The sequence below is a fragment of the Syngnathus typhle genome, linkage group LG10 (genome assembly GCF_033458585.1).
Source record: "Syngnathus typhle isolate RoL2023-S1 ecotype Sweden linkage group LG10, RoL_Styp_1.0, whole genome shotgun sequence".
NCBI classification, from domain to species: Eukaryota; Metazoa; Chordata; class Actinopteri; order Syngnathiformes; family Syngnathidae; genus Syngnathus; species Syngnathus typhle.
The window spans coordinates 6,336,209-6,408,297 of NC_083747.1; the positions used below are offsets into that span (position 1 = coordinate 6,336,209).

At 38.7% G+C, this 72,089-nt stretch overlaps 1 protein-coding gene and 2 long non-coding RNA genes across 4 annotated transcripts; all 3 read right to left on the bottom strand.

The window, feature by feature from the left end:
- Positions 1-9,392: 9,392 nt before the first annotated feature.
- On the bottom strand, positions 9,393-48,583 carry LOC133161145 (uncharacterized). The gene is made up of 7 exons (XR_009716017.1): positions 48,396-48,583; positions 46,948-47,036; positions 43,671-43,727; positions 38,983-39,140; positions 10,430-10,498; positions 10,283-10,350; positions 9,393-9,523 (listed from the first exon to the last, which is right to left on the bottom strand). It is a non-coding gene; the product is annotated as an uncharacterized LOC133161145 (long non-coding RNA).
- Positions 20,354-26,109, bottom strand: irx4a (iroquois homeobox 4a). 2 transcript variants are annotated; one of them, XM_061289838.1, is made up of 5 exons: positions 25,501-26,109; positions 24,625-24,876; positions 23,804-23,910; positions 22,404-22,717; positions 20,354-21,625 (listed from the first exon to the last, which is right to left on the bottom strand). In XM_061289838.1, exons 1-5 carry the CDS (start codon positions 25,543-25,545, stop codon positions 20,919-20,921), a joined length of 1,425 nt encoding a protein of 474 aa, XP_061145822.1. In that variant the 5' UTR covers positions 25,546-26,109; the 3' UTR covers positions 20,354-20,918. The 2 variants fall into 2 exon arrangements, with proteins under 2 accessions (XP_061145822.1, XP_061145823.1); XM_061289839.1 differs by having other exon boundaries at positions 22,404-22,714; positions 25,501-26,107.
- A 16,352-nt stretch (positions 48,584-64,935) lies between the features above and the next one.
- LOC133160494 (uncharacterized) lies at positions 64,936-71,521 on the bottom strand. The gene is made up of 3 exons (XR_009715913.1): positions 71,014-71,521; positions 70,200-70,297; positions 64,936-65,091 (listed from the first exon to the last, which is right to left on the bottom strand). It is a non-coding gene; the product is annotated as an uncharacterized LOC133160494 (long non-coding RNA).
- Between the last annotated feature and the right edge of the window lie 568 nt (positions 71,522-72,089).

Below are 72,089 nucleotides of genomic sequence, written 5' to 3' on the forward strand. Positions count from 1 at the left end.
CACTCTCTCACGCACAAACAGACAAAGGGACCATTATAAAATGCCAATTCATATTTCATATGTGCCTGTTTGAATCTGTTTGGGCCACAAAGTTACAAATGGTGGTGACGTGGTTAAAGTATTTATGCTTTGCTACCCAACAGTCTATCCATTAGTAATACGGCAGCGTGAAAGGGAACATATTCTTTGTCTTCGTATATTCCATTTGTTGTCAGGATGGATTCACTCTTTCTGTTAGATACCATATGGGGATAACAACAGCTATCGTGAGTGTGTGTGGGTGTGCATGTGTGTGTGTTTGTGTGCATATTTTGGTAGACTGTGCGCTCAGTGTAAAAATGGGCATAACATCATTTCCGTGCCAGTGCAAGTCTGGAGTGTTTGGGGCCATGTTGATAAATGTTAGCAAATCTGGGCGTGCCAGTGCATGAAACAACCTTGCCCCCAATGTATTTGCCAATTTGGTGACAAAAAGTAGTTGGCGTTTGGCGTTAAAGCAGGCACGTGTCATTTTCATGCAGGGGCAATGGTTTAGTTCAGCATGTTTGTGAATTTGGGAGATGCATTTCTGCCTCGCCCACTAGCGCATCTGCAAATTTGGTGAAAATCAGTAGATCATATAATTGACTGGGGTAAAAAAAAAAAGCAGGTCTACTTCCAGGCACAGTGAAGGGCATCTTGGTATACTTTGAGAAATGTAAAATGTATAACAGATACCAATCAAACATACAATTAGAGTTATACATTGCACATTGTTTTCCTATAACTTCTTTGTTTCCACACATGCTATTGTCACTATAATCTACTAAGATCATATGTTTATGTATTTCAAGCATTACAAAGAGTTCAAGAAAATTGAGTCCACTTCATTCCAGTCAATTTTGTCATTAAATAAAATTGGCTTGCAGGCTACACAAATTTATAGCAAGTATTTTTAGTAACAACAAATCTATTTGTTAAGCCACTTGAGCAAACATTTAACATAACCACAATGGTAGCAGTCAGGCTAACATCATGTAAACAAGGAGAACCTGATGCCGCATTAGAGTAAATGACAGTTAAAACTAAGACTTGCAGTGCTTGGAGCAATATGCCAAGTCGCAGGCAACGAAACAAAAGTGGTGATGTTTACAGTCGTGTGACAATGAACCATGCCAGGGAGAAAGGTAAGAATTAATAGTTACAAAATGAAATCCTACTTGGAACGCATGTTTACCTCTGGTTAAATGCATATTAGATGAATGGGTTAGAACTTCAAAACACAAGTAAATAATTTTTTTAAGCAACTCCAAGGTGCACAAGGGCATATTGTAATCACAACATGGTGGAACATAAGTCAGAAGTCTTTCAGAATTTATATAACATGGAAGTAACATTATTTGGCATGTAAGTGAAGGAGAGGAGTTGCATGGAATATAAATAACTAATAAGAGCACAACACAAGTTTTTTACGACTGCAGACACCAATCAAGATTAATTATTTCTATTGTTAATTTTTTATTGTCTCAACACACAACGGAGAAAATGCATTAGTCACTTAGCATCTTTTTAATTTTTCATGGCAAGCTGCTTGGGAGGGGAAAAAAAACCCCACTGTAGTGACCAAAGAAATGACAACAAAAGATGCAGTGGCAAACAACTGCAAATAAGCATCACACAGACACAGATCGCTGCCTCTTAATCTTCTAATTAATCTTCTTTTTTTTTTTTAAAAAAAAGACTGATGGTATTCTCAAAAAAGTCATGAATGCTAATCCCATAATAAAGGCATTGTGACATTTTTTAAAATCAGCCAGTTACACTCAATAGGTATAGCATTTCTAAATACTTAGGAGTATTATCATTTTTAATAACCTCAGAAGCCATTCATTCAAAGCTTTTTTTGATCCTCTGTGACCTTTTAAAATTCTGCACATAATATTACCATGCTAACTGTGTGCGACACGGCCCATGCATATTAAAAGCATACATTTTAGTGTCATGATGATTTGTCTGAAAATATGCTCAATTAGCTATTAATCCTTTACCTCTGTGCAATTATCATTCTTTATGGAGGAGGGGCTGCCGGATTCTGGTTAACAGTTTGGTTTCAAAGGTTGCAGAGGTTTTGAATGTGATCAATAATACAGGCTTTAATGAGGCGCAACGGGCCCCCGACTGAGATGATTTCATCCAAAATGCATTCATTTCTTGTTTTATTAATCTGCTACCACAAGCTGAGATGTTCAAAGCTGCAGGAAGGCCAATAACCTGTGGTGCTGATAAGTGAATGGGAAAGAGGTAGGGATTCTGGGTGTGTCTTTCAACACTTCTCCAGGAATCATGGAAAACTGTCCATAACTGGAACGTTATTAGAGTTGGCACAATCTGAATTTAAATCCATGCATGATTTTTTATTTGTTTACACTTTATAGCGATTCATTTATATTTACAATTCTGTGACCATTAACAATTGTTATTAAAAATTGAATGTAAGGATCTGTATAAGACGTAGTTCCTTATGAAGTGCTTAAAATTACATGGCACGCACGCACGCACACACACACACACGCACACACACACGCACGCACGCATGCACGCACGCACGCGCGCACACACAGTTGTGATGTCTATTCTCATTCATTTATAGTACCTTCTGTGGCCAAAAGATGATACAAAGGTCACGGAGTGTCATGTTTTTTAAGAAGACCTTTTTTTAAGGTGCTTGTCAGTTGACTGAAAAGAAAACCCTGAATCAAATCTGTGTGGATGTTGAAACCAGGGAGGGTGAGGGTTAAAAGGTTGGGTTATTGAACCAAGGGAATAAAGCATAACGTACTATAGGAATGATAAGATAAAGGTGAGGAAAGCAAAAGATTGTTGAATTACAGATATACTACTTTAGATAATACAGATATACTACTTTAGATAATCTAAATTGTCATAAGTAGGCTCAAAAATACATTTGCTTCTATACATGCGCGTGTAGTTGGGAAAGACATAATATTATATCGTGATTAACTGTTCAGTCAATTTTCTACAAAGAATTTTCTGAGAATATTTTGAAAATGTTACTCAAAATACTTAAGCGATGCATTTTATCCACCCATTCATACGTTTGGCCTTCTGTGCCCTTTGGTGAGATCCTATTTCTTCCTTAACGACGCCCTTCTCCATGCTCCCAGACCTACCCTGACTCCATTTGCATTCATTTTCATGATTGCCCCATGCCTGTCTCACTCTCCCCGCCTTGCCCTCCTATTACCTGCCTGTCCATTCAGCTCTACATCAGTCGACAGACAGAATTCACAATATTCGCCTCCTTTTGAAAACCACAGGCATGGTTGAGGGGAGCTGTAGTAGAAATCATTCAAGTGTGCTCGTTCACTTTTTTTAGGGGCTTGTCGTTTCACAACTACCTTTTTCAACAGTGCTGTCGGATAAGAGAATTAATAGGCATCACCTCAGTGCTCTTCCGAAACCACGTGTTTGTGCAGCCTTTGGAAATAGTAATTGAAATTCATTTTTTTCTGAAAGGAAGTATGTATTTTAAAACAGATTTTCTGGTGAAGAGCATATCAGTCACTGTTATAGAAATCGAGACAATGAGAAGTTTTAAACGGCGACGCAGAGACAGTTAGAGATCTACGCCATCGTTTTGTAGCATCAATAGAAATTCAACACACGTTATCCTCCAAACATTTTGACCACAAACAGCCAAATCACTGTCACAATTGCATTTTTGTTTCATGAGCATTTCCAGTAAATATCGGAATAACACACAACCACTGAAGGAGTCTTAAAACACCAATGCAATGTTGTACAGAGCAACTGTTCTGGGAAAAAAAGATCCATCTTAATGCATGACCATGTAGAGCGGAACAGAACCTCCCCCTACCCCAAAAAAACATTTTCTTTTCTTTTTGAAATGAGTGATGATTTTTTGAAGACTCAACGACAGACCGTTAATAAGAATAAGACAAATCAGATAGTTGGCATCAGGTCAAAAACCTTGTACCTCAAAAATTGACACTTTACCGGAGCTCCCCAAAATGGAAAAATTAGCATTGCATCGTTAAAGAGAGCAAGCCATTTTCCATACTTGGTCAATAATTTGTAAAAAATTGCACCCACACTTGTGGAGTGAACAGTACATTTTTGACAATACGTACGTATATGTGACTTATGAGGGTTTGGCCCGGCCCCAGTTATATTTTTTGCCAACAGTTTAATATATATATATATATATATATATATATATATATATATATATATATATATATATATATATATATATATATATATATATATATATATATATATATATATATATATATACACACACACACAATGTTGTGAGGTAAAATCATTGTCATTACAATATTCATGAGGTTCATTCCATTCCTCCCCACCCCCTTTTCGCCTTTCCTCCTTCTCTCTTGAATGCCAGAGGTGACAGTGGGAGACTTTCTTTTCTCTTCTCCACTGAAAAGGTTAATGCGCATGCCTCATATCAACCAGCACGATTATATCCTTGGCCCATATATTAAATGCAATGGTTGATACTCAAAAAGTGACGTGTCCAAAACAATTTAATTCCAATTGATCATTTTAGAGAGAACAGCATCGCAATATAACAACAAATCTCACTTATATACATTTTCAGGTTTCAGTATGTCCATGAGATAATTAGGCCACGACAGTTGTAATCCCAGGGAGGAACCAATATTTGGTTATTTTGACTGCATGACTTTTTCTAGTAGATTCTTACTGTTCCTGTACAGCAGCATTGTGATAAATTCGTTCAAGGGATAGGTGAGTACCGATACCAGGTATCGTATGGGTGCCGATATTTTATGATACCTGTACTCACAAAGGCGGCCAATACCAGTATTGGTTTGGTCTTGCATCTGTCTTACAATTAGGAACTATGAATTAAAAGAACAGAATTTTGCCATTAATTTCATGCATTTTTAAGGAAGGTATTTTGGGTATTAAGACTTTCTTTGAAATTATTATAAAATTGTCATGGGGGTCATGTATCAAAAGTAGGTTACTCGTATCAGTACTTTGTATCGGTATTGGTGACTACTTAAGTATGGAACATCCCCAATTATTTCACTGCCTATCAATGTTGGAAATATGATGAGCAGTCGTGTGTCCACAGTGTACAAGCATCCCTCACACGTCTCTCACATTCTTCCACAGTACATGTGTCTCACTCTTGCGCTCTCACAGTTTCTCCTTATCGCTGTGGCTTTCTAACAAATAAAAGGACAACAAGCAAGAACATCTGCTGGACAGACACAAACATGCCCGCGCACGCCTTCACCCTGGCGCCTCTGCTGCAGCATCTCCACACCACAAACAAGCGTGCGGTTGTTATCGCTTCTTGCCATGCTCGCAGAGTAAAGTTTAAGCTGATTCAGTGACAACTCAAACTGAGCCACCCCAGCATTTTCTTACAGCAAGGCCTCCTAATCTGCCAGCCTGGTGTGGCAATGGAAAGTGGTCTGCATCCTAATGCAACAGAGGAGAGAGACTCGAAACAGCACAATTAAAAAGATACGGTTGTGTTTACACACTGGCCTGTGTAAGTGCTGAATAAGAGACATAAACAGCTTTGCCGCAGCCAGTGTAAGTGGCCTGCTACGCCTGCTGAATATCAGAAGTGTTACTGTAGCTTTGTAGCGCTGCCCACAATAAACCTTGTGTTGTTTGAAAAGCCGGCATTAGACAGCAACAACTGGCATCGGAGAAGTGAAACGATTTGATTTTGTCTAATCTGGTTGAGGGGGGAAATAATCCCTCCATGCACTGTGATCGCTTGGATGTGCTTGCTTCTGTGTTTATGCAAGTTTGTGTATGTGTGTTTATGTGGGATTGCTTGCCAGATATTTGTTTGCATCCGAGACAGAGGTTTGGACGCTTAATTCTACGCTTTTGGTCCTTTGTGTAAAATTGTCGATATGACCATTTCCATTAAAGTTGCCATAGTTGTTGCACATTGTACTGACAATGACAGGAGAGTGATCTGGCGCTCCAAATCCATTCTACCCTCACAATTTTGCTCACGTCCTTGTGGACCCATCTGAGCCCCATTGTAAATGGCACTGGTTATATGATGACTTCAGATGTAAATCCTCATATTCTCTCTGATATCTCTCTGGCATCCTGTTGTCTCGATCTCTGATCACTTATCTTCTGGGAAGTGTTGCACTGAGCCAGAAACAACAGCCATATTAGCTTTTTGTATGTATTCCCCCAAAGAGCAACAATGGACTGTGTCAGGCCGATTGGTTCCCCCAGCGAGTCTCAGGGAAGGATTTGAAAATTGAAAAACAAAACAAAAACAAACAAAAAAACTTTGGTTCACACAAGGCTGTTCAATTGCTTGCTACCATTATAGTTCCTCTTTGATCGTGCGCTCGAAGTAAACTAATCTCACAAGCTTTCATTCATTATAATCCTGGATCATGAAATCCATTTGGACGGTTGTTCATCCCAAAACTCTTGGTGAATTTTTCATGCCAAAAATGTGATATTCATTCATGTGTTGTTTTGTCTGATGAAAGCTCTCATATGTTGCATTTGCGTGACGGGTAATCAGGTGTTTCTATAGACAAAGGTCCACTGTCACTTTGTCTGCAGGGCAATGATTTGCACTCACACACCCAGTCACCTCACCCAGGGAGAGGTGAGAAACAATACCATAGTGCCTCATTATAATCAATGGTGACACACTCCACGGATGGGTAAAATACTTTGAAAACAATGTTGGGTGTTGGATTTGATTTTGTGGATCAAAGGGTGGCATGTAGTTTATCGCTATATTGCACATACGTGTATGACAACATATGATAATGAATAACTGAATCACTATGATTCATTTAGGCTTGCAGACACCTAACAGAATCACAATGAGAGTCTGAGTTAAGCCAAATTCCATAACTTTGTGTAACTTCTTATTTACTTCTTGGAAGTGGAAGATGGAACGAGGGTGGTTGTAGAATAGTGAAAGAGGTATTTGTTTGAGTTGATATTACATCAAACAAGGTATCCAGATCAATGGTGACATTGTATTACATAAACAAAAGCATATGTTCCCGTCATGTATTTATTGCTTATACTATGACCCCGCATCAAGACACTCTGCAGATGAGAAGTGTGGGACTTATTTACTTGTCCAGCCTCTCTGTGTGTATACTCTTGTCAACAAGATGTTAACACTCAAAGGGGAAAATAACTGCAAATATAAACATGGCAAGGAACATTTTAAGGTGGAACGAACATTCTCTGACAGCTTGACAATCACCTGAGGGTGGAACGGATTCCAAAATCCCTGTCCAACCGGCCACACATTTTTCTTTCTTGGCTTGACTTCTACACACCTAAACACACATACATGTACCACAGTTTGAGGAGGCCACGTGGGGAGCGAGACAGTCTTTGGTCAAGATGCTGCACGCTCAAGCAGAACTATCTGGATGTTTCCCCTCAGCAAACTGCCGGTATCGGTGGTGACAGATAGACAGACTGACTCACTCTCCAACACACTCATAAAAATGACTGACAGATGTGGATCAAGACTGTCACAATTTCATCGTAAATGTTGCGCTATCCAATTAATCAAATGGATTTTACACCGATATTGTGCAAATACCCGCAAATAAAATGGTGTGTAATAAGACAATCTTTTTTTTTCCAGTTGATATAGGATTAGAATATAATTTATATGTATATGTATTTACGTTGCCCCTACTATGTTATATTGTATTTTGTGTTGTATAAATTGGCATGCATGTTTTTAATTTCTAATTTTGTAATTATGTACAAAGAAATACACATAAACAAACCTTTCACATACAACCTGCATTTCTATCACATATATAGAGCTTTATTTTAACTTTAATATCTATGATGGTTTGCCCAGCCCATGAGCTTTTTTAGTTCTCTTTTCACACCATAGAGGTCACTGTTGCTTTACAGACTGCTTTAAATAGCCAGTTTCAGTGTTATCCTATCTTGAGCTATTGTCACTGTAAGAAAATGTTGTTTGCGTTGCTATTAAATGCATCACACAACAGTACTCTCTTCATTTACTATTATCATATCAGCAGGTTTTCCACCTTCAAACAATCTCAACATAATTTATCATTGTGGCATTGCGGCACAAAAGCATACCGTTAATACATTGGTCATACATACTAAAACTTTAGTTTGAGCTCTTGAACCCTTGTGGTTCATTTCGTTTTCCTCAGGCAGCTTTGAGATTCTGGCAGTTGAAAGTCTAACAGTGAATGGAGCTCTGAGGTTACAACAAAGTGTAACCTCAAACTAACCACAAACACTTTATTTTAAAAATGTACTGTATTAAATGAAGTATTGCACTTCAAAACGCATTTACAGACTGTAACAGTGATACACGCACTTTGTTAATTTGACAATTTCTTTTAATTTAGCATGCAGAGCAACGTCAAAAAAAAAAAAAACCAAAAAAGACCCAAGAATCAAAAATTTAACTAAAGGTGATGAAAAGAAATTATGATTAATTGCTTTGGAAAAGAACATTGGTTAACTGAAACCACACCTTATGCCTTTGCAAGAATTGTTATGCCCTGAAGGAATCGTAAGACTTAAAATTGTGCCAGCAAGATGTCTAGCTCCAGGCCAATACTTTTCACATTTATTTATGGCTCCTTGATGAAAGTTCTAAAACTACTCAACTAGGCTACAATATAATCCAATGCATTTATGAGCTTGTAAGTGTACTCATTTGGATGCTCTTGTGAGCAAAATATCTGAAATGCTAAGTCAGATTCATGCAAGAAACTGAAGTGTTTGCATTCAGTTGGACAAAAATATTCAAAATGTGTTTGCATTTATGTTGCTCCTACAAGGCAGCACGCAAGTGTCCAAGTGTCCACATGACATGCTAAATAAGTTCAACACACCTCAGCACACACTGACAACCCATTCACACATTTAACACTTGAACTGCATGTGCCAAATATTCAGGCTCTGTTGGCTTGTTCTGGGGTCTAGACCAGACCCCCACCACCACCACAAACGTACACACTCTCCCCTGAAGGCTCGTTTCCATCAACTGGCAAACACAGAGCCAGCGTGGTCTCTACCCATTCCATTTTTTTAAATACATATAAATCCATGTCAGTGTAAATGGTTAATTATGTGTTTCGCTGAGTGTCAAACTTCCTGCCTGCACGGTTGCTCATACATATACGCACACAAACACAGACATGGTAGATGACAATGGCAGCAGAATGGCACACAATCTTTTGTCCTTAAGTTACTGAATCAAAAATAAGGATTCATGGGATATGAAAGATCAAATGGGCGTAGGACAAAATACAGTCAGTACATTGCATAGGTTGCTTCCAACTTACCTTGTTAAAAGTCCTTAAAGGTAAGTTGGCATGTCATACTGTGTGATCCCTTTCACAAAGTGGAGGTTTTTGGAGTGATTTTGGTGCGTAATTATCATAGCAACATCTTGTGCTCGGTGACAAGCAATCAGGCGAGCCTGCACACAATGGAAGAATGAAACAAAGAGTCATAGCCTTCATCATCATTATTTCTTTGACTTTGATAAGGTAGAAAAATATTATCTTGAGTTCGTCTGTCTGTTTTTAATTTGATGTATCAGACCTTATATGATATCAAAACCCAGACACATCTGCGGACCTGTCAAACAAGCAGACCTAATTAATGTCAAAGGAAAGTGAAGGTAAATGCTAACCTTTACTAATATGGAGCTTAATTCAAAGTTTTTGTTAAAACTCATAGAGCATGGCAATTTCAGGAGGTTTTTTTTTTTTAATACTGTCGTATTGCTCTCTGATTTTGTGGTAGAAAAGAAATCAATAATTAACAGTTTTTAACTTTGAATGGATTTGAAAGAGACACTGAACCACAGTCTAATGCTTGTTTAAAGGTGGGAGCAGTTGGAAGACCATCTCTCTGCTGAAGTAATTATTATATTCAATAATATAGTTAGCGTTATTGGTAAAGGAAAATTATGAATTTCATTTCACAATTCAAAACTAGTTCTTCGACATGATGAAAACTTCCCCATTAATGATTCACTCAGTTTTGTTTTACGGATGTGAATAACGGAAAAGACATTTGACTGGAAAGACATTGGACAAAACTATTGAGACTAAACTCATGACTAATTTTTACTGATCTTATTTCATTCACGCATGCATATTCAAATACAGAGTGAGTTCCAGTTCCATGTCCTCTATGGAAGAGTTTTCCTTTTGAATTTCAAGTGACTTACCTAGCTCCAGTCCTCTGCTATATTGTGGCCAAAGGTAGAATCCTAGTCTGTTATTCTGCCTTTTGATGCTGTAAATAGACAACAAGAAATCTAATTTTATTCATGAAGGTATCGCTTGAATATAAATTTTGACATTGATATGCCTACGTTGTCCTCAGCCTTGACTTTTGTTGATGTTGTGATCATCCACTGTAGTTGTCTTCACCTATATGTTGTCTTTGGAGAAACGTGAGATTTTTTTAAGATAAATAAATGAAATAATCTTCAATGTCAGGCAGCAAAACCACAAACGCAGCAAATCACAAACAAGCACTGACCGAAATAGCCAAAAGGAAGGCCTAACAAACTACACCCAGAGTGGAGGAACGTGGTGTCATCCACGGCTCCTGATTTCAAGCAGTCAATGAATACAAATGGTTTTCATTGCAAAATTCAAAGTTCTGTTTATATCGCTGCAATATTAGCGACATGCTGTAGTACCAGGGTTTGAAAAAGGATTCTGCTTGTCCTATCACTGACTGAAGTCTCATTGAACAGCTGCCATACCGCAGAAAGGGTAGAATGATTGAACTCAGAGATGCCAGCCAAATCTGTTTTGTACATATGCATGGCACTCTTGTTTAGACGACATGTAAATATAGAAGAGGAAGCAGTTCAAACATAGATTGCACACATTGTGCAATAGTTTCACTTGATGAACAAAGGGAGGAGAACTGCTGTTATGCGAATACCAAGGTATTTGCATTCCAGATTTATTTATTTTTTTAACCTTGAAAAAACAAATTTAATGTGTGGCGACCAGTCCAGGGTGTAGCCAGCCTCTCGCCCAAAGTCAGCTGAGGGGCTCTAGCTCAGTGAGGATAAACATGATAGAAAATGGATTGATGAAAGTCTGGATTTATTTTGAAATAAATACAATACAAGACATTGATGCAGCGATTTTTCACCAAAGCAGGGGAAATTCCTGGCCATGGTGAACACAATAGATTACACACTCTGAAGGAGACGTGCCAGGGGACAAACACTTTCTACTTTTTCCTTATCCGAATCATATTTATTTTATTAGGTCTATTCTCCATAGGCTTCACGGTGGCAGGATAGCCATGCGTTCAGACACTCCCTCGCATACACACACATGCACAAACGTGACAGGACCCCAGATCTCCACTGGTGCATGTAGTGATTCTATTTTTTGTCCCTTGTGGAGTTTTCTTTCCCCCCTTTCATCCACTGAGGATAGCTAACACCAGCAGCCAGACATAATTAGTACTGGAGAAAACACAAAGAGTGCAGGCTCCTAATGACTAGTAACATCTTGGTGGTTTGGTGTAGACTTTTTGTGTGTGTCATTTGAAAGGCGGTAAAGATCAATAGCATTCAATGAAAACTAATTGTGAAGCACAAAAGTGGGCAGCTGTGAGGCATCTTTTAGGCTATGTGACGGGAAACCATGAGGAAGATTTTTTTCAGTCATTTAGGAAAGCCCTCTGAGAGTAAAATTGTGTGAAACTGTGCGTGAAAAATGGCAGAATAAAATACCCATAATTCTTCCATTATTTAGTAACTTTCAAGCAACATGGAGAGACGGGAGGCAGATGGCAAATGAGAGTAGGAGAAGACTGTCATCCCATTGAATGTCTACAGTTTTTAATGTTCCACATTGCTTCTTACTAAAGAAGCTGCAATAGACGGTGAAAGAGAAAGACCGCTGGAGATAAATACTTAAGCTTTAATGAAGGTAAATTAGATCCCACCTAAATTTTTGGAATTTATGAGAAATATTAAATTCAAAATTGGTTCCAAGACACATCTTTGCCTTTTAAGTTTAAGGGAATTTTCTTTTCGTTCGATGAAATCAATTTTTCACTTTTGGGCCATAATTCCAAAGGTATGTTTACGGGGACACAACACCATTTTAAAATTCCGCACCAAAACAAACAAATAAAATAAAGGCAACAACAACTACAACAACAACAAAAACCCGACATAGTGACCTATAAATCCTGCTAAGCCCATTTCCATTTACAGAAGTGATTATTCCTTTACAGACTGAATAAACAGGATATCAATGGAGAAAAACAGTCTGACCACCTGACACTGACTACAAACATCTGCCAATTGGGGCATAGTTCCAATTAATTCGATTGGATGCATACAACTATGAAGCAACATATTGAACGTTTTCTTATCAAAACGACTCCTTAAAAATATCATCTCTTTGTTTCGCATTTGCTGACTGCACATTTCTTTCCATTTTACTGCATTTTCTACTATATTTATAACCCTCGTTATCCTAAACACACATGAACACACGGGGGCAATCACACAGAGATTAGAGTGCCCAACGACCACCAACCACAGCCAATGCACACATCCACACATCCAGCCACACAAATTTCAGTTGGCCGTGGTCATTGGCAGTGACCTTGCTATAATCTCTATCTAATTATATACACAGCCAGGTTTACTGTTTAGAGGCAGAGACCTGAGAAAATATAACCTGCTAATCTTATTTGGTCACAGTGGTAATAACCTGTTGAGTAGGCAGAGAGGAGCCCGGGGCTTTCGCTTCAACTTAAGCAAATATACCCTCAATAAGAGTCAATTGCACTCTAACTTTATACCGTATTTTCCTTGCATCCATGTTTATTCTTTCAGCTGCACATGGGTGGGGCTGCCCATCAGGGTGGGTGGAGGATGTGAATTATTGGTGTGTTGTCATTTTATTAGTAGCTATGTATTAATATTAATAATAATTAGACATAATTAATATTAATATGCAACATATACTAGTCAATTAATTTTTTATTTGGTTGAAAAGATATTAAACACTTGGGTATATTAGTGTGTGCAGTTGCGTGTGTGTGGTTGTGTGCGTCACGTAAATCTGTGATTTAAAACAAACCTAAAAGGCTGATTTGGGAGAATCAAGAGAAACATGAAGAACTGAGGCAGTCTCGCAGAAATACAGGTGCAAAACTCCTTAGAACACACACACATAAACAAACAGCATTGCAAGTCTGACCACACTCATCCTCACACATGCAAGACCATCTGTAACACTGTGTAGGTTCATCTCCACGCTCCACTTTTTTGCTCATTAATAGGAACAACAAAGTTCTGATTTACTTCTGTTTGCACAACCACATGTTAAAAATAGCATCTAAGAACTGACATATTTACAATTACCGTAACCTCTCCCAGAGTTATTACCTATTTTGTCCTATTTAATGAACAAAAAGTTATTACAGAATTTCCATTTGGCCTTGGCTCTGTCTTATTGTGTGTCTGTGATGTGCATGGACACACGGATGCTCAGACCTTGTTTCCACATGAATACAAGTGATAGAATGTATTCCCTCATCAAAGGAGGTGTGATAGAGTGTGTCTCACAGACACAAGCTTACACTGCCACACACATTATGTAAATAATGCATACGTCTTAAAGGGTTCAAGCCACCAGAGTTGGCCCACTCCAATTATGAAGGGTAGCACTTAGCATGGTTCTCTCTTCATCTCGTTTACCTATGAGTTTCACCAAGGCGGACGTGGTAACCAGTTTATCAACGTGATGCTTTTTCCTTATCTGAATAGAGGACCTTTTCAAAGCGGTCTTCTTAACCTTACTACTATCTGTTTCTGTCTCTGTATCCCCACATCCCTGATGCCCATCACCCTACAACCCAAGCTTTTTATTTCCACTCACAGTAAGTGGAGGCCATGGTCTGGTCTACACTCGCCCCAAACACATCTAATGACAACCATGCCAAGCATTCACCATCCATCACATTATCTTTCAGAAACGAGGTATTAGTGTTCCCTGTCCCGTCAGCCAATTACCTGCTACCTTCTGCTTGAGTCACCTGCATTGCAAATGTGACCTTTACTTAGAAGGCTGATTGCATATTTCCCAGAGCGTATGAGAGAATGCAGAGTTTTGAAGTATGTGCGTGTTTTCCAGGGAGCGTGTGATCTCCAAAAGTGTGACATACAAGAGAATGAAAATATGCATGCGTGATGCATGCATGCAGGCACTCAAACTGCACAGTTGTCTAGCAATGGTTATGTGTGGGACTTTATGTGATACTTACAGGATATGAAGAACAATTAATCGTGTACATGTTTGGTTTTATGCCAGCGCCATTGTGTCTCTAGGTGACAAGTCTTTGTGTTTGTGACTGCGCCAGTGAACAAGCCCTGTGACCCCTCATATACATCCACCGGACCCCCTTCCTTGGCCTCTCAGCACCCCCCCCCCCCCCTTCCCCAGACCCCTACCCAACCCATTCACCCTCCTCAGGTGATGGGCTGTCGTGAATGTTAATATTCTGTGATGGCTGTGGAGCAAATAAGTGTTTCTGACACTGTACAGGATAGTGCCTTAATGAGGAGGCTGGTCAGTCAGCCGCAGCCACTGTACAAGTCACACACTCTGCTCATGCACAGATGAACCTTAACACGTTAAACCACCTCAGTTGAGAGCACTGCAGAAATTCTATAACGTAACTGGGGTTTTACTGAAATACATTGTCCTCAACTTGAGTCTTATAAACATGCATGGCAAATATATTTATATAGCTCTAATTCTCAACCAAATTTCTGACTTTCTATTTAAGTTGGCAACAATAAATTACTTCCGAATGGATTCCAATGTGTTACGCATTGCACAAACGTCACAGTCCAACAAATGAAAAATTCAACGTTAGTAATTTTTTTAATGAAGCGTGGTTATATACCACTTTATCTACACCATACGGTGCCCAAAGTGCTTCACAAAGCCTGACATTCACTGAAAACGTCGCTATTGAACCGGAGAAGGACATATATTGCTAAAGACAGCATCTTTAATACATCGGCATGATGGGCATCATTGACCGTACTGTTAAACACTTTATTTAATGCTCATTAGCTCGCTATCACGCTTATCCACTCACAGGTGTATCACTTGAAAGAACCTTGCCGTCCGCCACAAACCGTATGTTTACTCCCGAAATAATTAGTAAGTTCCCACTTACGCAACTCTGCATTCAAATGACAACACAGTAATATTCAAAGTTCTGATCACAGTCTGACAATTAATTACGACTGAGTAGCACCATTGATAAACAATACACAGCATTTCCCAGATAACAGCTGCTGGCATTTGTCCCTCTTGGACACAATAGGCCTTTTTTATTTTCACTTCACTCAAGCTGATTCTTAAGATCTCATATTCCTCATACATTACCTTGCAACACAATAAATTGACCGATCATTCTAGAATACTCAATTTCATTTTTAGATTCAGTGGCTCACCTTTGGTAAAGAAATACTGAAGTTCAGACCATTTTTTTGTTGACATATCTGCCCATTATGGAGTCCAAATTATTCTGACAGCCTTTGGACACAGTAAACTGAATCACTACCAGTCCACTGCATGTACAAGTCTGTGAACAAAGAACCTGCCTTTCCCTCCTCCCTGTGGATTGTCAAGAAAATGTACAGCTTGTAACTGAGTCGGTCGGCCATTCATTTCCGAAAACAGGTGAAAATCAAATCGCTTGGCTGACTCATCACAATCTGAACAATTTGATGGGGATTTAATTCATTGTTTTCACCTTAGCACATAGAGCGAGAATAACCCGAAGAGGAGTAAAGTTGGGAGTAAGTGAAGCCAAGAAGCAGACATTAGGCTTGATTGAGACGCATTGCAGTTGGTGAATCCCCTAACTGTGAGCACAACCTCACACTTGGCCGGGCTGTCTCTCAAAAGTAGTCTATAGCGGACCTGTTGGAGTTACTGAATCGTCACACTACATGTTGTAGCCCAGGAACGATGTGCCCAGAAAGGTGTTACTTTTCCTCTCTCTGTGGGACTTGTTAGAGGAACTATTTTGGAACGTCATTCTTGCTGCCACAGAGTAACTTGAGCTGCAAAGCAACTGCACAGTTGCTATAATTTTATTTTCAATTGAGGTTTGCCAAGGAACACGGTATATGTTAAGCTTAAGAAATAAAGTAAAAGTCTTTGTTAAATTACAAAATGCATTAATAAACCCCTGGAAACAAATATATGTCGGAATAAAAAAACAACTTCTATGTCATGTAGCTTATTGTGAGTGAGTGAACATTTTCCACATTGTAACTGGATACTGAATACTTGACATTTACACAGACACATTCTTGTCAACTGCCATTTTTTGGGCGACATTAAGTGGTTTCAACTGTCAAATGCCATTTACCCATGGATTTTCTATTGTGCTTGTCCTCTGTGTTGTCCATCCTAGTTAGCTCTGGGCAAGGGACAGGGCACACCCCTGGACTGGTCACCAGGGCACATGTAAAGAAACGACCATTCACACTCACACCTATGGCCAATATAGAGTTATAGAGTATTTAACGTCAAACTGCAGAAATCCAAACTGTTTCTGAAACTACTTTCTACTCAAAATAAATGCATTATGATAATTGTACTATAAAGTTTAAAGACATCAGCAAGCTAACAAAACTGTTTGGAAAATGTAGCTGTGAAATAGGCTACATTTTTGTTCTACTTTGCAAAACACAATGGTTTACTTTACCAAATGGCTCCTTTGGTAAAAACGTCAAGGCACTTGCATGGCTAAAGAAAACAGCAACATTGATTTCATCCTTAAAATAACCATACTTGAATAAGAATAACCAACGAGACTAGGTTGTAGAATCTTTGTTATCTGGTGGTGAGTTTAACTGAGTTGTCAGACGGAGATGAAGTGTGTTGTGATGACCTATGATCACACCCTCTTGACAATCCCTTGACCTTTAGAGGGCAAGTGTTAAAACAGTCACAGACTATAGCCACTGAGAAGTACAACAATAAAAAAAGACTACGTAAGTATCAGAGGCAGTCATTATTGTCATCAAGTGATTTTGTATTTATAATGGAAGATTTTGTCCACTTTTAATTCAGAGTGTTCATGTATCCATATTACTTAATCAGCACCTTTATCACAGCTCCAAATTACATTTTGGCTCAGGACAGTTATAATTCACACATGTGCATGATTCCGTAATTTGATTCTGTAATTTGTATTTGTTTCTACAAACAATATATTTTATACCTACTGTGTGTGTTTTATTACTATTACACATTTTATTTGGCATTTCCGCTGTCATTTAAAACCTGTGATAAGCTACACACTGTGTTGGATTAAATGGAAATACAAATATCTTGTCTTCAAGGTATATGATTTTGTCTTGCTGTTCAGATGGAATTTTACCACCCTACTGTGGCCTTTACATAAAAATAAAATAAACATAATAATAAGCATATTTTCCTATTTTTATTTAGTAGGTAAGAGTATAAATGCATTCAAGTACACTCAAAATAAAATGCCTCACTGAAATTCATTGTTGGTTGAGTCATCTAGTCAGTCTTTATAGAAGCAAGTTAAGGTGGTGAAAAGCAAAGCCCCTCAGGCTAAAGCCTCTTGACCTGTGGAATGACTGCAGGGAGGTGATGGCAGCTTGGGTCTGATAGAGGCCAATGGCCCAGGCCTCAAGGCACATCCTGCACACATGCTTTTGGCAACAGTAACCTCAACAAAGCAACAAATACTACACACCAAAGATCACACACTCAACAGACGCGTTTCTATAAGCAGTAGAAGAATGAATAAGCGTTTCAATTCTTTAAGCAGTGGAGGTGGGTGGGGCTGCTGTGCACCTTACCAGATTGGTGGTTGCTGACTGATGACAGAAAAGACAGCTCAATTTGAGCATGCATACCAAAACCGAAAATAAATTAGAATGGCAGTTCAGAGTGAGGTAAAATAATATTTTGATCACCATACAACATATGTTAAGTTGAACATGAGAAATGCAGGTTACTGTTATTTTCTTTTAATTTATTTATTTATTTGAATCACTGACAAAAAAGTAATGGGATAAAACCTTACAAAATGTTAGTAAACAAAACATATTTGTTTATTTGGGGTGCGTGGTAAGTAATCTTTGCATTGTATTGTGTCAGTAATACTACATATATTCATTTGCAAATATTGGCCAGAATCACAATTTAACATTTAGATTTTATTAATTTGAAACTGAAAAGGAAACATTTGTAATGCTGAACACATTGGGAAAAAAATGCAAACACAGATTCTCTTCAAGGTGCCACTGATCTGATTATGTGTTGCATGTCTGTGTTCTCCATTCACAGTCATGCTTCATGTGTTCATCTAATCACATAACTGTTATTCTCCCTTTATTAATGTTGGTCTGCCTAGATTAAGTATTCAATCAAGCCTTGTGATCCTTATACAATCTTTGTGTGTGTGTGAGAGACAGAGAGAGTTTGTACATTGATGTGTAATGGTGTGTAAATATATTTATGGCTCAGGGTCACAGTGGCATTAACCTGACCCAGACTGTGCCTCTCAGGGGATCGTCAGGGCTGCTGATTGTTCTGTGTTGCACTCACCTATTGCGGGCCCATATAAACAGTGTGTTTCAACGTATGTGATTTTTTGACAGGGCGCTTGTTTTTAAAGGAGTTTGTGGGCAACTTGGAGGATATTAAGGTTATCATCACTAATGACAGTATTATCTATAGGAACAATCAAGTTGTGCGAGATTAGTACACATTTTACTCTGCAAGTGAGCTCAAGCTTGTTATTAGGCCTTTGGCTCAGCTCGCTCAGTCAGACATATGCCAAAGGCCGACATATTATTCGAGTTTTAAACCTCTAATTGGTAGCGTTTAAAAGGCATTTAAGAGTGCCCTTTCTTTGCCACTTTTCTCATTCCCCATTTAATGTATTGTGTCAAAGTCTATTACCTCACTTGGACGTTTTTGTCCCTTAAAGAGCGCGTGCATGAGAGGGGGTGAGAAACAGGGAGAGCGGGAGTGGGGGGTTTGGGGGGAAAAACACCATCAGCTGAGGTTTGCCAGGTCGATAAAGCTTTTAGATTTGGAGATGTTTTCAGGGGAGCCCATTTCCTGCGGCTAAGAGTTGTTAATGGAGCTTAAGGAATTATCTTATGACTCTCTCTGTTTCAGTTTATTTGGGCCTCGGAACACCCCCCCCCCCCCTTCTTTCAATATGCTACTGTCAAAGCTACTTAATGAAAAGTAACGCCCCGCTGATTACAGTTTTATATGGTCTCTATGTAAAAGGGGCCTGTTAATTTACCATCACGCTCCCTCTGTGTGTTCATATTTGACACGGCTGAATGATTTAGCGCTACACTCGCTCTCCTTTTTTCTATCCACCTCTCTCTTATTCAGTCAATTAAAAAGGGCCACATTGCAGGTCTAATAAAATGTACCTTCATGCTAAATTAATCAAACATTGTGGCAGGGTTGTCTTATCAGGCAACCATTGCTTCCTATAATAATTAATTAAGTACCAATTAACCCTGCATATCTGACACATCCGAGGTTATTTTCTTGTCATAAATCAACTTTCTTCTGAAATGCTGTGTTCTATCTTTTATAAAAGTGAATAAATTCATTACCGCTGCGGTAATAAAATAAATCCCACTTTGCTTCCTTGCAGGATAAAAGGGGGCTCAATCGTTGATGCTCCCCCCACCTCCATTAAAATTCATCTGGGAAGGCACGCCTCCCTCCCCTCCTTGCTCTTCTAGGACAGAGTCCCATGAGAGCTCCACTTTTGCCATTACTGTCAAGTACCCTTGACTTTTTTCCCTCTATTTGCCCTTTTATCTACAACAACTAATTCGAGTTCCTTTGCCCTTTTCACTTTTAGACAACGTGAGTGCCTCCCTTTCACTTTCTTCCCGCACATTCAGACCTTTGTTTCCTGGATGTTGTCTGATGGAAATTGAGGAGCCAGTGTCAAAAGTGAAAACTTCAAATTATCTCATTGGAGCTTCGTTTCTGAACCCATTAATGGACGCATGGCGAATAACTTAGCAGTTTGACAGCTGCATCATGGACAAGGTTGAGAATAGGGAATCTTGGAGAGAGAGCTGAGAGGGGAAATCAATGAGGTGCCATGAAATATGTCCACCTACATCCCAATTACAGCCTGTTTAGATGGAATTAATGAGGCAGAGCTCAGATATTTTCCTGTCTTGAGGTCTTGCTTCTAAAATGAGATGTTTTGAGTTAGTCTGTTGTTCTTATTTCTGCTTTGCTATTAAAATGATAAACCTACAATTTATTAATAATGATTAAAAAAATCTATTTAGTCCCTCTTCCTGAGACAGCAACTCTTAAGGAACATCACAATCTCCCCTCGGAAGCTTTTTTTTATTTATTTTTTATTGTCAGTGCACAATGTTGGGACTCATCCAACCTTTGAAGAGCTGTGCATTGGTTAGACTTTTTAAAAACGTGTCCAACTTTTGAACAGCTGTGCATTCGTGAGACTTTTTTTATTTAATAGTGCCAATCCTCCAAATTATTTTAATTATATATGCATGCGTATAGGAACGAAAGTAAAATAAATAATAAATACTGTAAACCTCAAGATGTAAACATATTATACAATTCAACAACTTGTGCGCGTGCGTTGGAAAAAACAAAATCTGGATCAATTGGAATAGTTCATTGTGTTAAAGAATGTACCAGCGAAAAGGCAACATATAGGTTCTATCCCAGTTATTTTTGTCCTTTTTTTTTTAAAATAAATTATTTGTTTTGGTGTTATTATGAACAAAAGAGTTTGTTAATAGTCTTGAAACTCATGGCACTGTCTTTGGACGAGTCCTGTTCATGGTGTAGGACCCCTGGACTCTTCTCTGCTTCTAAGAGGGATCCTTTGGTGGTGCTGCTGCTCCAGGATACAGTGGTGTTGGTCAGGGCTTGACTCAAAGTGCTGTGCCTGAACAAGGGATCATGGAAGACCCCATCCACCCAGTTTCTCAGTGTGGTGACGGGCGAGTCCTGCCTGCGGTCCAGGCCTGAGGTGGGTGAGGTAGCGACTGATGGTGGGCTAAGGGAAGAGGAGGGGGGTACTTGACACCTCAGCATACAAGAAGGGTAATCAGTCTGGACCAATGAGGTCGCCGTCTGGGCCAAAGACCAAATTCGAGGTTTGCCGTCTAATATGTGGTGCTGGGGCTGTTGGTTGTAACAAGCCTTTGGCTGCACTCTACTCTCTGCCTGGAACTCCTCTTGATTTGTTTTTAGGCAACTTTTACTCAAGTCTTCTTCCCCCCCGAGTGCAGCCGGGCCAGACATTTTTAGAGACACATCTTTGATGAGGTGCTCAGTGGGACAGTCGCCTGTCGTTGTCATGTGAGGGTTCATGTGGTATCTGTGCTTCAACTCACACTCCGAACTCTCTGACTCCAGAGTGTCAAAATCTTCCAGGTCGCTCAGCTGAAGATCTTTATTGGATTGACCTCGACTATCTGGGAAAAAGAGAAAGCAGGCGGTCAGTGCATGAAGGATGGCAACACCGGATCTGATTACAGCATCAGCCACTCTGCAGTCCATTCAGAATGTTAGAAGTTCAGTGATAGTACTGACATCATAGCTGATAAAAGGCATTTTCCTCTCCATGCAAATGAAAAGAAGTTTGTTTTATTCAGCATATAAAACTGCCATTAATTGTGCTGATCAGTGTTAAAAAATATTCATCAATTATCACAATTGTAAATGTAGTTTCCTTTATAAAGCAAATAGAAAATATTAAAACCTTTCTGTGTACTTATTTCAATTTTAGGATGACGTGAAAATTGCTTAACAAAGCTAAGTCAGTTTTGCATTTAATCAAATTTGTATCCCCTGATCCATTTGAATCAACTGAATATATTAAAAAAAGAAATACAGTAACATCAAGCTGAATATATCAAACTTGAACTTGATATTGCGTGGTCTGTAAAAATATGTTTTAATAATATTTATAATATATTAAATTCCACTTGTTAAAAATATAAGTAAATGACTTTTTCAAAGACTATTGTTAATTTTTATTCGTGTTTGTGGTATTCCAATCATACTTATATTTAAATTTGCTATAAAACGTTACATAATGATACTACATTACAGATGTGCAGTTCTTTTTTTCTTCATACGCTCCAAATAATAAAATCTGAAAATCTTTAACACATCAATGACACTCGACGAAAGACCCCTGTTATATTTCGCCGAAACATTTTGAAAAAGTGACGCTGTGGTGACACTGACCATTTTCATGACTTTCACTTTTTATCTGCTCCTCCTGAGAACAGTCGTCATCCTCGTCATATCGTTTCTCCTCTGAGCCCTTGTTTCTGGGCGGCCATGTCATCTTGTTCTCTTTCTTCAGCCTCCTCCTGGCGTTGGCAAACCAGGTGGACACCTGTGTCAGGGTCATCTTGGTGATGATGGCCAGCATGATCTTTTCACCTTTGGTGGGATAAGGGTTCTTCCTGTGTTCCTGCAGCCATGCTTTCAGAGTGCTAGTTGTCTCACGAGTGGCGTTCTTGCGCCTAGGACCTCCATCCATGGAACCATATCTGCTTGGGAGAACAACACACCCGCAATGAGCTCATATGCGATATATTTGACTACCCAAACTTTTTCCCCTGGTGGACTTAAGGTTAAAAGCAATCATCTACAGCTTGCTCTTGAAATATGACTCCGAACATAGTCTGCTTTTTTAATTTGCCAGACAAAACAAAAATTGCCCATCAAACACGCATCTTCATCACTTCTTGAAAGTAAACATTCAATTCACGTTCACAAAAGACCGATGTATTGTTGAGATAATTTCAAAATCTAGTTTTGTCAGCCTCCCTAGTCCCACAAACATATCCGTACATTTAAAATGCACAATGTTGATCGTCAGTCAGTAGAGAGCTCTTAACGTCCTCTCGAGGGAGCCTTTTATGAGGCCTTATTGCTTTGAATAGTTTAGTAAGGGTCAAGCACTGCTAAGGGAATCGCAAGGAGAACTATGCACCTTTCCTCGATGCATTTGGTTCTCCAGGAAATAAAATAGACTGTAAAATTGCTTTATGGGCTGTGATGATGAGCCCTCAGGTAAAAGACAGGCAGATAAAGTGGAAGTGTTGTAGGGCCCCTTGTTCATCTGTGTGCCAGATTGTCTGCCTTTCCTCACACACTGCAAGCCTTTTATTGCAAGTTAGTTTACATTGACTGTAGTGTGATTTTAAACCAGACACGCCCTTTCGGCGATTGCTTTTTTTTACATGTAATGCATAAGAAAATATTAAACAAGGGAAACATTTGTGTTAACTGCCACACTGATTATAAGATATAAGAAAAGACAGGAAGTGTTTACTTCCAGGTGTTACTTTTCATCACCTCACAATCTTCAGTTCTGTTCAATATGACCCATTATTCTCATCTCGAGCCTAAAACAGGGCATAACTCTCCGTTGTAAACAAACAAAAATCGTTAAGTTTCGAAAGTGTAATCTCTAAACTTTTTGCGTAGTTTTTCCAGCAAAATGAAATACTGCTGCATACCTACAAAATAATTCATAATAAAAATATAAAAATGATAGTAAACAGCTCTTAGGCACTTCTGAAACAAGCAAACAAACACTTAATTTGAAAATGTCAGACTATAAAAAAAAATACCTGTCATACTGATACTGTCCCAAAGTCGGATCATAAGGATAGTAGGCCGTCGCTTGGGTTATACCTGCATGTGCAGAGGCTGTGGCATCTTTTGTATCAAATGTACCCTGTAACCAGTAAACAAAAATAAGGCTCAACTTGAAATCAGGAATATTCATGTTGACTCAGTTACACACTTGAGAATGATTTAGTTTAATTTATTCCACCAATAATGATTAAGCCACAATGGTTCACTGTAGCTGTGGGAAGTGGGAATTGTTAAATAAGTATTTAATTAGGAACTTGTGGTTTCTGAACATTGAGTTAAAAATAGAGTAGCTTTTTATAGCAACACATTAAAATATACAAACAACTTTTAAAAAAATGTATAATAAAACATTAAAACATTTTAAATAAGCATATGAATATCAATACATTTTGTATGATGTAAGACAGGATTTTGCATTACTATTTTGTCTGTCCGACTTTATCCAAACACTGCACCTTTATGAATTCCCACTTATTTTCTTTATTTTTCCTGTGACATTCTCAAATTGCCTTATTTGCCCCTGCATGTCACTCTGAATCCTATACATAAGTGAACATAAACAGATTAATTTGAGTTGTTGCTGAATAGATTAAAAGCATTTAAAAAGTGAAAATAATCTGTGAATCAATGTCTATTTCCATTACTGCGTTTCCTAAATGTCACTTCGGAATGTGATAAAATGCAACATGAGCACAGCATGCATGCAGACAGAACCAGCTTTGTTAAACAGAGAGGTGCGACTGCAGGGTCCATTAATCAGTGCCAAAAAAAAAAAAAAAAGAAAAACGCTCACCAGCGAGTAAAAAGCGGAGGCGTCCGTTCCATATGTAACATAGTTGCCGTATCCTTGCGTGCCCGTGTAGGGACTCCCGTACATGCCCAGTGCGGCCGCCGAGCTGAGCTCATGTCTGGCGGTCGCCAGCAGTCGGCTCTCATACACGGGGCAGTAAACGGGCGTCTGCCCGGACGCAGCCACTCCGGAGTCGGCGATGGATCTGCCGGTAGACTCGCAGCATGTGGTCAGAGAGTTGCTTGTCATTAGGAACTGCACGAATTAGAGAAAAAGAACGAGATCATTTGAAAATAAAATCACTTATCGTGCAAGAAAGTTTCAGCCAATGCATGAGAAGCTGGAACGGAACAGAACGGACTTTTTTTTAATGGAATATTGTGTTACTTAAATGCACACTAACGAATCTTCGAAATAATAATAATAAAAAAACAACATTCTTTAAAAGACGTTGAGTGATGTTGAAAACCTGATAACATGCGCGTTAACACAAAAAGACGCATTTTTTTCCTGCATATTGGAGCGCACATGCGTTAAAACATAATGTCTGTCAATGACATGCAGACAAAATAAAAAATAGCAGTTTGCACATGAATGTGGCTTATTAAGAAGTTGTCACGTGCGTAATGCGCAAATACAGTCTATTTATCCGTTCAAATTTATTCAGAGTATACTGGGGGTTTCATTTTCCGCTTCCCTCGATTTTCTACCTTTGCAGGTGTCAAGTTAGAGTAAAGAAATATCCTTTCCCATCTCCGACACGTGTCTTTCATTTTTTATCAAAGTGCGCTAAACACCAAACTCAGATCGATGAGATAGCCCATCGCAGACGTTTCAGTCAAAATCATTTATACAATTAAACAAGTTAAAATAACTTACTTGCGGAGCAGACGAATAAGGATATCCAAATTGTGGATATGACATGGTAGAGAGGTCCCCCAATATCCAGAAATAAAGCGAGACTGAAGGTCTCCACTCTCACGCAGGCTCCTGCTGCTGCTGCTGCTGCTGCTGCTGCTGCTTGACTGTACCAATTGATTGCACAAGCTTCTTGGATGCTTATAGGGCGAAGCACAGTAGCATGTTTAATTTGTGTAAAATGCCCCCCCACTCGAACACCTTTCAAATAAAATAAATAAATAAAATACAGAAAACCAGAAAGCTGCTGCGTATTTTTTTAATGAAAAATATATATCAACCAAATATATAAAAATAAATATCTATCGTTTTCAAGAATGACAACTTTGTTGTCCCATATGTATTTTTGCGTTGTAAAAAGTTGTACAAAAGACGTCAGCAGCGGATGCAGGTTGTTTTAAGAGGCAATAGCTATGACGTCAGAAGTTTGTCACTCTAAAAATGATCCGTCCTAACTTTATTATTCATTTTCATTGTGGGGACGAGGGCAATGAAAAAAATATTATTTGCAAAAGTGAACAAAGTGAAATTCAAACAATAAATTGTTTGAATTGAATCGATCGATCGATCGATCGATCGATCGATCGATCGATCTATCTATCTATCTATCTATCTATCTATCTATCTATCTATCTATCTATCTATCTATCTATCTATCTATCTATCTATCTATCTATCTATCTATCTATCTATCTATCTATCTATCTATCTATCTATCTATCTATCTATCTATCTATCTATCTATCTATCTATCTATCTATCTATCTATCTATCTATCTATCTATCTATCTATCTATCTATCTATCTATCTATCTATCTATCTATCTATCTATCTATCGATCTATCGATCGATCGATCGATCGATCGATCGATCGATCGATCGATCGATCGATCGATCGATCGATCTATCTATCTATCTATCTATCTATCGATCTATCGATCGATCGATCGATCGATCGATCTATCTATCTATCTATCTATCTATCTATCTATCTATCTATCTATCTATCTATCTATCTATCTATCTATCTATCTATCTATCTATCTATCTATCTATCTATCTATCTATCTATCTATCTATCTATCTATCTATCTATCTATCTATCTATCTATCTATCTATCTATCTATCTATCTATCTATCTATCTATCTATCACAATATTGTCATCGCCAAACTGGTTAGCACCCAAAAAGTCAAGCTCTTTCCCTTGAGTTCATGCACTGTGCCTGCTTGGAGAGTCCCGGGTTGAGACATGTGAAAGGCCCCCGGGGTCACTCCTCAAATTAATGATGATGTACTCCCCCCCCCCCCCTCCTCCACCCGCACCCCACCTCTCCTTCTCCACTGCTCTCCAGCTGGATCTCTGCCTACCGGTGACAGCTCGATTGAGGGTGATTGATGACTATCTAGGGGACCGAGGCCAACATAATAATATGATGCTGGCACCTCGCAATAATTGCTGGCTCTCATTTACAGATGAAAACGGTAATAAAGCGCTATTGAGACAAAGTATTCTGGTATTTGAGTGAGGTAATTTAAGCGTTGTGTTTTCATTTTTTACTGGTTAGGTTTCTTTGGAAGCTTTGGAGTGAGGGAGAATGGCCTGTATAAAACGTGTGGACTCTCATTTATTCGAACAAATTGAATTATGTGGGGAGAGTACCTCAAAGCAAATGGTCACATTAAGACTGTGAACGGGAAGGGGCAGGAGGGTCAAATGGGATCAGGCAACGCTTTTTAATTTACATTAAGCCACCTTGCCCGAACAACCATGAACCGTTCAACCACGCACGCACGCACGCACGCACACACGCACACACACATGCACACGCACACACAGACACAATCTTTCCTTGCGAGCAATCATTGTCAAGATGTTGATTTTTCAGCATTGTGCGAGTACTCACGCATGATGTCAGAATCACCCAATGTGGTCAGATCAACACAGAAAGCAACCGATCAAGGACCTTTGCTCTTGTATATGTATGGAATTAGTCTGGAGACAGAAAACATGTTGGACACCCTGACAATACACCATCGTTACAGACCACACACCCTGCCTGTTGTAGTGGGCCTACCTTTTGATCATCCATACCCTTACCCAGTGTTATTGGGTGCCTGTAATGAAATATTTAGGCGCACGAGTATATGCTTTTAGACAGAAAATGAAGGCGACAGCAGGAGTTCAAGCTTGTTTAGCGTTTAAAGATTAAAAGAGATGCTTCTTTTTTTTTCTTTGACAGATGTGGGGAAAGAGGGAAGCTCCATGTTTGGACAGATGCAGGCATAATGTGAGAGTCCATTAAAGAGGGACTAACCTGACTGCAGTTCCTTCTGCTTTGATATTAATACTCCTTCTTATCTGAGAATACATTTAAATTATATAATTTTTAAAACATTTAATTCTACCATCATCTCTGTTTTTAAAAGATGCAATATGTTTAAAAAATACTAGTCAATCTCAATTTGTTCAAGGTATAAAAAGATTTTTCCAAAGGTAATTAAAAATAATGAATCTCTTCCAACGTATGTCCATCTATCCATTTTCCTCTGCTTCTCTGGGGTTGGGTCATGCAGCAGTTATAACAGGAAAGTCGAGACTTGTCTCTCCCCAACTATTTTGTCCACCTCTTCCAGGGGTGTCATGAGACATTCCCAGGCCAGCCGAGAGACATAGGGCTCTATTTCCGTGCACAGTAAAAGTAAACCTGTCTGGAGTGGATTTTGGTATTTTTGCAGACGCACAAAGCTTAAAAATTGAGATTTTGCGCCATTGTGGGTGTGAACAAAGCCGAAGGCGGCTGCTGTGCATGAGAGGCACAGTTCTTGACATGGTGGAAAAAGGAATTGATTATATTGAGTCCATCCATGCAGGAGGTCGAAGCATTGAAAGTACATTACTTTTAATAAGGATCTTCAAGCAGACCACCACGGGCGGCAAGTGTACACTTGGGTACCGCCTTCCACCCTGATCATTTGTGTCCATGTGTGACCACGCTATTACTCTGCCAAGGCCAGGGTGGTGATTTTAAAAATATAATGACAATAATAACAATGTGCGCGATCAACTGATTTCTACAATAATTCAGACCGTTGATGCACGGCGTTGTTATATTTATAATTACAGTGATGATATCCATCTCACGTGTGTGGACTGTCATGTAACAATGGTAAACCGCTACTACTATAAAAACTTTATTGACTGTACAGTTAATGTTTTAAGTGGCATCTTTGCAAGTCTTTACAACCCTGCATGTTTGAACATGTTAACCATTGTAATATTAATACGGAAAGCAATACAAGTGTGTTGAAACAGACTCTTAACTTTATTGATGAATGAGGAATGCGCAATAAAAGTCTTGTTATATGTCTGACACGGTCACTTTGAGCTACTGCCTCCCACCTTCCATACGTACCACAGCTCTAAACCTGAGCTAAGCGTTTACTAATTGTGTATTTAGTCTAATTTTGCCAAGATGCAACCTCCAAGTTCTTGACATCTTATCTTTTTGTTAGACCTACATATTCCACTTTAATTTTTTTTCCCCATTTGACACAAACTCTGGAGTACTATAACCTGAATAATAAGCTCGCTTGCACTTTTAAGTAAACTTGCTAATTTGCATCTGTACAACTAAACTCCTATTAAAGAAAGTTCCCCGGCTACGTTGTAATCATGAAGGTGTCACTTTCCTGATAATCTGGCGTTGATTAATGAGCCACCATGAGGAGGTAAGCGCATGATTGCGTCTATGCGCGTGTACACATTGGCTGGGGAGGGTGAGATGTATTTCTTTAAGGGGGGAGGGTGGATATAGAATGGAAGCGGGGTGATCAAGAAGGTGATACACTCATCTTTCCAAATTTCACTCATGCCATTTTAGGACAATTTGAATAGGTACAGATGTAAGATAACCCCAATGCATTATAGTACAAAATCATTCTAATACTAGTATGTACCTGATTCTACATTACAAATATGTAGCTGGAATTTTTACAAGTCATGTGGATTAACACTATTATACAAGTGTAAGTCCATTTTGACACACTGGATGTAGCAACAGGGAGCCGTCACAAACAAGAGAAAGAAGAATATCCAATAATCTATTTTCAATTGGTGGTTCTTTTCAGGGTCGTGCTGTAAAGGAATTCATAGCAGATGACTTTGGGGCAAGAAAGTACACCTTGGACTGGTGGCTAGTTTTATCTGCAAAGTTTCAAATCTTGCATTTTGCTATTGTTTTTCCCGGTTACAATAAAATGATCATTGAGACGTTTTTGTTCGAAAATGGTCTAAAGGTGAATTATCAATTTTGGACGAAAGCAGAAACCTTGAAAGCAAGCATTTTGTGGGCTAATTATTTTGGAAGTCTGGTCTCTCTTGCAACCAGTTGCATATAATACTGCCGTGGACACCCACGATGTATGTTGGTCATCCACGAAAGCCCTGGCGGGATACTGACACGGAAGTGGCCTGGGGGAAAATGAGCTCAGAATTCTCTTGCCACGGCAACTGACCATTGACCCGGGCCAAGAATCCTGCCTGACCACTAAGGATTGCCTTTCCAGCAGCCATGGAATTGTGTGCATGACTCAAAAGGAGCCACAGGGCTCACACTTTGTAGATATGTGTGTTTACTCGCTTCTAAAATGGTCACTCGATGAGTACACAATCACACATTGATGGCGATGGCGGAACCATTGTTTTCCGTGTTTCACTGCAATTACGTTTATCTTACGACTACACCACTAAAAGATAACGACTTGACAAATAGATCAAATGAATTGAACGAGTAAAGACAGATCACGGTGGAAGGTTAGAGTATATTAAGTCGCTAACTGACAAAAAAATGATTTCATAAAAATACCGTTTGCTCACGTACTATAAAATCAACCTCAAAAGTTAAATTCAAAAGTAATGGTTTTGCATTTTGTGGATTCTGGTTGTTCTGGTGTAACCTTACTAAAGACCTTTTGGTCCCACCTTGAAGTAGAGGTTTCCTGTTCTACTGTATTTAATTTAAATGCTCCAACGAACCAATATCTTATGGTCCACTGTTTCAGGTTCTGTTTTTGGCATCAACAACACAGAAAGTCCAACTGACCTCAATAGATATGGACAGCTGCACAGGCGGACTCGCTTAGTGACAAGAAGCCCCAAGCTGCTCTGAGGCTTTCCAATAGTGACCGTGTTCTCCTTCCATAGCCATAGAAATAAGGTGCAAACATTGTCTCTCTCACACACTAACATTGAAACACACACACGCGCACACACACACGCACGCACAAACACACACATAAGCGCACGCACGCACGCACGCACGCACACACACACACACACACACACACACTGCTTATCCAGCAAAACATTAGACTGTCCACAGTCCTGTCTACTCGTGGAGTCCAAATGGAATATTGATCTCCAACAATCTTCTCAATGTATTTCCTATTTCTTCCCTTGAACAACACAATGATTTTTTTTTTCCATTCCTCCACGTTGGGCCCTAAAGCCCTAATGGTTTTTGCATGAGTAGAATAGTGTTGCAGCATCCTCCAGGCAGTATGTTTAGAATGGCGACTATGGTCTCTTGCTGAAGATTTAATGTGCTGATCATTATTTTTAGTTGGGAAATTGTGCAAAGTAGTCAACATTTTCAGCTTTGTTTTCTAACTGAGGCACTTTTAAAGCTTTATATTAAAAAAAAACAATGTCCTTTTAATTTGTTCACCCTGAGATAATCGGGGTCATTCAGGTCTATTCGCTTTTTATACCAATGTGATGCTTCCAACACGTGTTGGAACAATTATAAGATGTGTAAGACATTGATTATTCTGGGAGAAATAAGTCCAACACATGAAGTTTCAAGTTAATATCCATTATACCTTCTCCTTTTTTTTAACCCAGCTGTGATAGTCTGGCACAACGCATTCATCTGTCTGCCTGTCAATCTTCAGTCCCCTCTCTTTCTCACTGTTCTGCCTCTTCATCCACTCTAAGAGGTTTAACATGTCCAAGTTCGCTCACTCATCCATAATTGATCAACACAACGGGAGCATCTCCTCTGCACTTAGTTAACTAGCTATCTTCAGGTGTTGCCCTAGCAACTGGCCAGAACATAAAACACGGAGAGGATCTGTATGTAGCACGAAAATTGTCGAACCAATGTGTCTTGTAAATCTTAGCGTTGGGTCCTTGTTCCTTGGACATCTTTTTGGATTCCACATGTAGAGGCACACCCAATGTACAATACATGACAAGGGTGACAACGATCAAAAATCTTGTAACCCAGTGTGACATAAACGAGGGATGATTCCTTCTTTCAAGTATTGCATATGTGGCATTTTGTTTTAGGGTTTTCCCTCTTAGCAGTTTCATGTAGCCTGGTAGTTTGCACATCATCTGAGGACACAGGGACACGCAGTCTCGAAGGCACATTCAAATCATCTCACTTCCAGATTTGTGGTTAGAGGTGGTGGTCTTATAGGTTTTAAGGTTTCTTTATGGGTTCCTTTGCACAGATTAATAATAAAAAAGGTCACAGTAAGCATTATGTGATGTAAAACTCAACCATAGATATCATTTTAAAAACAAGAAGCAGATAAACAACTATGTGCAAATCAAAGACCTTTTTTGATTGAAAATAAAAATGTTATTCTACTGAATCGAACCCAATCGAATGCCATTGTCTTTTGATCCCATGCCAAAATATTGTTTTTTATGTTCATTATTTTATCATCTCGGTCCATCATCTAAATCAGCAGCATGCCATTTTTTAAGAGATTGCTGTTGGTCAGAGATTCCTGCCATTTTGAATGAGTCATTTTCTCATTAATATTCAAATAAATCAATACTTATAGATAAGCTCTGACATGGGCTCTATTCTCTTAATGTGAAGAAAAGAGCGGAAAGTTGTAGGAAAGTGGAGGCTGTAATAAAAATATGCATCACTACAACTTTTTTTGTGTTCTCACGTGTTTCAATTTGAAAGGGATATGATCAAGTTCTTGAGAAATTTGTAGGAAATGTAAGCAGGTTGCAGCAAGTGAAAGTTATTTTACCTTCAGGACAAATTTCCCAGCCAGACTCATATACATAGTCGCTATTACTTAACTTTTTGTTCTTTCCATCGCAATATATATTTAGAAAGGTGTTGGATCGATTGTCTTCCAAAATCTTGTCTACCATTCCATTTACACATATATAAAGACACATTTACATTCCTAATGACATAAATCAAGCTGTGTAGAACTCCAGTTATGAAGTTATATGGGCATATGTGCATACATGTAAAAATACATTTTATTCTTTGCTGATTTTTAGCTGGTAAATATTCACCTTCTTTTTCACCCTGCATGCTTTTCTTTAGATGAACTGAAAACATTGTGGATGGTCAGACAAAAAGGACATGCCAATCATCTTTCTGCCTGAATGTGTCTAATTCTGTGTGTACGTGGGCATGTGTCACAGCCTCAGACCATCATGTTGGACACTGGAGTGACACTGATCGTGGTGTGATGCGTACATACTCTGGGGGCCAGGTGGTCGCTCTCTCTGTCATGACCAACCCAGAGTCCCTTGACACATGCGACCAGCACCAGCGCATTGAATCTCCTTTGCATTTCAAATTTGGAAGAAGTCACAATGCAGGTTGCACATGTTGTTTCTACAAGTAATTTCACTTGACAAATATGTATGTTGTTAGTGGTTAAAATTTAAACAATGTGACAATTACTATTGTAGATAGACATGTCAAGTGAATATTTGCCTGAGAATAAAGTCGCCAGTATATTCTCCTAGATCTAGAAATATGGCTATCAAAGACACAAGAGGGCAGCTTTTGAAGAACCCTAAAGATAAAGTCAAAAAATTTCACTATTGTACTTGGTCATAACTCTCAATAAACTAAATAATAGTTCATTTTATATTTCTGAGTGTCTTTTTAAGAGACCTAAAAAGAGACCTATATGACCTAAATCTAATATGAAATAGTTATTAACACTTAGGAGTTACAATTTCAGCCACTTGTATAATTTCCCATTTTATGAGTCATTGCCCGAATTTATAAAAAAATAATTAATGGAGAAAGATCAGTTGTGACCCGATTTTCCATCCTTTTTTACAATCTCCCTATCCCTTCTGCTTGCTGATGCATATGGATATTATAAAGTCATGATCGCCTTTTCAATATTCACCTACATAATAGAGTTAGTACATGAGGCAGAGCCGTGTTACGGGGCAGAGAATGTGTTATATGCAGTGATTATCTTCCTGAGGACGACACAGCCGAGGCAGGCACTTACAATTACTTATTCATAATGCATCCACTGAAACACAAATGCACTTTATTGTCTCATTCTGCATCTTATTTTACCCATAAACCAGAAAATGGGTTGGTTTTCTAATGAAAGAGGCATGTTAATATCAAGGCAGATAAGGGCTGGCATGTGCAGATGGGAGCACCGTGTGGAAACTCAATCACAAGTTCCTTCAATCACTCTAAACCTGAACAAGAGGGAATGGGTGCATTTGAATATTTCCCCCTACCTGAAAGTATTAAAACTATACAAATTTAATACCTACTTAACATGTAGTTGCTTTTTGTGCCTCTTACTTTTGCAGTTCTGCATAAAAAACAGGGAGGTAATGCGAGAGTGACTCTGGCAGGTATGGACATGACATGGTTTTCCAACCAAGCATGTCTGCAAGATTCTCTGGGTTTAATGGTTGCTTGAACTTCTTTATCCCGGAAATTTGAGTAGTGCTTTCTTTTTTTTTTCTGTTATATTCCCAGTGCTCTGCATTCGTTACAAACAAACAAAGTAGTTTGCAGTTGATGATATTTGTGTGTATGTACTGTATTTACTCATAAAAAGTATTTCAATATAAAAAAAATGGAAAACATAAACTTTTAGCATAAGTACGTATATATATTTTTGAATGAATTTCTCAAAATTTGTGGACTTGAGTTAGCTTCATTGCTCGTATCTGAAGAAACGGCTTGTCGGAAAGTCGGCTCATTTGTATCTCATGGCACGACTGTGATTCCAAAGTATTTATGTAGGTAAACAAAAACGAGTGACCCACGGCCTGCAGATTTGACTCTGATGAGCTGATCTGAGGCTTTGTTAGTTAAGAAAGCTCTAAGAGCTCTCTGCGAATGGAAAATCAGGGTTACAACGGAGTGATTTACTAGGCATTAATAGATCAGCCTGGGTCTTGGATGCCACACAAATGCATGGACCAACACTGATACAACACTGATAATGGATGAAAATAAAATTAACCATTACCCAATATCCCCACATAAAGTACCTAAAGAAATTTCATCAGTGGCTGTGGCAAGGTCCCTGCAAACACAACATTGTACCCCAGTGGTCAAAGCACATAAAAATGAAGAGGGAAAAAAAGAGGCAATGTTAATTCTGTAAAGGAGTAGGGAGAAGAGGAAGACATTTCACCCATCCACATTCCTTTATTTTCCACTCCAATGATCACATTAGAATATTTTGAAAGGGGTGCCTCTGTTTGCCTTATCATGCATTATTCGGAGGCATTACCTGGGATTTAACACCGCAATAAAGATGCCTTGGAAGTCTATCTCGCTTTCTCACACAGATGCACAACAGTAATAATATTCATACACAACCAACCCTCAAGAAGTGCTTTCTCTGTGCATGTTAGAATGAGAGATTTATCAACTTTGAATGACACTGAGTCATTTTTTTCTAAAACGCAAGAACAACTTATCGAGGCAATGAATAAGAGTGATATAATTTAGAATGTGAATACCCAGAGTGGTGTATAATCCTATTACTGTAGATGAAATAAGCAAACAGTGAAGAAAAGACTATTGAGGATTTAGGCTGAAATCATGTGAGAATATTTACGTATCTTGATTTTTGTGCAGACAGAAAGACAATTTGTTGGCAGACAGTTGGAGTAATGTTTGGACCATGTCTAAATAACGATTTTGTGAAATTTCGTTGATGCACAGGGAGAATGAGTGAAACCTTCTGAATTATTGTTTTACACATTCTTCTTGTTATTTTTACTAATTATATTATTATTATTGTTTTTAAATCATCCCACTGGTTGGCACAAGATGTCCCCCTGCCATATGCTAACGGTGGCAAAACTAAATGGAATAAAAGGAGCGGCTTTGATTGCTGGTGAATGTGTTTACTCCCACAATGGTGCAAACCTTAATTACTCGAAATGTGCCGGCTTGCATGCTTCTTTGTGCGAGGTCTAACACGCATCCATGTAGACTTACTCTATTAGACGCCTGCATGTGACTTCCTGAAGTTAAGTTGTAAAGAGGTAATTTTTTTTAAACAATAATTTATGTGCAGTGTAGAACTGTAATTATAGTGACATGCGTTATGAAATAGTTGACCATATGAAGTCTCATTCTATCTGCGTTACATGAATTCATTTGCCAAACAGAAACAGGACCTTATCTCAAACTTACACAGCATCATTTGATAAGTTAATGTAAAGTGTCACATTTATTCTCCAATCATAATGGTATTTCATTACACAGTGTCACCAACTTGTGTATTTGCAAAAATGATAAAAGGGTACAAAGCCCTGCCGAAGCAAATCTGCAAATACTGTATAATAAATTAAATGTTCTCTTGAATTGTTTTGCCTCATGGATTTTTTACAAAATACACATCACTCAACCTGAGTCGCCTCAGTGAGCTCAGCTCTGTCACTCAAAAGTTCTAACTTGTCACTGAAGTTTTTGAGTCTTTATTCAATGTGGAAGGCTGCACGGTGGGGCACTGGTTAGCATGTCCGCCTCACGCTTGGTAGGCTAATTGAGCACCCCAAATTGCCCCTAGATGTGAGTGCGAGTGTGGATGGTTGTTTGTCTCTGTGTGCCCTGCGATTGGCTGGCAATCGGTTCAGGGTGTCCTCCGCCGACTACCCGATAACTGCTGGGATAGGTTCCAGCACGCCTTCACCCGTTGGGGGAAAAGCGGTATAGCAAATGGATGGATCGATATTCAGTGTGGACCTTTATTATATCTGGATTTTATTTCTTGTGTATTTTGCTGTGGGGAGCGGCTGGAGTGCCTGCCCTCTGTCTGAAATTGAACAAATATGTAAATCTTTTGTGAGCTGCCTATTTGTGGTGTGCAAGATTGGTGACGAAGTGCTCCCTGAACCACTGAAGAAAAGACAAGAAAAGCTGCTTTATGACTGTGGAAAATGTCTCCTCAAAGACAGCACTACATCTGTTATTTTAATGACCTTTATCATAGTGTAGTCCCCCCTCCCCCCCACTAAATCAGTAAATAGTAGGACATATACAGCATCAGGATTTTGGAACATGTGCAAACTGATTTTACTAAACCTATATAGAGGGATGCCCCAGCACTAAAATATGCAGTTTGATACTGAAAACAATTGATGCACATGAAAATATAATCTTGTTAGTGGAGAAAAATAAGAAAGAAGCAAAAATTGTCTCCAATTCAGCTGATTTGTGTCATTTTTATGCTTTTTATTTGGCTCTAGACAAGTTTTTCATCTCTTTCTTGTCTTTCCCTCAAAACTTCGCTCTGTCTCCATCTTTCCCGACCTTTTGCTTCATTGCTCTCCCTCCGTGCCTACCTCTTTTCTACCGCACTACCCACTTTTCCTTTCGAAGGCCAAGGATTCCTACAGCCCCACTGAGAGAAGTGTGTGAAAATGGACAATGCAGGTCCCCTGGTGTGCCCACCCCCGGCACAGAGTGTGAGAAGAGGGCCTTGCATTTGATGCCTGACTGACCGAATCTTCTGCCAGATAGCCGGGCCTTTTTATTCCCAGCGGCACTGTGAGAGCACGGCCAGAAGTGGTGCGGAAGGAGAGGGGAAGGCGCAGTAATTGTATCAAGGTCTGTAGAGATTCCCCACCCACCTACCCTGGGCCCCCCTTTCTCCCCGCCTAAGCCACCCCTACACTGCTTCTCAGTTAAAAGGAAAAAGGTCCCTGGGTAGCAAGAAGCAACTTCTCTCCAGAATCACCAAAAAACAGTGTGCAGTCATATATGAATAACATTCAATTTATCACATGAAAGCCCATATTGAATACAACACCTTGCACTGTCCCCAATTCCATCTATTTTTCAACACCTTTGATAGAAAAAAAAACAATAAATAAACAGAGTTGTACTTCCAAAATTACTTTTGGATTGTATACTGTCATGGAAACACATTCTGTAAAGTTACGCTGTGTCACAAATGCCCATTATAAGAAAATAGATGACATGCTCTTTTGCTGTGAATAGCAAAATATATGGTGGTTGCAATCTAAATTCTATTAGGATTATTTATTTATTATTTAAAAAAGGAAAACTCATTTTCAAAGCAGCATAATAAACTACAAAGAAAATAAACAATAACAAACTGCACTAAGGAATTTTTCATCATGTGACTGAAACAGAAATCATAATGGTTTGTCTCATCTTTGTCTGAACGTAAAATCCTGTGCTTATCTTTAAAAAAAAAAAAATACATCTATATTTATTATTTCACCGGGTAATAAACGTGATTAATGTGTGTGTAAAATCCTATCAAGGGATCTAGAAATAGACCACTTAACCTCTATTAGAGAATTTTGTTTTGTTTCAATTTCGTTCAGTGAACGATATGCAAATATGCTAGTCTACCGTACGTCTAATAGCTACTTTACTAAGTTCTAAGTACTAAGTTAACATCTATTCTCATTCAACTTCACAACATAATCAGCTATAGGAGATCTCAACTCTGGTTGACGAAGATGCTTCAGTGGCCATTTGAGGATTTTATGAGAACTCCCAGTACATTTCAAAGGTCCGTGCTCAACGCTTCACATTTTCTACATCCCTTCCAATTCATTACCCCCCTCCCCACATGTATTATTCTGCCTGCTACACATCCCCTGTGGTCTCTCGAGGCCGATTTATTGGTGGAAGCATTTTGACTCTGTTTACCTTTTAAAAGCTGGCATTTAAAGGTCAATATTTTGTCTCAACTTCAGTCTTCAATATCTTGGCATGATCACTCTGCTTTGACGAGCAGTGCAACTTCATTATTATTGGTGACGAATTTAGAAAAATATGATCTGTTAATCTATTCAAGCAAGGTATTCCAAAAAAAAATAAAAAATACAGGACCATATTTAGCCTTTGAAATTTGAATTAGTTTTTCTGAATTTCGCCAATTGTGTTGATGGTCTAGGATATTGGTCAACTCATTAGCAAATGGCCAATTTAAGACATTATTGTTAAAAGACATGCTATTGATTTTATAAATGACTGCAGTTTCAATACATTGTGCATCAAGATATATGTTTGACATTTGTTTTGAAGGCTAATTCATCATTAAAATGTGCGAACTACCCATGGATTTTTTTTCATGGTACACACACAAATCAAAGTACAAAGACATTGTTAAATAATACATTTGTACCTCAAACGTGCACATGAATGGATCTTGTCTGGACGTTATCACCCATCCATTTTAACCGCTGCTTATCCCATTCATGGTCATGTTGGAGCCTCTTCCTGCTGACTTTGGGCAAAAGGCAAACGACATCATGAACTGGTGACCAGTCAGTAATAGGGCACCTGGGGAGAGAGACAAACATTCATTCTGTCACAAAGTGGGTATTGTACGCTGGCCGCCTAGACCGAAGTCCATCACATCATCAGAGACATGCATGGCATCATCATTGCTGAATCCAAAGACATCCAGTTCACACGTAAGAAAAATCCTGGTAGTACTTATTATCCGTCCGTCCATCCGTCCAGCCAACCATCGTATATTTATTATTATTCTTTTGACATTGCACTTTGCATTAATTTGCAATGTAATATATAAAGCGCACGACAGAGCAGTCACATTAGCTCCCATATAAGAGAATAAACATATGCATGTTTCAGATAGATTCGTATCACGTTCGGTGGGGTTTTCTCAAGAGGGCATCTATGACGATCACTGTAAAGAAACACAAGTTCAGAGAGGCATTGACTCGTATACACTCACATACACACACAGTAATGGGTTGTGAACATCACGGTGTTGCACAGCCAAGACAGAGACATACGTAAATCTTATTGTACAATAGACAGGTGTGGTAATCCAGAGAGACATTTAAAGGCCCCTCACCGCAACTTTAATTCACTTCAATTGTCATTGTAGAGTAACAGTAGCTCAGTACAGTTAACAGCCGTCAAGAGACCTAACCTGTGATTAGGTATATATTGCAGGTGTCAAACTTCCATTATGAAAATGTAATTCATCAAGATCATAATGATACAATACAATTCCTCTAAAACTATATATTGAAAGCAAACAAAGACTATCATCGTAGATTTCAAGTAGTTGTTGTGTAAATTATGTGTCTTTGGCAAAGGATTTGGGAGAGTGGTGCTCAAAAAAGGCAACCGTTTGCCAATAATTGATATCACTGTCAGCGTCAAAGCACGTCTGATGGGAGGGCATTCGGTCACAAACCCTCACCATAAAATTTTCAGGTGAGTTTGAGTCACAGAAGCCAGCGCTCAACAGTGTAAGAGCCAAGAGCAGCGTGGGGGAAGGGTCAAGAGGGTCACCCCATCTGAACAGCACGGTAGACATAGTTCTTCTAATGTCATCAAAATGCTTCCAGATATGCATCAGCAACATCCAATAAATCAAATCAGCATTTTAGCTCTTTATAACACCATCAAAAAAGATGACAAATGTAGAGCAAAGGGTGTGTATGGGGACATTTGAAAAGACGTGACCAGAGGGCAAGCCTACATTGGGTAGCTCATTTTGGCAGGAGTATACAAATAAAAGGGCAAAATTACGTCAAGCCTTTGGGCTGTTGACACTGAAAGGGCAATATTTCTAGCCACCTTGTCTCTAATTACGATCTGGGTTTTTACCTGTGTCCTACGCTTTGATGACAGACAAACGGCACGCAGAAAAATATCTCACACATGCATATAAATACTATATTCATCGACATAAAGTATTCCTATTCAATTTTTGATTAACTGTGGGATTTTATGGGGAGTTGGATATTGCAGCATAGTCACGTAAATTGTGTTTTTGATGTATGGGGTGGGGGGGAATTTGGAGGTTACGTTTTTGGCTTATTACCCAACAATCAAAGTCAAAATAAACAAAAACTTGGACAACAAATAGAAAAAAATGTTTCTAGAGTTTTAAATTACTAGAGTCAAGTTGACCTCAAGGATAGAACTTGATCGTACATTTGAATGCATTATAGTAGGGTTAAAAAATATCCCTTTGAAGATCTTGCCATGTTGCCGTACTTTTGAACCGTAATGATGTTTGGAAGTTAAAAGCTCAAGGTTTTAGGTCTTAACCCTAGTGCTTATTGATCATTCCATTGACAGAGCACTCTCTTCAAAAACTTTAGCACTTATAATACATTTTGGAGATCTATAATATGATTGACAGGAAGGAATGTTGGTACGCTCTGTTACATTTGTCCAAGCAGGTCCTGGTTGCATCAGTCACACCTGGTGATCGCCTAAGGCTTACCAGCCTGCAATTTCATGGCTCAAAAGTACAATCTCTCATTCTGTCAAGATACACTCCTGATGGAGGTACGCTCATTTATACCTGCATGCTTTCTACCATTTTGGGGCAAAACACACAACTTAACAAATTCATTGTAACACTCGTCATAAAGAATGGCACAAGAAAGGGTCGAGGGAATTACAGATCAACTGCACTACCTAAATTTCAGCCAGCTCACTGGGCTTGTATGAGAAGTCGGAAATGATTATAATATTCAATAAAATATTTGGTTGTATTTTCAAGAATACAAATAATTATGATTTGACATTTTAATCAACATTTTTAAAGAGTTTGAACTTTTATTTATGACAACAATGAGCAATAATAAAATAATTATCTCTAACATCTAACTTTTGTTTCTGAAAAAAAAAACTTGCACATATGCTGTATTAACAAGCACAAACGACATTACAATAGTTATTTTAGGAAATTGTTGGAATTTGTGAATGCGCACACTGTTGGGGTCGTATTAAATGTACTAAACACTGCGTACTGGAATAAAACATCATCTTAATTTTTTCAGACCATTTATGTCAGTTATTCTTAAGAGATGGGGGGGTAGGGGGGCATGTAATGCTGATAAGAGTGAGATTGATTACATTTGGGAATCATTTTACTCCCACTGGTGACATATTTTCAGGGATGATGGTCCTCCAAATCCTGTGAATCATATTACTACAGGGTAAGAATGCACCCTTAATTCTCTGTTCAATGCACCTGATATATAGCAACGGGAACACCTATATTTATAGACTTTACTGTGTTTCAAGCATCATAAAGAAAACATAATTATGCATAGTTACTTCTGCGTTCATAATTCATACAAACAATGCTTTTACCCAGATGATATGGGACACACAAAAACGGGGGTCATGGTTTTCCTATAATCAATACGCATTTAGTTCAAATTAAATTACATTTAAATCATGGTCGGTTAGAGTCAAGTTAAGATGTGTCAATAACCTTTAAAAGGAGAAGAAAAAAGTCAAGCAGATATATGTATTGATGGTGGAAGAAAACAGAGCAACCATAATCTCCATATTCAAAGCATGAGCACACTTAAATGCATCTGGATGTCACATTGAACTCCAGCAGCTGTCTGTAACGTTGAGCCAGGGGCAAGTGCGGGCAAAGTTCAAAGGTTAGGCAAAGTGTGATGCTTTATTACTGTGGAAAAGTAATTTTCTATCAATCGATTTCAAATGATCATAAGCCTTGAGGGGGCATCAATGATTTAATGCAGTCTCATAAAAAGCAATCGAAGAACATTTGGAAGGAAGTAAATCTGTTTCGATTAGTTTGAATTTGATCTGATGTTTTTGGTTTTATTGCCTTGTGAAGTGGGAAATGTTAGTCCAAAAATAAAAAAAAACCTAATTAATAGATGCAATTATTTTTTTCTCACGGGAGAAGGTGGAATAAGTGCAGGGAGTGATCAGAAGCTTTACCAAATGGCAATTCTTAACACAGTCAATATTTCTTAATTAATTAAAAAATACAAGTTTCACATGTTTAAATACCAAATGCAATGGTCAAATAAAAAGACAAAATATATAAGCAGCTCATTCATGAATATGTGCATCCAGTCTTGCAATGGACCCATCTTTAGATTTGCAGCTGATAGCGTGTCGGGCTCAAATAGATCCTTCTCACCACCGACACCCCAAGTCAGACTCTTTGATAATTCCCAACTTGGGTCGCCTCCCTGTGATTGACAGTTGGTAGATTGCCTGTCGCCCAAACACAAATGTGAGGGAGACACAGTCGACATAGTCAATACCCAACCCAACCTTTTGATGTGCCTGCACTTGCGTAAGAAAAAAATATCCACACTCGCAAACAACATAATCATGACGGGTAACTTTTTCATATACATACAAAAGGAGAGGAGAGCAAAATCTAACATTTACACAATAAAGGTGAATGTTTTAGTTATGAAAATCCTGTTTTGAACTGAGAAGCTCACATTGGTATGCTGTGATGTAGGACACACACACACACACTCCAATGTGCCATACACAAGTGCAAGTGCAAGTTAACTTTGGCCAACTTTGGGAATCATCAAATCACAGTAAGTCTCGTTACCCTGAAACAGGAGAAGCAGTCGTCTGGAAACACCTTGTATTTGTCTCAGGGCGGAAGAGACTGTGGCATGTCGTTTACGTGCGTGTATGTGTGTATCGATGTCGTAAGAAGAGTGAGAGAGAGAGGGAACTAGAAAACGAGGGAGCCAAGAAAGAGACCTATAGTCACTTTTTTGTGAATAACAGGGAAATAAGTGCGATGAGCAGTTTGTCACAGCACAATTTTAAAGAAACAATGAGGACATACGAGGACAAACACAAGTCCAGGGCATCAGTAGGGGAAATGGAAGGGATGGGTTGGGGGTGCTAAGGAGGTACTCAAGTACGATGTAGGAAAGGTGGGAGGAGAAAAGTGTGGAAAAGCGAGGGTGAAGTCAAGGGGGAATAAGTCCCGCTGCCCTTCTTTCGCATTCACTACTCAGGTCATCTATGAAGTTCCCCTGCTTTGCTTTCAAGATGCACATCCACCATCTCTACCTTTTCATGTTTCTTTCAAGAGGATTATCCTCAATTCCTGTAACGCTTAGAGGGGATCTGCAGTGAAGAAATGAAAAAAAAAAAACACATCAGTGTATATTCATCTCAAGATGTATTGTCATTGTTGAAATCACAAGTAGGAGAATGAGCGTGAGGTGTGCCAATAGAATGAAAAGGTCATTGTGTTGCCGGTGACCAGAGGGGGTATTTTGTGCAGGGAAATTGCACTGTATTGCTTTTGTGACAGAGGAAATGTAAACTGTCTGTGTGGGTGTGTGACCTCTCACAGAGAAAGACGGGCGACTAAATGGCCACAAAACACCCCCTGGGAGAGTTCTCTGTGTAACTAAAACAGCTTTATAGGCATGATGATGGCCGATTGTTTGCTATGCTCCCACAAGATGGTGTTTGCAGATCAAAACAGGAAGCACAGTGAGGCAACAGTGACTTTCAAAAGTAAGTCACTTATAAGAGGAATTTTGTGCTGACATCACAAACAAACTAATATACTTTACACACAAAAACACAAATTAAAAAGAAAAAATAGACACAATTATAAAAGTAACATAGTTATTATATTGTGGGTATTTTCCTATATTTTCCAAAGTTTCCAGTTTTATATCATATATTCCTTAAAGTAAAAAACACCCTTTGAATCACAGATAATTTACAATGATTGACTGAAATCATTATAGGAAATAAAGTATTATTGAGTTAAAATATTGCATCTCCAAATTCAAACGTTCTATTATTTTATCTTTATATTTTGTCGATGAATGCTATAAATTTCCCAGCTCTTCCCTGCTCCCCAAAGTCAGTTAGGAGTTTGTGGAAAGAGTAGAAAAGCTGCCACCTCCTGGTTGGCTGAAATATTGCAACCATACGTTCAGAAATCCTAAAATGCACCACAGGCTGGAAATATGTTGTACGTGGAAAGCTGTTATCATCATAATCTTTATTTTTCAATAGAAATATTGAAATAAAACGAGTAATAAAATACAGTATGTTTTGTACATGTTTTATATATTTGTTTTAGTTATTAAAAATAATCTTATGTATATTTGAAATATACTTAGTCGCACATTGAGTCATGTTAATGAAAAATCCTCATGTGCAGCAGCCCATCAAGGCAGAACTAAACACTCTATAATGTGACATCAAAATCTTAATGGATGACTGGGCATAGTCACACTATATTAATGCTGCGACATTTCAGCACACGTGTGGACATCACATCTGCAGCGCACAAAATAAAATGTGATTTAATACCACTTACCACATCCTCTGCAATACAAATGCAGTGCATGCAAGAGTGCACGCAGACACACCGAAATTTAAATTTACACGATCATGTAAAACATTATAGACTAGACACAGTGTTATTATATGAAAAGTTTAGCATGATGTGGATAATAATATACACTCACCATCTAGTATTTATTGGTTAACATTAAAGACAGAAGAAATGCAAAAAAAATAAACGTAGGGTTTTTTTTTTTATATAGAGGGGAACAATCCTAAAAGATCTAGTACGACAATAACTAAGTATAACTAATAAGTATAATTTTGATATCGGACCAAAGATTCAAGCATTACAATTATCATCTTTGTGTTGTTTTAAATATTCACTCAAATATTTGCACTTGTAATCGAAATGTTTTTGTAGGATACACACACACACACACACACACACACGCACCCCCCCCCCCCACACACACACACACACGCACGCACACACACACACGCACACACACACACAGAATTTCATACAACAATTTTGTGGTTAACAAAAGTAGGAGTCATATGAGGTTTGACAGCTTTAACTGAACCAATAGAAACTTAAACCGCTCGGTTGACATCTGGTGTCACGTATGGTGTCAGATCCAAATCAATATTAGAGAATGGAATAAAGTGCCCTGTTACTTCCTCTCCTCCCTCTCCTATGTCTCCTTCGTCCTTCTCCCTTCTCTTCACTGACGTTTCAATTGCCATTATTCTACAAACGTCTCTACCGGATATTCTTTTGCCTCTAAGATAGGGTGACCCAGAAGTAAAAAAAATAACACTGGTGGTTGACAAGGCTTACATATTCATACACGTATGTATATGTGTGTGTGTGTGTGTGTGTGTATACACATACATACGTATATTCATAGCACTTGCAATGGATACAACGCAAGCCCTCATACCGTCTCTAAATTGCCCCACCTCCTTGTACCTCCCAGACCTCCCACATCAACACGTTGTCCAGTAGTATAGCTGTCTGATTACTTGTTACACTACTTTCCACTTGTCTCCCCTTCATCATCTTCCCTCCAACAACCCCCCACCCCATTTTACCATATACTTTCTCTGCCTTCCACTTCAAGCCTATCCCCTTGTAATGGAGACCTCCCACACCAGTACCAGATTGCCATGCACTCATCACCCCTTCATCCACTTTCTAATCCCCTGGTTACTCTTTAGGTTTCAAACTCCATTTGGCTGATCCATCGGACCCCCCCCCCCCCCCCCCCTCCTCCGCGCACACACACACTAACAACGGTAAATGATTTCGAAGTGATTTGAACAGTGTGAGGGGAGCCAGTTAGAAAGCCAGCTGCCATGTATATCATTCACTTATTCATCTTTACATTGATTAATGGACGGACGGGTCATGGGTCAACCTTTTATTGTGCAAGTAGGTTGACCTGAAAACAAATAAATACGGTTACCGCCCTCATTCCCTGATATCTGACTCCTGCTCTTGTTAGACCATCAGTAGTTGACCTTGGTTAGTGACAGTTGGCTAAAAATTAACATTGGATAGAGGTAGCAGTGCGCGTTCCTAACATCTGTTCCATATATAAATACGGTATGGTATAGAACAAATGTGATTCCGCAGGCTGATCAAAGTTTTAATTGACCAAGCTCATGAGATCAACCTTGTTCTTTTTTTGTTTATTTATATATTGTATGTGAGGAACATAGGCTCCTTTTTTTGTGCTTTTGTTTTCCTACCTCACAATTAGTCTGGTAAAATATTCAAACTTCTTTCTTGTTCCTTGGTCATATTACTCAAAGAAGACAACATATATCTCCACAAATTGAAAGATATCCTGAAATAAAAATGGTGTGACGTGCTTTGGTCACAATACCCCAAGGATCAAGAGTGACAGCATCCGTCACATCATCATCCTCTCTTGAAAATCATGTTGCATGTAACAAATTTTGGGGGTGCTTTTCTATCTTATGTAAATAAGACACTGCTCACCCCAGCTTCAAAGCTTCATATTACCTTGATGAAGGTGGTGGGGCCATAGGGGCCCATGCCCGCTGACCAAGATGCTTGTGCCCCCCACACTTCCCACCATAAGGTGCGGATCTCTAAAAAAAACGATACATATTTTTTTTATCATAGAAGGTATTTTTGTGTTGTGAAAAACAAGTTTTGAGTTGTTCATCACAAAAAACATAAAAATATGGGTGGATGGATGAATTGTGATTTTGTCCTATTGATAGCCAGTCTTATTCGCAGCAGCCTATCACGGTAATGTCTACGACACGAGTGAAAAAAAAAAATTGGTTTGGGAGCAAGATTGTTTGATTAGCCAAACTGTTACATCGTCATGAGGCCATCAGCTGAAGTGCTTGCTGAAAGAAATTATTTCTGACATACACTATAGGCAGCTCAAAATGTAATTGGTTGTACAATTTCACACTTCATAGATGTGCATGCTTTCCAGAGACACAAATAGTGGAATACAAGCAATTAAAAAGTCGTTTTTACATTATATGTCTTGTGAGCACTTTTCTACATGTTTATAATGCCTACCCAGTCAACAATGAAGCAAAGCCTTCGCAACCTGTGTGACCCCGATGCCTGGTATCTCACTCCGCTGATTGACAGTAATGCTATTTAATCAAATGTCAAACAGCACAGGTTTATGATACACCAGCCAACCTTTCAATCGCAGCTTCAGGACTGTGTGCAAACACACACGTATGCTGCATGCAATAGCAGTCAATTCAAACAGTCAATTGTATATCTGTCTATTATGTGTGTTTAAGAAAAAAAATGCGGGGGAAAGAAAAGTCGTCAGTTCAATGTCTTGTTTACGTGGTTGTCATTTATTCCCTGTCAGTGGTTGTGTACAAAGGGGAAAATTCTCACATTTCAAACACTCCCCTGCCACTTCAAAAATAATTGGTCAGTTTATTGTGCTGAACAAACTCCATGCCCAGTAGAATTCAGTTTTTGTTCCCACACAATGAAGCTGCCAAGTGCTCTCTCTCTCACCTCTTTTCTTGCTGACCATGTGTCAACATGGAGATATCAGCAAAAATACCAATAAAAATGTTATTTGGCGGATGATGGAGATCTCGGTCAAGTATTGGTCAAGTCTCACACTCATTCCTTACTGTACAACAGTGTAAACTGTGGGATTTATTATGTAGAGAACATTGAGTGTATTAGATGGAAGAGTAAAACATATTTATTTTAGTTCACCTGAAAAGCTTTATTTTTTTCAACCCCCTGAACGACTAGCCCTCCTCTGTCACTTTCCAATTTATTTTTGTTCAGATAAATAAATAAAAAATCTTTTATTCTACAGTTTGTGCTTTATGTGTGCAACTAATTTCAGAAGAACTACATCAGAGTGCATGCCCCAGTGAGGATGTGTTCTTATTACAATAAAAGCCAAGTTCATACTACACCTTCTTGTTGAATCATGTAAATCTCACCTGCCAAGAAATGCTGAGCTCAGGAAAAAGGAGCAAAAAAAAAAAAACCTCATTGACTTTGTTTGATTTTCCCCCTAGGCTCACTTCACATAATTTGTTCTTGTAACCCACTTTGGAGCTCAGAATAGCACACACTTATACTGAAGAAGTATTAAAACAACAGTCAATAGCTTTATATTTGTAGATAGTGCTGCTGAACTCAAGCATGAAAATGGGCGTATCCTGATTTTCGTGCCTACGCAAGCCTCGATGCGCTTGTTTGGGAATTTGTTTCAGCTCTCTGCACCATGGTGGGTGTTTTGGTGTACATCAAGAAGTCATCTTTTTTTTTTTGTCTTTTGGTGAGGTTTGACAACTTTCTGAATTTGTAAATTTCCATTTGCCTTATTGCCACTAACTGTCAGATTGAAAATGAATAACGCCCCGACAATTGCAACAGCTCCAAACCTCTGTGGGCCACAGGCAAAACCGAAAAATTGCGAAACGATGCAAATTTGAGATGGACTCAAGATCCATCGGTTTTTACCTCTCTGCATTGATACGGGTTGAGTGTTTATTCTATGTCGTAATTTAACAATTTAATCGCCACACTATTTAGGGTATGGAATCAAAATCTCTACTTAAACCACGACACCAATAGTTTCTGCTGTTTGTATCTATTTGTGTATATTATGCTATAAATCAGCTGCGTTGCGATTGAAATTTGCTGGTGTCTATGTTCCTTCTGACTTGGCCTTCCAAAACAACGATATGGACTAATATAATGTCAGAGCAATTTGTGATAGCAAAACTTACGTAAACACCTTATTTTACACTTAGACACCATCACATGCAAGGTTGCAAATTACTTCACCCAATACCTTCTCCGTCTGACACTGCATTATGAATCCCTCTGATAGTTCTCTAGAGGAGTACATCTATTTGACAAACAACACACGCACGCACACACACACACACACACACACACACGTAATCCACCTCCATCATGAGTAAAAATGAAGAGATGCTTAAATGGCTGTGTCAGAGTCCCACAAGCAGCTGTAATAAAATATCTCCAGTGTGCATTCTGATCAATGGAGTAGAGAAGAGACGCAAGCTGGCGGGGTTAATGGACCCCGCTCTATTTAAATACCATCTGAGGGACTCTGGGGAACGGCGATTGAGAGCGAAAGGGAGGAAAATGAAAATAAGGTAGTGAACAAGAGTAAAAAGAGCAAAGGAAACCATTAAATATTGTAATGGAAACAGTTATCTTAAGATTAAGAACAGGGACTTTAAGATTAAGAATGTTGTATGAGTGGATCAATGCAGATATCCATGGCAAGTGTGTTTAGCTCTTTATTTCCTTACAAAACTTTTAAAAAACAAAATACCTAAATTTCAACTTTGATGATTAACATTTATCGGCTCAAATATTATAAAATAAGTTTTCATCAAGGTTTAGATTTTTAGGTGTGAAATTGTATCAACTGGAAAAAAACATACCACCCATTTCATTGTACAATACCTACACTTGGACAAACACAATTGTTTCCCTAAAACAGTTGCAACTGTGAGCACTGATACCAACATTGATCCAAGCAGAGCTTTTGTAATGGACTCCAATAACAGCTCCATTACTCCTGGCACACTGATTAGTGTGTGGGGCTGACTTTAAGGATTGTCACACACAAGCACATCATGAATGTAATGACAAAAAATTCCCCCGTTTGCACGCACACACATAGTCAATCATTCACATTTGTCGGGGACAGCAGAACTAAGGCAGCTAAAATTTGTCCTCAACAAATTTAACAAATATTAGTTTCCCTTAACCAATTTATTTCAGACTGGATTTACCACTTCACAGAACCTTGAGGATTAACGTGTGCATGTGCCTAACCGCGACCCATGAACACTGTGAACTCAAGTTCAATGAGGGATAGGTGTATCTGTCGCGTCTTTTTCTGCAAACACAAATCGGAGCCCAGGTTGTATCGCAGCTACAACTACAAGGCAAATTAAATCAATGGGCTTCCCACTGGCAGATGGCTCACTTTAACACTCAGTTAGCCTTTAGATAATTGAGGCGTTGACTCGGCAGTGGTCATAAAAACGGATGGGTTGTTTATACGTTGCGCTGAAATAGATCAGCAGAGGTTAAATAAATGAAATCCCATTTGTCAAGAAGAAAACCCCCGTAATAATAAACGTCCACTCCCCTCGCACTCCTTCTGCAAACACCTCAGCTGTTTGGCCTCATAAATAGAAGAGGAGAGGGAGATGTTCCCCATTCGCCCCATGCGCACAGCTTGAACTCGGCGCCTTTCTGCCATTGATAGCAGAGCCCTGCTTAATGACACGGTTCTTCCTCGCGTCCTTCCTCTCTTTTCTCCGCTTGTTTTTCGTTCCTCCTCCCTCCTGCACACGGTGTGATAAGTAGCGAACCAGTGAAGCCTGTAATTACAATCTTAGCGAGGAACCCTGGCCCAATCTGTGTATAAATCTCACCATCCAATTACAAGATGTAATAATTTTGCAGTCAAGCTGGTAATGAGGTCTAATACTCATGCATGTGATAATCCTCCCCCCCGGATGCTGACTCGATCAGATGTTAGCTTTGTAATTATACTGGCAGAAAATCATTATTTCATGTTCAGCAGAAAAATGGGCTTGGTGGGGGGAAGTTAATTTTCTCTATGCTCTGTGAAGCATAGACTAAATTTTAATGATCTCATCATTACCCCCGACTATCCCCGACTGCAGTTGACCCATGTTACTTGCATGAAGCAACATTTTGTTCGTTTAAGAGTCCCTGATATGCAGTAAAGGGTTGCCAGGTAGGAACCGTTTTATTTAGCAATTATAGGACAATAAAGCTATCATGCTAATGATATGGAAATCAATATTGTCGGGGCAGCCGTGTCATTTAACAGCTGCTTGGAACATAAATCACATTTTTAATTGTAAGCTGTTAACATTTCCACATTATTGCTTTGTGGTTTTTTTTTCCTCCATTAAACCTTGTATGTGGGTGCTTTTTTGTGTGTCTGAAGAGCTGACACCAATCGTGAGTGAAAAGGTCAAACACTGGCATGAACATGTAAACATCTCTGTTTAATCCTTTTGTGCACTGTCTTTTTGTCTGATGTGTATTGATGTAAAGATCAACAGCACGTCATGGAGTATTCTGTACAGCAACCAATTGTGGGTATATCACTTCCGTTATATTTTGGCAACACTAAACTGCAACTGTTGGCATTCTAATGCACTTTCTAATGCAGCCATGACCACGGCCTTCAAATATGTAAAACCCAATTTAAACATTGCATATAAATCAGTATAACGCTGTGCATTAAAAAACAGCCATTCATTTTCTATAAAGCTGTGAAACCTTGAAAACATTTAGAGCAGTATCTTTACAATATTCAACTATTTAATGTATTCGGTTGAAAATGTTTCCCTATTGTGAAAAACTTTCCAATACGTGCAAAGTCACGTAGACAATACAGCATTAGTATTTCCACATATGATATCTGCTATCAGCTTTCATTATTAATCATGTAATGGACAAATGATCATCAAATCATAATTTTAATATTACATTTTTGTCATATTTACAGTGCGTCTATTAAAAATGTGTGGATATCATACGAGATGAAAAATAAGTGTATTATTAATTTTTGAGTCAAGACAGCGCCCACAAGTATTTCAGATTGTGTCTGTTTTTACCATGCTGTACGGAATTCAGGCAGTGGAGATGAGCCAGGTTGTAGAGGTTAGAAGGTCCCAAAATGTGCAATTGCAGCACTGTGATAAAACCCCAACAAGACAATAGGTTGCTCATAACACCACAGAAGCAGACAGGAGAGAGAGTTGTACAGTAACACTGGGGTGTCAGGGAAAGGAAAACGCTGCATGCATGCTGTGATAACATCTGAGCTCAGCTGTCGAGAGGTCATAGCTGGTGGAGCGCGAGATATGGCCGTTAATAGAGATGATTGATTATAGCAGGGTGGCCCAAAAGCATCTTAACAGGAGGAATTAATAAAACCACGATCGGTGTCTTTCATAAAAAAGCTGTGTTTTAGATATGGTACTGATACAAAACGTAGATGGGGTAGATACAAGTAAGGACAAAGGTTGGACTTTGTGACACATGTTGGCCTAATCTGAATGTCAGTAAATGTCAAAGATTACACATCATTTTTATGTCCCGCATAAAGTTCAGTGTTGATACAGTACATATTCTATTTGCAGTTTTGCACAGAATGCCCAATTGTTCATTCCATTTTAATACGGTGTACATTAAACCAAATATTGCACACCAGCATACCTTGTGATATTTCGTTATAACGTAAAAGCAATAATTCATTGTAGAAGTAGCGAGTACTACCATTCTATTGTTTCCTAAATATATTGGATTAAAAATCCACTGTGAATACAGCTGAGATACTTTAATGAAGGATCCTTCAAGGAGTGATACTGAAATCAGCATGCATTGCTCGCCTAGCTCCGTGTCACTATTTGCTCAGCATGATTGATGAGCATCCTACTCCCAAAGTGATACGAGTGATTATTTGATGATCAGCCATCCATTGTGAAGCATGCATTTATTAGTCCTCATAAATGTGGTTCACTAAATCATGACCAAATGCTTTTTGATATTGGGGAATGAATATGAAATGAACACACAGGCACACGCGCGCACGCACATGCACACACAAATAAATAAACAAATGACTAAATAAAATGGAAGCACCTCCAATAATCCTCATGATGATGTTAAAACATATTAAGTAGCATGCAGGCTGTACAATCCAAAATGGATTTCTTTTCCTTTTTTCTTTTCTTTTTTTCTGTGTAGCTCTTATAGAACTGTTATATTCCCTGTCATGGTAGTGGGGACACTACAATGAAAATTCCGTATGAATAATATGACATGAAATCTATTCAAACACTATGTGTGAAAATACGTATAATAATTGCTGCTCTCTGATGAGAATAGATGGAGACAAGTGATTATACAATGTACTGACATACTGTGTAAAACGGATCATTTGAACATAACTCAAAATTTTATTCTACGTATCAAATTATAATATCTTGAGTACATAAAATACCATCTTATGTGTATAAATCTTCAAAGGCCATTCTAAAGTCTATCACAGATTAACTTCTCGTGCCATTTAGAGTTTATCCAAACATAATGTTCATCTGGCATCTGTGCCACGTTAAATTTATTTAGTGAACATTTTGGTCACACACGGAAAGTGAACCAGATGGTGCTTCAACAGCAGTCAGACAGGATGCACACACAAACACACATGCACACACGCTCACACTCACACACGTAGACAAACAACCCCATCAAGGAGCTCGGGGAAGACGGGGGCCCTCCCTTACGTCTTCTCTTTGGCCATCTTCTCTGTCGTCATATGTACTATCTTGATGGCGGTCCATCCTGGGACACGGACGACTCTTGTTTTGTTATTTTAAAGAGATCTAATCATCAGTGTGTTAAACAAGAGTGGATCTTTTATGCATTGGATGTTAGGACATGGAAATCACAGCTGTAGATCAAGCGAATAAACAACTCCACACTGATTCAATTACAACAGCTGGTTCTGTGCTTCTATCTGGTGCGGACATCGTTTCAATCAAAATGCAAAACAATCCAATTCAATAGATTCAATGGCTAAGATAGGACGCAGACTGCTGAGCTTGGTTGTTTTCCAAAACATGAAATGAGTACATGGCCTGCTGCCTGTGTTCTGTTTCTTTCTGACAGCTATCAAGAAGTTCCCAATTCTAAATCCCATTACCATTTGTGATAACATTGAAAACAGAATTGAAAAGTATAGAGGAGAGGGATTGTTTGCTATTTTCATATTACAGTATTATTAAACCACTCTGTTTTCCAAGACACAACCCGTTGCACTTTTTTATTCATTCCCATTTTCCAGTCCCTTCCTGAGCACTTCTCAACTTTTTGCCACGCAGATAACAGCAATTATTGTATAAGATCATACTTAGCGGGAATTGGAAAGTCGGCATTAATGGCAGGTTCATGTAAATGTTTTCTCTCCAAGCTATGGATTTGATAGCAGTAGGATACAGGCCACTGCACTTTAGCTCGCTTTAATTAACTGAGCCAAAAGCACCATGACACACATTTGGAACCATCTTAAGAAGGACGGGGGACAGAGAGCGAGAGAGCGAGAGATCATGGAAAAGAGACACTTGCTTCTATTAACAATCATGTTCAAGAAAATTGAATGTAAGGAAATGTACAACAATGTTAATACTACAGCATAGTCTCATCTACATTAAGACAATCTAATAGAAAGCAATTAATTTAGGACACAGGCCACTGCACTTTTCACCATATTAATTAACACATGGGATATTTGCAAGATTAGAAAGCATCACCACAGCCCATGAGGTATTGGTTAATTTGCTCTACAATTAAATAAAGTTGAACTTTTTTTTTGTCTGACAACTTGTTGTACCGGTATTAATTCACTTTAAATTCACACATCCTGAGACCTCAACTTGATATCAACAGACACGTTTCCTTCAGGATTAAGATTATTCATTTGTAATGCAGAGGAAAAGACGCTTATTGGTTCCTTGAATAGTTGTGGGTTGAATGTTTTCTACGACATTGCATGCCTTTGACAAACATTTGATTATAAAAACATTCCCAACCTTCTCTTAGGTGTGTTTTATTTCATACTTTCATTGACGGTATGCAGCTCACATTTCCTTATATTCATGTCCATTGATCAGAAGCATCACTTTTCTTTCCCCCATTCACGTATACCTTGCACTGTACATAAAAGTATTTTTTTTAATTAAAGTATCCGCATACTGTTCCTCCCGCCCTCTTTATATTAAATACAACCCAAATAAAGGTTACTGAAGTAAAGCACACATTTTTTTTCAGGTTCCTTACATCCAAACAAGCATTTTATAATTCATCGCCAGGCCATGACAGATGAGTCCTGCTGAAGAATATTAGAAAATGTCTCAAATCTCATATATATGCTAATAGTATGCTGAGACTGCTTGGAAAGTGTGGCACACTTTTTAATCTGTTCTCGCTACTAGTAGGACCACTGTGTGAAAGTGGAGGAGACAAGTCATTGCACTTCAACAATTTATGATCAGCATTTCAGCAGCAAGACAGAGCGGGCGTAAGAGAGACAGAGAGAGATTATTTATAGTTATTATAAAAGGATGTGATAAAACAAAAGATGACAATATTTGAATGGGCTGTAATTTAGAACATGTCCAATACTAAATAGCAGAAATTAAAGTTGTTGACTTAGCCTTGTCACTGACGCTTAGTTACTATGCTGCATTGACATGCAAATAACTTTCAGTTTGATTTATGACATTCTGTGTTCTGGATGACTATTAAGCATTCTCGAAAAGCAGAAGACTTTATACAGCGATATTATTGAATATGATAAACATGTGCAATGTTTCATGCCGTTCATACCATCATGATATATTACATGACCTCTGTTGTAAATTTGGTGTGAAGAATTGTAATTGACTTTCCAATTTGGTGTATGTATGTGTTTCCTTCAGGTAACCTTTTCACATGGCTTCTTCATAATTTTATATTAACGTGATTTTTCAACTAATTGCATTCATCTTTTAAAATATATATAGTTTTTAGAATATATTGCATTTTTAAAGTTCGTCAATGATGTTTTGCACTGTCTTTAGCTGCTTAGGGATTTTTATACTCATTCGTCTGAAGTGGCGCACGTCTATGCAAATTTACATTAAACAGTAATGCAATCACTCAAAGCTCATGGTTCCCTGCTCTATTGGAGCTTGTGATGAGGCTTTGATAACAGTGAGACTGGTCCTTTATTTTTATTAAATTACATGTGTCAAAGATGAACCGCCTTTGTTGCAAGCCCACATGTGTGCCCGAGGACAATAAAGGATAAAATCATTCTTCGATTGTTCTCACTAGAAATATATATATTTGATTTAAAAACAAAGGGGATTTATACAGCAGTTTGAAATTATTTCAACTACCTTAAACTTAGCAGACAATTGTATGTAAAAAATTCTGTAGCCTGCTCCTGTGCAGATTTACACTGCCTCCCTACCAGAATTTTCAAATACATGTTTTCCTGAGAATTAGAAAGTGCATACATTTAAATTATCATACCTGCACAAGTGTCTAGTAATTCCATGTAACTACTCGTGTTTCTTTCTCTATGCTTTTCTATTTCATCAGGAGCTTCAACTATTAAAGTACAAAAAGTTATTACATCATTGCATCTTTTAAATCACAATTTACTCAGCCTCAACACATTATTCTTAGGCAAGGGGGCAATGGAAACTGTCTTCTCCACTTTAAGTCTGTGCAGCTCTTAGACTACTCTGGTAAAAACTTTCACTTTGTCGGCATTATTCTTTCCTTTTCATTTGTTTTTGTTCCTCCCTTTTGCTTTCTTTGCTACTTGCATTTCTGTTTGTCTCGTTAACAGCGCAATGACAGTAGCTCCAATGTAAGGAGTCACAACTGAAGTCCTGATGAGGACAATAAATGTCAAATGAAAAGTAGTTATTGGGGAGATGCTAGTTTTTCTCCTGGCTACTGTTGAGGTGCTCTTGAGCAAGGCACCAACTGAAAAGGTGCAGCAGTGTTTGCATGGCACTTTCACTTGGCATCCCTCTATGTGTGACGTGTGCAAGAATCAGCACTAGGGCATCAAAAAGAGAAATGGCTTCAGGCATCAGGAGGGTTAAGTACACCTATGCCCAGAAAATCCAGGGCCACCACGTACACCTCCAATTCCCTTAGAGCATGTGGAAAAGTATTAAGTGCAGCACAATCCACAGCACCAAGGATACACAATGCTCCGACTGGTGATTGTGATTCCTTAGTGAGCCTGGTCTATGGTTTATGGTTCCATAAAATTATCATTCATTGTCTTTTTTGCAAGAATGGTAAGAGAGACCTGGAGATAAGTACACGGAATGGACAGCTAATAGAGTGTGAGTTATATCCCCCCGAGTTCCTATACTTTGTTTAATATCCAGTACTCCCTTGCTGCCTGGTCCATTATGCCTCAGTGGGAGAATGATGATGAATCGCTTGGCCTCAAGGAAGCAAAATATATCCAGTCCAAATGGGTTTGGGAATTGGTTAAGTACGTCTGCAGAGCCTTGACCTCATAATCACTTTGAGCCAGCGAGAACCCCCTGGATTATAAAGTAGCAGTTGATTAATGCCCTTTTAAGTGGACAAGGCAGGCAAAGCAGAGGGCCGACGATTCAACATAAATAGCATGTGTTAAGAGAGAACGGAATGTCAGTGTGTTGGTGTTCACATGAACCACTGGCCGCGGATGCAGCTTGTGGGTTTAGCAGTAAAGGTAATTGTGGCAGCAGTAGCAGCTAGTCACATCTTCCGAGCTATAAATCATTCCTGTTTGGCCTCTCTTTGACACCAATTGCTGCCTGTCCCCAATGCTCGCCAAATGCCGCTGTAGGTCAACGGCAAGCTCTTTAAATAGTTTTTGTCACTGAGACAGATTCACTCATGCTGCAGCTTTGGAATTAACAACAGTGGATGTGATAATAATCAAAGTATGTAGAAATTAAATATAAAAACAAGATTCGCTCAGACAAAATAAATTGCTTACTCTAAGGGTCCATATAAAAAATCTCCAAAAATATATTATTTGCTGTATTTGATATTCTTGAGATTGAAATGATAACAAGTCAAACTTTTTTTCTTTGCAAATTTTACATACAGACAAAAACAGTGCCAAAGTATCCATTCTTCAGCTCAAACATTCTTGTGTGGGTTTGGGATTATCTTGGCTCATCAATAGAGGGCACCAGGGTGTCGTACTCCTGCCCAGTTAAGTGACTTTGAAAGGAATACAAATATAGATAATGGAAATTAAATGATAAAAATATTTCATAATATGTGTATATCTGTTTTTAGATGAGCAGCATAAATAGTATACAGTATTGATGAGTAAATTGACTGGTTAAAATAAGAGCAAAGGTCATGCACAGGTGCAGTGGACAAAGGCCATAAACTTTTAAAAGTTTAACAGGCACAGTCAGTGAGGATCAAGTGGTTCATATAATGGATGTAATGAGTTAAAAAAACAAATCCTATAATATCATTAAAAATGGTCACTACGTCAAACTAATGCCCATTTCTTGACAAGTCACGGGCGAAACCTTCTAATCTCATTAGTTTATCCTAATTAGACGGTGTCACTTTCCATTTAAGGGACATTATCTCAGATGGTAATTCTACTCTGTTCTCCCTTTTTGTGGACTGCCAGACCGGAGACTGTCAGCGTAGTAATTAAATGAAATACAGTTTGAGTTGTGAAACATTAACTGTCAAAAGTGGTGGCAACAAACTGTCTTGAATATTGTGCATCTATGTATTATGTTCTGGTATAAATATGAAGTTTTTTAAACAAAGAGATCAACTTCCTAGATGTGCCAACTGGATAGAGAACTCCTTGCTGGTAATATTTTTTGTTTTATTATAACTATAAGCTTGATTATGTATTAAGGTGGGTAAAATGCTCCACTTGACCGCTACAGAGCACTCCAAAGATGGAGTGACATTTATGAAATATATTTTTCTCAGAGTAGAAATAATCCGTTGCTTGTTTTTTTCACAGCGCTGTGCTTTCAGATTGACAGCCTGCTCTCAGGAGGAGGGTTGCAAAGAATGTACGCTGCATTCTGTCTTCACCTGTGGAGAGTGAAACGGTGGAGTGTGTGGGAAGAGGCAACGACGGGAGACGAGATTTGGGCATGCAGTGGAAATGGCAGTGTCAATTAAATATCACTTTCAATTTCCTTGTTTTATGATCCCCGGGCTACTAAGCACCAATAATACCCCCTTGGCAGGCCCCCCTACCTTGTCTTGAAGAAGATTGATTACACTTGTCCTCTCTTATGAAAAAGACATTTACATGAAAATAAGAAAACAAGTTCTTTGTTTGCATGGAAGTGAATCACGGAAAAAAAAAAAGCAATTCCCAATTTGATTTTCATACAAAGGCACGGCGAGATAACAATCACATGGCGTCTCATCTGAGTGAGTTTTAGAGTTAGCGCAAGGAGGGTGTGGAGGTTAGATGTATGTAGATTGAATAAAGCTGGCAAATTATTTTCATGCAACATTGATGGGTCTTGTCACTCACACAATGAAGATGTCTCCGATTCTGCAGCAGATTGCCTTTGACGTGTGTGACATGCTGTCTAAGCCCAATGTATTTGTCTTCACATTGAAACAATAAAACAAATTGACAGAAAACACTTTTTGTCAACCCATTACATTTACCTCATATGAATGCAATTCATTTACAGTTTTTTCTTTTTTGTTTTTACTGTAAATTCACTAACTAACTAACTAACTAACTAACTAACTAACTAACTAACTAACTCAATGAAGTGAAATTTATTTTTGAACATAAGATCGACCAAACACAAAATCCTTTTTTTGCATTTTCACATAATTTCATGTTATGCCAATAAAGCACATAAATCAACATGTTCAAAAAAGGAGAAGGAAGAAGCTATTGCTTGTTTTTTCCTACCCCTTTTATACATCATAATTCTCAACATAGTTGCTAATTAGTTTTTTCGAAGTACAGAAACCTGATTTAACTAACTAACTAACTAACTAACTAACTAACTAACTAACTAACTAACTAACTAACTAACTCACTCACTCACTCACTAACCAACTAACCAACTAACTAACAAATTCTGTGTTCAAGATTATTAAGAAGTTGGCAATACTACTTAGATAAATTAATGTTCTGTTGTTACAAAGTGATCATTTTGATTTCTAATCCAAACAAAAACAATGATCGATTACCATGCTAATCCTTATTTCTTATTTGCTTGTGAATACATAATTTGGCCATTTTTATTATTCATTTATTTGAATAACTTTGCACTAATGTACTGTAGTGGAATTGTTCCAAATATACAGATCTAGTTATATAAGGTTATTTATTAGCTTTCATAATTGACTGACTTATATTTGTGTATGTTTCCATATGAATTTGGCATTTGTGCAAGAATGTATCTCAAACCAAATACTGGCTATTTAAAGGGGTATTTATACAAATACATCTCTATATACTCCAGGATACATTTCTATTTATGTAATTAATTTGAAATCATCACCAAGGACAATCAGAATGATAATACAGCATGAGAACATAAAATGAAGAGGAAAACATCATACTTTCGAGAAAGCCTTTAAGCATAGGGAGTTTGTGTTCAAAATGGGTTTACAGACTACTACCATGTGTAAGTTTATTTTATTTTTTTTAAGTGGCGGAATGAGGAGCTGATAGGTCTGCTATTTCTTTTAGGGACACAGACAGATGAGTTGAAAGCAAATCTCCATTGCACCTTTAAGTCTTTTGTCAGTGTCAGCGAGGCTGTGTCGCCACTGTGCGTGTGGAGCATGTTTACACAGAGCACAAGAGCATCCGTGTCCAATAATTAGTGTCTCACATGGTCTTTTTCTACTTAAACAGGGTCAGAGAAGCAATGAGAACAACTGAGCTACCACACACAAACACACATACACACACATGCACACACATATCTAGTCTTTGAACAGTAACATATTGTGGCCTTCTGTGTGTGTGCCGAGATAAGCCAGGACGCTAATGCCGTCCGTAAAGCACTAATAAACAAACAGTGTTTAAATTGGCCTGAAAGGAGTCAGTGATGCGTAGGAAGCACCCCCAACGCTTCAATAGCTTAATCTGCCTCTTTCTCACCCTGCTTTTTCACTTTCTCACAACAGATTAGGTTGTAAATGAACATAGAAGAGAGGATTGGGATCTCTGTGACACTAGGACCTTCCGCCCTCACAATATTTTGCATTTTAGAATGTAGTATAAGCCAAGATTGTCTGAATGGATTCAAATATTTGTAGGTTTATGTTATGTTGTTTGTTATATTTATGTTTTTAAATTATTTAATACATGTAATAAATGTTAACCCGTTTCAGCCTTTCGTCTATATATTTTAATATATCTATATTTTATATGAAAATAATAAAATAAAATATGCCAAACCTTTCACAGATATTACACAATATTGTTTTCAAATAATAACTAATTTTATTCACGGAATAAAATCAGGCAGTGTCAGAGGTGGTATCGTTCATCATTATTAAATTGCCTTCCCCAAATGTGCCTAATTTATATGAATAGAAATCTACCCAATCATTTTCTTTGAGACCACTTTATCCTTTTCAAGGTGAGGTGAAGCCTATCCTCAATGACTTTGGGCGAAGGCGGCCTACACACGGGAGTGACCACCGGTGTGGTGCAGGGCACATATTGAGACATGCAACCGTCCACTCTCACAGCTGAACACACACTGCATGCAGTCAGATGACTGGACGGTCAAATCATCGGTGACCTATTTGGGAAATGTATTGTGAAATTTCAATGACTAACATGTGCATAATGATGACGTGCTGTAGCTCTGGAGGTGTGACAACTAGGGGGCAGCCATTACTATTACTTGTGCAATATGAATTGAGTAAAGAGTGTTGAAGTTGGTCAAGACTGAGTGTGTGTGTGTGTCAATTATGTACTAACGCGGCATTATTATAATTTTGCATTCTACATTTAGAATTCCATTTAGAATTTTAAAACTTTTTTTGTTTTAACAAAAATAAGACGTTCATAAAGTTGTATTTTAAATTAACGTGAGATCCAGATATAGGTGCCTATGTAATTAATATTTTCCTTGTCCCTACAGTATTGAGTGTGAAAGCAGCATTTAAATATATCATTGTCAATAGCAGACTGGATTTTTGAAAAAGAAAAAAAAAGAAAAACATGTTCCTTCCGGAGTGCAATTCATCAGGTTTTTCCCAGAGCCCTCCCAGGTCAAGTTTTTATGGTGCCTGTTTGGTTTCCAAATGCTCTTTTCTCTCACCCCCTCTCAGCCACGCTATAGTGTCCAAAGTTGTCTACATTTGCCTCTCGTGTTTTTGTGCATGCTAGATGTCCTTTTAAAAAGACCAATCTCAAATAAGTCTTTATTCTTGTATTGTTGGCCCATATTCGCTGTTTTCATGAACTCTGGCCTCAACCATGGCAACAGCTTGAAAAATGTTAACATTGATTGACAGGATTAAAAAAGGCCCCTGTCCCTGTTACGCATTTCAAACACTTTGGGAACAATGGGGCTTGGTGTGATTGAATTAATGAGGTATTGCCGACTGTCAAAAGAGCACACATACTTTACATAAACCTGATTATCTTTGCATGGCAGAAGGAGGAGAAAAGGCTAAGGAAGGGAACTGAAGGAGGAGGATATACGGAACAAGAAACAGATGAGAGTGGGAGAAAGATTTGGATTTCAGTGGGCATTCCCCCTTAAAAAAAGAAAAAATGGCATCAAAGTAAGCCCAAAATAGTGATGTTCTGGTTTGGGGATGCCTTTGCCCTCTCCCTCATGCTTGTGCTCAGTTTAGCATAAAGCGACCATAGGGGCTTTAACAAATCTATTCAAGAAGCAAGGGGCCCCAAAACAACATTTTTCACAAGCCGCCACCCCCAAGCAAGAAGTGATTTTGCAGGGCGGCCATTGTTCCACTTGAACCACAGCAACTTTTCATCATCTCCTACGACCCTGAATTCCAAAAAGGAAAAAAAAAAAAACAGCTGGAGTGACTGCCATTTATACACCCAATCTATTGAGACTGGAAAAATGGAGTTGAGGTGGAGTGAAAGGAAAGAAAGATTTTTTTTCACTGAATTGCTCACCAGATCAGCAAAGTGAGCCTTCTGATATAAGAACTAGTTCTGTATTTAATCCGTTTAAATGCCTTTTCTCCCCATCCATTGCTATACCATGAAGTTCCTCATTCATCTCTCTTCCTTGCTCTTACTCCTCAGCCTCCCCATCTCCTTTTTTGACCCTCTTCACTGAGAGCAAATGTGTCAGGAAAAGTTCTTGTTGAGCCGCAGAAGATGATGCAGTACTTTCAGGATGTAGTTTGGCTGTGCCCGTGAGAGTGTGTGCATGTGTGCATGTGCGTGTTGGCAAAGTGAAACGTGAAAGCATGAAGACAACTGACTGTAGGCTTCCCCTTTCCTCTGTTCCGCACCCACCCCACCCTCACTTCATGAAAATCTCTGACAGCTGTGGTTTGATTGCTTGTGTTGTCAAAAGTCATCTTTGTTAGCTTTATCTTCCAATGAATGGCAGAGGATTAAAAGGAGGCGTGTTCGCACGTCAGGCTGTAGGTGGGCTTTGCCTCGAGTGCTTTCCTTAAAAGAGGAAAGGGGGAAATCACACACCATTACTCTAGAGGCCAGTGAAAGGAAAAGAAAATCACACATTACTCCGGAGGCCTCCATTGTCTAAGCAACTAAGCCCTAGCCTATCAGATGCCTACAGACCCCACCCAGCCCCTTACATCTAAACATATTGCTGAGAGCCTGCCAAGAAAGATACAAATTGTCTTCCATGCTGTGATGTTGCGGAAACATATTGAGAGGAGAGGCTTTCTTGTCAGTGAGTAACTTAGCATTATTTGTGAAGACGACCAGATTAAGAGGTGTTGGATGGTAATAAAAAAATGTCCGTGGCATTGACACAGGTGCTACATATGGCCTAATGTGTTTGTTTTATCTTTTGCAGCTTTTATGAATTATTATATCCCCTGTGCACATCTCTCCACTGATACCGACAAAACAAATGATACAAATATGACTAATTTATTATGTAGTCTTTGACGTGCACTCCATTTCACACATGTTTTTCTTCTAAAATAACACACGGTAGTCTATTTCATTTGGATTGTTGTTCTCGACTTCGTTTTTGTTTTTCATATCATTTAAACAGAGAATTCCCATCCCTGTGTACGTATATTTTTAAAAGATATGGGATGCAAGCCTATATGGAATTTCTTTTTAATTTATAAAAATGACCTTTGAGTGTGAGATTCCCTAGGATCCTAAATAGTGGGGGCTAAATTCACTCATCACTCTAACAGATTACATGTACTGTCCGCAACAGTTTTAAGAAAAGGGAAGAGACTGGCACATGAAAAAGAGTTTTGCACTTTTGAGGGTTTACACCATGGAAATATGGGAGAGTAGAGGAAGCACAAAAATAAACTTAGTGGAAGACACAAACCTTTTTGTGAATTACAGAAAAAAAATTGTAAAGCCAGTGACTGTATGAATACTATGTTTTGTTTGATTAAAAAACTAAAATCACCCTGCGCTGAAATGATCCAGATGCATAAAAGAGAAGAGTTGAAAGAAGTTTGGTCATCATTTTTATAGAATGAGTCCTTTTGAGTAGCTCTAAGTAAGCCCTGAGATTTTTTTTATTTGTGGCATTTAAAACATATTGATAGCAAAAGTTCTCCTTACTGCTGCTGGTTTGCATTTGCCTTTCAGACATTTTTGAGAATACAGAATCAGCCGTTGCAGTCACAGGTTTGTGCGTGCTAAATTCACTTACTTCATATAGTACTTGTCCCGGGTGTGGTTTTGCACAGATTCCAATAGGTTCCAGCCTGACACATCCTGATTGGGTCCCTCACATTTGTCACATTCTGTCAGGGCTTTCTTCTCTCTCATGTTATCTTACAACCAGCCCATCTTGTCAATGGCGGCCTGAAATGAGGCAGCCATGGACGCTGAGGAAAACAGAGCAAAATGTTGCTTTAGGCCACTGTAATCGTCAGTAGTAATTAGGCAGAGGGGCCAGCACCAACCCCTTGACTTTTACTGAGCCATGTAGGGTCAAGTTATAATTCACCGGACCAGACCTTTTGTGTCACTTAAGTGCTTCATTTGCATTTTGCAGTTTGCATGAACCCCGCAGACATTACCATCCTCTCCTCTATTCACTGCAACACTATTAGTCTCTGTGGATTGATCAATATATCATGTATAGAACATCTTGAATGTCGACGTCTGGCTCTTTTGTGAGCACTGAGATAATGGTTTTCCCTATTCAAGCTGACTTGTAGGAACATGGAGATAAAGCAAAGCGGGGAAGAGTTACACTGCTTGCAGCGATGAGAAGGGGGCTATCTTGCTCAGATTAGAAGAGGGTGAAGTAAAAATGCACAAAAAGAGCGTTTCTACTGAAGAAGAGCGTGGCGCTGGGCGAGGATGTAAAGATCTCAACGTCGCAAACTGGAACCTTTTATTGCCCTCAGGCATTCAGGAGGGAATAAATTAGCCCTCCATTCTCCACCATGAACTTTGATAGAGCTGTGCACAGTGACTGTACAGGCCTGTATGGGATATTGGTTGCACAAGTAGAAATATTATCAAGTGGATAATGTAAGGTGTCAATGCAGGAAGAAGGACGAGACCATAGTGCCACCAAATACCAATATTTACACCAAATGTAACAACATAATTATTGAAACGGTTTCAGTGGAGAGAATCCAGCATAAAAAAATGTGCCAAACGTGTTCAGGTGACTCCTGATCGGGCAAATTAAGTCACAGCAAGGTTTTGCATACAATATTTTGTAATTGATAGAGAAGTTAAGAATGCTCCGCAACCCTTTTATGTATTTTTATGGAATCCAATTTTTATGGATTTTTATTCATTTTTATGGTTTTGGCTCAGACCCAAGAAAGTGGATGGGTGGGCGGCTAGGTAGACACGTACACACACACACGTAAACACAAACATGACCGTTTAAATTAGCTTTAATTCCACATCCTGGTTGTTCAAATACAAAACACATTATGCCTTGTCCTGCAACAGAAGCCTATCTCGCGCTCTCTCACACTTCCTGGACAATTGATTTATTGAAACGGAGGGGAACAAATCAAAGTACATGATTATTTTGCTACGCAGATAAACAGTAGCCAGAGCATTAGAATCAATTTAACAATTAACTCACTAATGCTTACATAGCGAAGATTTGGGGGTATTTTGTAATTTTCTTTGAACCCATTAGACGAAGCAAAATACTTTGTAACCGAATGGTATAACGTTTTGTATGTGTTAAGAGCTGAGGGAAAAGGAAAGGAAGTAAGAGTCAGATGGGATTTGTTATGAGGACTGAATTGTACACTGGTATATTTAAACTTAATAAGATAAACATCATTGAACATGCAGAGTACACAAAATGTAAATGGCACTAACTTACATGTCATGAGATACCACTGTATTTATTAAATTAAAAGATGGAAGGCACAAAGCACATCTGTTTCTGAAGCCATTCACTTTTAACTGCTTGTTCAAAATGAGATGGAGGGGTCTTACATGTGTACGAGTGGACTGGGATGGATGGTTTTCTAAGTTAGCCAAGTGGAGCAAGCTACAGCTGTCCTCCAAACAAACGTACCATCCTTTATTTATTTCTGTTGAAATATTGATGCATGTTATGAAAGGTTTAAAATAATGTGTCTGCCGTTTTCTGTTGCCCCAGCACACTGTTTTCCAATGCATAAATAATTCTTGCCATGGACCCTGTGCGGACACTGGGTCTGGTACATTACGTGGGGTGTATCCGCTGTATCACATTCTTTCTGCCTGAGAGAAAATACTCATCCCAAGTAATTTCCTTCACTTATACAATCGGGCTTGACGGTAAATAATTCATGTATACATTTAAGGGCTAAAACTCCAACACAATATGACTACATGTCAAGGGTAAGTCCCTGAAGATTTGAAAGCAAATCATCTTGCAAAATGGATTCTTCCTCTTGGCAAAATTGATATTTTTATGAGTTACTCCCTTCCATTTGTTCACCTATTGCAAAATCCTGCCTTCACTTTGTCAATTCAATGCCATTGCCTTTGTTCTCATCCAGCATCCTATCTCATAGCGTGATGTGCTCTGGATCTGCCTGCCCATATAATCAGGCCAATCATTGCATAGCCAGACTGACATTACCCGATTTAGATTTTTAAATGCGTGTTGTAAACTTACACAAACTTTACAACAAGGGAGGTTGCCTATCCTCAAACAATCAGCTCGCCACTTCATATTCCAAAGATGATCATTCCGTTTTGGGATATTTGCATCTACACATTGTACACTGAAAAAATGGTGTGTTGATTTTACTCAATTTTATTTCATCAAGTCTTTGCATGAATTACATCCTTCTGCATCTGGATACGTTTTTTAAGTACAGACTATATGTATATATACATCCACAATTAAGTGGAATATATATGTACTCTACTTAAAATATTGATCTGTCTCTGCAGGACATATCATGACCTCTTTGACCCCCTTGAGTCACAATACCCTTGGTCTTACTCCTGCTGCAGTAGCTTCAGAAACAAGAGGCCCTCTCAGCTCCACCACATCCTGCCTGCCAACACTCTCTGGATTGTTTGATGTGTGTGCGCGTTCATGCCTGTGTGAGTCCGTGTGGTTGGATGTTTGTGTACGTACATGTGTGCTTGTGTGTATCCAGGCCCTCCAGCATACCCTTGATCACCTTGCACTGTAATCACCAAACACAGCTGCCACCTGCTTCTCTCTCTTCATCCCTCCTTCTCTCTCCCATCTCCTCTTACATTATAACAGCTATGATCCCAACAGTGGATCCTAATGTCTCTGGCCATGATTAATCTGATAAATAATAAATACATCAATCTCCCATCGTGACAAGGACTAATTCTAACCAGCGGGAAGGCACAAGCCCCTTTAAATCGCTGCCAGTAGCTGCTAAGTGAATTATTTAATGGTTAATTTTTCATGAAATTGGAAAATTTTGATTAATACTGTCTCAGCATCAGTTTTCACTTGTTTGATGTATGTCAGAGAATTCAATCTTGACTGGATCTCCGTTGACCCTTCTGCACTCACACTGGAAACACACTCACAATCATGCACGCTTGCACAAGCACACACAGGCAGCCACATAGAGGTTAGAGGAAAGACATTTTAGCTCTTATGAACGGAGCTAGAGGCTACTGTCACCAAGATCAGATGTTGAATATCTCATAATAAATTACATCTGGATCTCAAAGGCACTCATCCTTGAACCTTGAATCACATGTGGAGGCTAGATGTGTGTGTGTGTGTGTGCGTGTGTGTGTGTGTGTGTGTGTGTGTTGACCTTATTTACTAATGGAAGCCTCTAAGGCCCCTGAGTCGCCCTAAATTTTTAATGATGTCAAATTGTCAGTTCACTCCGCTGTTTGCTGTTGAAAGGAAAAAGAACTATGGCTCAAATGTAGATGTAATAAAGTGTTAGGAGGCACAATAAAGTCCAACCTGACAATCTGTCTAACATAAGATTGTGTGGTTAAAACCAGTGTATAATCATATTCAATTTCCGCAGTAAAATAACCAAATGAGCAGTGATGGAAGTTTGACAGAAAAAAAGAGGTCCTCCTTCCCAAACTGCAAGCAGTATGCAACAGTATGACACTGGGAAAAAAATAATATTCACACTGCCAGTAGATTTGCCAAGTTACGTCACCTCTAACTATATGAGGCTATGCTCACACTGAAGCTTTCATATCAGTCATGGTTTAAATTACGTTAAAAAAAAAAAATACATCATGCTGTCTTGGAATTGAACTTAGCCCAATGTTTTTTTAGTATCCATTCTTCAGTGTTTTTAGATGAGTGTTTGGGGTTTTATCCTTTTGGAGGACACAGGACTTATGCCTGTCCCAAATATATAAAAAAAAAAGAACAAGCCGGCCTCTGTTGTGCCAGTGCAGCAAGTCAATAAATCTCAATATGTCACCATCATTGTATTTTTCACAAACTATATACATACATGCACAAACAGAATATAGATACAAAAACACCCACAAATACATTAATGTCTCCACTGGAGGGAAAGGACAGAGGGAACTTCCTGTTAGATTGACACACTGCATTGTCTGAGTGAGCTTTCGTGGTTGTAACAAGCATCAGACATTAGAGCAAACAAAAGACGTATTGGGAGAGTCATCAATCAATCCCCTGACAGTTGAGTTCAGTCTGTTTGTCTGACACTCTGCATAATACGTGATTGGATCTCAGCTAATTAGATAGTCGGTCATCAATCATTGCCAACAAGGCACTGCTGCCCGTCTCTGGCTTTGCGTGTGCCCGCCATGAGCTAAACTAGAAATACAAATTATTTCGTGTCAGCCAAAATATAATACCCACCATACAACCACTGCTTTACTACAAAAGAAACATATGAAAGCTGTGAAGAGGGAGCTCTTCCAGCCAAACCAATTACTGGAATATTCAGTTGATGAATTTACATAATAAATGACAGAATGAAATATTGATCAATTTGCTATGAGTGATGTTGGTTGCCCATTCGCCCAACAATATGCCCCACATTGACCCAAGCCCATATACTGTGTCTGTGTGTGTGTGTGTGTGTATATATATAAAAGGCAACTGGTATCATGGGATCCAATGTTTTCATCTAGCATTATTAATATGTTGATTAAATAGAGATTCACAATATATCACCCAGCACTATTATTAATCAAGAGAAGACTCTTTAATTATTTTAACGTAATCTTTGCTGTCTACTTGATTATTAACAATGTTGAAGTGTTACTTAAAACAGCGTGTGTAGAGTAAATACATATTTTATGACAGTTTGGGCTCTGGAACAAACTATTAATAATATATCATCTTAATCGGACATTGTATTTTGAAAGCTGGGCAAATCGATGTTTGACCAGCATTACGGAATTGATTGTGGGACAGAGGGATCACTGTATGTGCATTTTCAAATGGTTTGTTGTTGAAAAATGATCTAGTCTATGCTCATTAATGGTAAACGAAGCAATTCAATCTTACCTTGTTTTCTAACTTCACTCTTCATTTTGAATGTCACACTTATATCTTCTCTTTGACAAGCCAGAGGAACACTGTACACTCTTCTGCAATCCGAGAGTCTACGGATCAACAGCAGAACACAAAACAGGGAGTTGGTAAATTTGATAAGACATGAGCGAGAGCTGGAAACAGCAGATGGAAAAGGAATTCAGTAAAGGAAGGAGAACAAATGTGTGTGTGACAGAGACCGAGACTACTGCTTGAGGTGGAGGAAACAAGTACTTATTTATTTAACTTTGTACAAAGACAGCATGTAAGCAAGTACAGCAGCCAGCTGGACCTCAGTCTCTCAGCAGTGTGTCACATCCTGTCACTGCCACTGCTGCAGAGACAGCTACAAGTTTACAACAGCTGCCGACTAATGTTTGATCAGTGATAAAATATGCCGGGGTGACAACACCAGGCTGTCCATGCATTTGTGGAGGCCTTGTGCATTAAATATTCAGTGGTTGGCAAGTATAGAGGACCCGGTGGTCTCAGCACCGATGGCGCTCCCACTCCGCTCCCTTCCAGGGATGAAGACAACTTCACAAGATGTCAGAAACCATCTCGGTTTTGTGTTCAGAATGTGGGCCTTAGCGAGAGTAAATCTTCCCCTCGGTTTTGTACATGTATGAATGTTGATATTGACATTGAGATAATAGGGGTAAAATTGAACACTATGGGATAGACAAATGCAGTTTCCTCAGACAGGCTACTCTGGATAAGGCTAAATGCAGAATACATTGGGAATATGAATGCTGATGAGGAGGTTATTTGGGATGTCGTTGCTTACTTAGTAAATTACTTTTATGTTGACTCTCACTCCAAGCCTTGTTCACAATTGCCTTCACTGTAAAAAAAAAAAAAAACTCACACAATTTATATTTTGAGCCTAAAACAGTAATTTAGGTAGGGAAAAAAATTAAATACCGTAATTTCCAGACTATTAAACCGCTACTATTTGCACAAGCTTCGAACCCTGCAGCATATAGTCTAGTGCGGATTATTTATGGATCTTTCATGATTTTTATGATGTTGTAAGAGGATTTGTTTTGGTAATACAGTTAATAGAAATGAGGACGTTACATTTAAAACACATGTGGTTTATAATCTGGTGCAGTTTATGTATCAAGAAAACAGGATTTGTCTTTCCTTAATTCTAGCTGGTACGGTATAAATTACTGACGTTTATGGGAACAATTAAGTTGGGATTCAATATAAGGGACAGCCTTTTTTCTTAGTTGTGAAAAGCAGCAAAGCCAAGTTTTACAATAGTTGAATTGCTCAACTTAAAAGTTTTATTATTTCTTACCTTGAAATTTTGAATTCACTCACCCATTTTCTTCTTTTAGCGCCGAGCGAACTGGCGACCAATCCAGAGTATAGTCTGCATCAAGCCTTAGGTAAACTGTGTTTGTCACCACTTTGTGCCATGACCCTGAACATGGTCTCGGGTAGAGGAACTTGATTGATGCATCCTGACAGCATATCAAACTACCAATGGAGCCTGTGATAATATTCCCTCTCAGATCACCAAACAATATCCGGATGACATTAAAGCAATTTAGGGACTCATCTGTTGAAAAATACCAATACCATTGAGTGTCATGAATTTCAGAACTAAAACAACAAAGGATATTTTCAAAACACAGTGATTGTACATACAGGAATTCCCATCTGTCATTTATATTCATGTTGAAACAATAACATGGGCATACCAAAAAAGACTTTCCAGGTAAGTGTCAACTGTCAGGGAATTAATGCCATTTCATCAATCCCCCCTACCATTGAATTCTGGGCAATCAAACCCCTGGAGAGAGCTCAAGGCTCAGCGTATCAGGAGGAAGTCATGGTAGAAACGAAACTGAG

Coding starts and splice junctions, on each gene's coding strand:
- irx4a (XM_061289838.1), bottom strand. CDS start 25,545: ATGTCATATCCACAATTTGGATATCCTTATTCGTCTGCTCCGCAA. Junction 23,911..24,624: donor CCTCCGCTTTTTACTCGCTG/GTGAGCGTTTTT, acceptor TACTGGTTACAG/GGTACATTTGATACAAAAGA. Junction 22,718..23,803: donor GGACAGTATCAGTATGACAG/GTATTTTTTTTT, acceptor TGTTCTCCCAAG/CAGATATGGTTCCATGGATG.